The sequence below is a fragment of the Cyphomyrmex costatus genome, unplaced genomic scaffold (genome assembly GCF_001594065.2).
Source record: "Cyphomyrmex costatus isolate MS0001 unplaced genomic scaffold, Ccosl1.0 scaffold214, whole genome shotgun sequence".
Classification (NCBI taxonomy): Eukaryota; Metazoa; Arthropoda; class Insecta; order Hymenoptera; family Formicidae; genus Cyphomyrmex; species Cyphomyrmex costatus.
Genome location: NW_017276192.1, coordinates 741848 through 813936, shown reverse-complemented (window position 1 = coordinate 813936; position 72089 = coordinate 741848). Strand labels below are relative to the sequence as shown.

Below are 72089 nucleotides of genomic sequence, written 5' to 3'. Positions count from 1 at the left end.
CGGATATATCAAATCGAAATGCTCGCACGTGCTCGGAATTACACGAGCCGAACAAGGTTATATATTATGTACAGTGCTTTATACTCGTTCGGTAGATGCTTGTCTCTGAGGAAAATAAAAAGTTCTGCGGGGAATTTCTTGAATCTCGGTATCGCACATACTTGAGAAATCTCATCGGACATCCATTCGGAATCTTAATCAGCATCCACGTCGAGGCGCCAATTCCGTTTATAGATAAGACTAAATACCGGATGAAATAATACTCTAATGTCTATTTCACCAATACAAATCAACTTTAATCTCAAAATTCTAAGCGTAGTTCTAAGGATTAAAAAAGATAAAGAATTGTAGTAAGTTGGACCGAGATTGAAGTTAATCTTAAACGATTAAATACTATACACTGGTGGAAATGGACATAATTGGTGAAACGAAGAAAAATTTGTAAAATAAAGGTGTATATATAATGTGGACGGTGTCTGTGCTTTGAGATTGTGTGCTTATAGTTTCAATCTTTTGATGAACTTTTCTTTAATTAAAAAGGATTGTGCAGAATATCGCAATTAAAAATTCAGGTCTCCAAGATATTAATAAGTTGAAAGATTTTTAGAACGTTTTGAAATCTTATAAAATATTTGTAAGGTTAGAGATGAGAAGGCAGTCGTACTGTCCGAGCTCGAGCAGCGGAAGCACCGGCGAGCCGCTGATTGTCGTCGAGGAAGAAGCGGAGCGCTGCCGCGCGGAATCACCGCCGCGATGTGTCGACCCAGACTCGCCATCCTTGAATCCCTATCTGCTCTCACCATGGAGGGACGCCAGGAAGCACTCCTTGCCGACGCCACAATGTACATCCGGGATAACCGCATCCCAGGTATGTGCTGTGTATGTACGTGCACAGGAAGTTCCTCGTGGTTGGTGTTATCGATATTGTATGCGCAATATACCCGTTTTATACTGCTAGATGAGCACGAAAAATCTGAAATAGACTAGTTCTCCGAAAGCCAGAATTGTCGGGGTAATGATCGATCTTGAAGAGAAAGAAAACAGATACACGGAAAGGACGGTTTTGCTGAAGTATATTATCTAGAAATTTAACTGGAGACGCAACTTTGAAAATAGCTTTCTTGGACCATCAATATGTAGAAATCTCAAGCATGATGAGCAACGCTGCATAAAGTTTTGATATTCTTTCAGTTCCAGAATCCCCTAATTATTTTGATGGTTCAAATAAAATTATTTTTAGATCTATATCCAGCTAAATTTTTAGATACTTCAACAAAATAGTACTTTCCATATATTAAAGATTTTATAAAAATATAAAAAATAATTAGATTTCACTCGTTTTTTGCAATGCAAAGTAAGATAAAGAAATTCGATCTAAATCGAACAGTAATAAGATGTTTATAAAATAAATTTCAAGTTTATAATATAATATTAAATAAATAATATAATGATATCGAACGTTTCGGAATAAAAAAATAAGATATTAAATCAAGATAAAATTAAAAATGAACATCTATAAACTTTTTACCTTTTAACTTGTATTTTAATTTAATATTTTAGTTTTGAGAGAGAAGAGAGAAATGGAATTATTGTTTGATTTATTATTGTTTTGATGAAACTTTACAAGCTTTGGTTTACTCACCATTTTTATTTCAAAACTTGTGACGTTAGAAGCAAAAAAATACACAATAAAAATTTAGGCAAAATATATTAATTATGGAAATATATTTTAATAAAACAACACTTGTACTATTAAATTTATAATGTTAAATTATATCCAATTTGAGTTATTTTTAATCATTTCTATAGTATTTCTGCTCCTACACAATAAATTATTTAATTTAACTAAAACAATAGGATTAAACAATTTAATTCAATAACATGTATAGTATTAAATTTGACTCTAATTTAGTTATTTATTATTTACTAAATGTATCATATATTAATATAAACATTGTTTACTTTAAAACTAATCATGGAAATGTATTGATTTATATTTTGATATACGTGTGCTCTTCGAACGCAGCCATGAAATTTTAAAATAACAAAATGTTATTTTTAACTCAGCAGATGATAACTTGGTTTACCATTGCTTTTTTATACTTATTAATGGGGTATAATTGATAAAATCGACTTGTAAAATACATTGAAAATTCTTCTCTTTTGTTTCATTAATTAATAAATAATCTCGAAATTATGTTATATCGTATATAATACATATTTGGAAATGAATTATGCATAATCAAAAACGAAATCAGCAATGTTTACAGTTGCTAATAATATATAGAATAAACTGTTAAATTAATAATGTATAGAAATAAATGTGATTTAATTTCTCCCCAAAACACAAGAACATAGGTTTTTAAGTAGATATATTTTATAAGTCTATTCCATCGATTTATAAAAATGTTGGTTCATTAAAAAATATTTCTGTTCAACTATGTATCAATATTTGCGAAAATTTTTATTGTGTATTTTCTCGCTTCTGACGTCAATCTGATATATAGTTGTAGTGAGTACCTTAATAGATATCTTATTATTCTAAATTTAGCATTTTAATGATATTATCATATTTTAATGCGTACAGTTAGATCTTTAAAATTAAAAGTTTATAACCAAGAAAGCGACCTTTAAATAGTCACATTAAAAATATATAAAATTCGAGATTGTACAATTCAGATTTATTGATTTCCCGATGAGGCTGTCAGTCCTTTGATCAGCAATCCGATTAATTTAATTTCTTTCTCAAGTAGTATAAGATAAATAACATCCGTATTAGATGATGTCGATAAGTTGATCTTCTCTTAAATTGTACACGGTGAATAGGTGCGACGATTGAGCGAACGCGGCGGAGAAGGTTCCGGTCCATCAGCAAGGGAGGCTGCTTTCTTGGCGACACTTTCGCAGACGCCGGCACCGACGGCCGGTGGCCGGCGGCACTCTGTCGTCACGATCTCCAGGGTGCCGACCACCCTCTTCGGGCGCAATCGTCGCGAATCTATCGCTGCGTTTCCCATGGGAGGAGCCACCAGGATATTGCAAAGCCGGCGAGACTCGTCCACCGGGATGACTGGCCCGCCCAGCAACAGCGGAAGCACTCACAATCTACAGCTCGATATTATGGACGATATTGCCGAGATAAAGGCCAGAAAGGTAAATTGTAACTTCGGAGCGACATTTTTAGAAGTAATCTTAGTAATAGGGTGTACAATATGGGGTATAAAGTAATACTTAGACGAAAAATAGAAATGAAGCAGGACGAATAACAAACCATATTGATGAGATCATTGCAGGCTCATTTTCTTGCTAATTTAATACAGAATCAAAAAATAAAACAGAGCTTTATGGTAATCACTTGTTATCTCATAACAACCATTTAGGCTTTTATTAAGGTTGACCATTCAACCGTTATTGATTTTTATTATGGCTACATCCATACTTGTCTGTTCTCGAAATTAAAGATATAAGAGTCGCGCGATCTCTAGTAAGAGTCCAATTGCAATTCTAAAACGTTCTCAGCAACATAAATTCAAGAGACTTTTGTGTGTGTGTGTGTGTGTGTGTGTGTGTGTGTGTATTTTACTAGTATTATTAATAAAATTGGCTTTTTAAAAATAAAAAATTTATACAAAAACGAAAAGTCGGATTGTCTAATTAACTCTGCTGGTTTGTTCAAATTTATTATTTTGAATCATATCGTTTAGTTAAAATAAAAAGCTCTAAAAAATAAAAATAAAAGAATTTCACAAAAAGTCTTATATTAAAACACCAAAAGTCACGAAATATCAGAGAAAAAAAGTTTTTAAATAAAATATTAACAAGAAAAAAGTAATTAATTACATTTCAGGGTAAATACACTGAATAGATGTAGTAATATAGTAGAGTAATGTATAATTCCTCGGCTAATCAATACATATATTTCCTCGAATTTTTTAAAGAGAATAATTTGCAAAATTCAAAAATACATAAAAAAATTATAAAGTTTGTTTATTTAAGTTCTTTAAATTCCGGATTCGACTCCCGGCCGAGGTAATATTTTTCACAATAAAAAGAATTATTTCCAGATTTAGTATTTTCAGTGTATAGTTTAACATTGATATAAAATGCCAAAAAATAGCATCGATTAATTTATTAAATTGTTAATCAATTTAACTCGTGATAGTACCGCGCGGTAGTTTATTAAAGTTGCGTTTTAAGACCGACAATCGTTCGGCGCGCAGTTTGGAGGGACTACCCATATTAGTATATAAATTCACGCGAAATTCTATATAAGCATTTAAAGATCCAAGCTAGATTGTTATAGACTTCGTATTCGTATTAGTTATGTTCTTTAAATTCCACTTTGTAGAGAAAGCGCATACTTATACTATAAAGTCTAACAATTGATAGATATTGTCAATTCGATGTACAGTTCTCTGACGTTTTGTTTAAGCTCGTATTTACATTTCATTTTGAAGAGAATGCGCATAAGTCCATTAACAATTGATAGTATTTATGTTAATTGGATGTATAGTTAGACAGTTCTCTGACGTTTCGTTTAAGCGAGGAGCGCTCTAATCGTGCTCGTACACGCGTCCCAGGTCCGTTTAAAGATGTACAAGACACCGTCTCGCGAGCGCGTATGCGAGATCCAACCTCTGGAGGGCAACAGCAGTTCTACCACTCAGAAATACATACAGCATCAGAAACGCCGGTTCTCCGAGTTCTCGGCATCGGTCGCAGCGTCAACGTCAGCTTTACGTAGACGCGCGTCCGAGATAACAAAGCCACTCTCCGATATCGAGTTACCCGGGACGTCGAAAGTAGCTGCGGCAGGTATCACATGCTCCAATACGGATCTGATATCCATCTTAAGTTCCCTGACATCATCCGCGACGGAGATAAATACGTGTGGTACATCGGAGGCATCGAGCGCGAAGGACGAGCAGAAATCGAGCTGGTCAACTAAAACGGCGGAGCAGAGGCGTAGTCGACTCAAGAGCTCTCGATCCAACAGCTTCGATGTCTCCATCTTGCACAGCACTAAGAGCAAGACAGCAACTGGCAGTGGAAAGAGCACCATCGGTGCGTTTATGACGCCGAGCACCTGGTTTGCCAAGAGACATCAGCCCATCTCGAAGAAGAACCGATACGACGAGGAGAACGCGATGACGTTAAAGCTGGACAAGTCGCGATTAGTTAAAACTGTCAAGGACACGCTCGTGAAGAACGCCAGGCATAAAGTCCTCTGGGACGACAGTAGTGGTACCAAAGTGGATGCTCAGGTAAATGAATATAATTATTATAATTATAGTCAATTTCAATGCACATTAAAATTATCGTACACAAATTGATGAAGGTAGTATGTATGTTTAATATAAATACAGAAATGGATTAAACCGCGAAATCATTACATCAACATACTTTATTGTGCTGTTAGCTAAAATATCTATTTTATAATTAAATTCAAAATATTTTCATTCTACTGTTATATCTACGAGGGGAGATATATGATCAGATTTTGATCAAATTGGATAAGGATATACAATAATATATCCCTGACAATTAACACGTGCAGTAAGACGCACATTGAAGAAAACATTTATATGTAACTGAGCAAATCAATAAAAAAATTAATTGTTAAATATAAAAATTTTAATTAGCATTCAACAACCAGCTTTGACTCGTAGTCTTTATTTCTTAAATATTTGTTTTAATTTTTGAATAAAAATATATTGATATTACTGTTTTTTAATAAAAAAAAACCTACATATCAAAATACGAACTGTAAATCTAGCTCGTTGCTGAGACTTCTTTTTAGTAAAACGTTTTCCTACTCTCTAAATTTCTTAAAGCAAAATCTCACTCCAAAAGAGTTAAAAGAGTTACTGTCACTATTGAATAAGGGTGAAAAATTTGTACTTTTGAAACTATTGGATGATTTGTAAACAGAGCAAGTGTTAAGGAACCTAAGTAACTGCAGAATTTCAATTTTCTCGTTTACTTTTGAGTAGTGCTTCTTGGCACACGCGCGCGTTGGTTGTTGGGAATACACTATATCCTCACCAAGTTTGATTAAAATCAGTGACTCCAACGTCATGTCCTCCTTAGATTAAATTAGTGTACATGGCTTTAATATACACCAGTGTAGCAGTGCACTAGTATGTTCAAAACCGAATTAGCTATAATAAACTACGAACGACGTTAGTACAGTGCGTTTCGTTTCATGATGCGCATGATATATCATTTTATCCTTGTTGTTTGCCGAACATTAAAAAAGGATCAAATGGTGCATTATGCGTACCTATTATACGTAAAACGTAACGCAGTCTATGCTAAAGATTACAATTTGAAAAAGGAAAGTTGCTTATTCGTATGTTTATTCGCGGTCGCTTGCTTAATCTGATTTTATGTATTATAAAGGAACTGGAAATTATTGTTAAAAATATATATTGTTTATAAAAAAAACCAATAAAAATTAAGCAAACGTCCATTATTTCTTCATAAATGCATTTGTAAACATTGAAGAAATCATGATTAGAAATTTTACTCAATTTTGCGCAAAATTCTGTTATTTACAGTATATATACTCATCCGCAAAAAAAATATAGACCACTGTAATATGTCATAGTGGTTCATTTTTTTACAGGTCAGTATGTGTATGTTCGTTTGTGCATTCGAGATAATATATCGTAAAAAGAGATTAAGATTGCGTGAAAGTAAAATTTTTTCGTTTGATTCGATATTGATAGGTGCTTGGTAATGCCATCGAGAAGATCCTCACCTCGGGCCATAGGGGAAACGACGCGGAAGCGTCGGGTAGTTCATCCGGAAAGTCACCCGTGTCGCCGAACAAGTCACGCGTCAGTAAGGTCGCCGGTTGGTTCACGAGCGGGAACAAGGAGCAGGAACAATCGGACTGCGACTCGATCTGTTCCACCCTAAAGGACCTCTTCGTCAAGTAGTGCACCATCGCCGGACTATCTCTCGCGATTACGACGATTTGTATGTTTTGTTAGTAAACAAGATTCACTGAATCGACGGTACGAGTTATTTGCTGCACTGCCGCTATTTATTTATTTTATTTCTTTTTTGCCAAATGAGTTCGACATTTCAAACTAACTCTCGCGTAAATCAGACGAGATCTGTGTTGGAATGGTTCTCTTTTTTACTCTTTTGAGTTGAGAAGGGTTCGAACGTGAGAAAGGTTGTTGGAAGTTAGAGAGAAAGATCAAAGCGGCGGAAGATTGCGAGTTGATCGAAAATGCTACAGCCATACTTTTTTTCTCTTTTACATATTTCTTCACACGGTAAAATTCAACATACTCTTGCGCGTGTCTACTTTTATGAAATACATACGTTCAGATGCTTACAGTTCTTTCTCATATATTCGGAGTTTGTTTAACCCGGAAATTTGTACCTGAAATGCTTTTACATCTTTAGCGGTGAAAAAATATTGTTTTATGTGGATTATATTTTTTAACAGATTTTCTTTCTTTTTTAATAATTATTCTTTACAAATCTTTAAATATGCAATTCCATCGAAAACCCACAATAAAATGTCGTTGTATATTGATTAAAATTTTTTTTTAGATTAAAATACTGTCGCAATATTTGTTTGGTTTCTACTTAATTTTCCAGAAAATTGTGATTGAAATCCATATTTATAATGTTCTCAAATACTTACAAATCGGAAAACAATCAATAATTTACATTATACAATTTCTTGTTAATAATAGTGATTTTATTTTGGATATAAAAACACTTCAGATGATTGTTTACGTACAAAAAAGCAATCAAATGACTATTTTAATCCTATTCTGAATAAATAAAAATTGAATCGTAATCCCTCCCGCCCTCAAACGCAACAGAGTAGTAAGTCTTAAGCTTTAAGGAATTAGCCAATCATAGTCGATTATTCTTCTCAAATTGATTGTGATTGATCGATTTCTTAAAGTATACTATACATTATTGTTTGCGGGTTAATGAATCCATAGGAGGTAATGTTACCGAATTTTTAAAACTATCGACGAAATTTTGTTTATAGCCTTACATGATATATTTCGTTTAAAGAATAAATAGACATCAAGTTTGATTTTGTAATATTTCGTAACATTTATTGATAAATAAATATTCATAATTTTAATTTTTATAGAAATTCATATCGTTAAATATGGCAATTTACGAAGCTGAAGGCCTTTGCCAATACGTTTGCATAGTACGTAAACATTGAGTTCGATATGTACGGACTATTTTCGCTCTCCGTATGGCTTTATTCCGGTTGTATGTACCTATATATTTTTTGCGGTTGATTGTACCCATGATTATCGTGAGATGACAGATAACGCAATCTGTCCTTGTCCATCCTGATTATACAGCAAAACACAGTGCAGTTACGCACACAATGGGATATATATGCGTCATATAATTTTTATTGATAGTGCAAATACTGTGAAAATCAATTAATTATAGAACTATTTTCATAAGGGACAATTATTTTTAGCAATATATGTCATTTTAAGTTGTCGCGAGCAGATGATGTTACGTTATAGTGCGAAAGAATTGTAGAATAAAATTATGTGTGAAATATAAGGGAATATATTCTGCGTTTTTCGTATATATTAACGCAGAGAATGTGGATAATCATAAACGTTAGTTTATCCTTTGCGGGCCAAAGGAGATGCACACACGTTATAATTATAGTACATATATATATATATATATATATATATAATAATAAAGTATATATATATATATATATACATATATAAAATAATATATTCGGAAAGAGACAAACAGAAAGTGGCGGCTGGTCCGATTAATTATACAAGGCAGTAATTTTATCTGTCGTCTTTCTTCCTGTTTCGTTAATCGGACTGTTATCCGTTTTCCTATTCCTTTCGGTCGATGTTCCTCAGCATCATTTCGACCGCACAAACCGCCACTGATTACTGATATACTTGACATATATAGAGATGTGTATAAAAATCATCATGTATATTTAATAACATTGTACAGCAACGATATGCACGAGGTGTATACACGTTGCTGTGTACGCGCGCGTATGTATGTGAGTGGGTGGATGTACGCATGTATGTATATGTTTCAAACAGAAATGTAAAAGATATTCATGTCGCAGCCTCTCGGTAATTTTATGTTTCAAAGGTAAAATATCACGAGTGAGATGCAAATTAATTAAACATACATCTAGCAGAGTCATAAATAAAAACTATGAATGGAACTAAATATTACGATATGTCTTGCAAACGTATAATAATTTTCCCGTTTTATTAGATTTCATTTCTCGATTGTGTTTGTGCTTAATAATTTTGTAACATAATTTGACAGAAAGAACGATTTTGCTGAAATATCTAATTTAGTTAGATCTGATAGTTTCTAATACGTAATTCCTTAATGGAAATAGAAATTGGAGCGTAAGTCGAATGTAAGGAAAGAATAACAGAAGCGAAACTTTTAGGAGGCGTAAATTAGAACAACGAAACGTAAAAGAAGCATTTACACTTCTTTTACGTTTCGTTGTTCCAATTTACGTCTCCTAGAAGTTTTGTTTACGCTTCTGTTACTCTTTCCTTACATTCAACTTACGCTCCGATTTTTATCTTTATTACAGGGTTTCATTGAATTATCAAAGCAACTATGACTGTAGAACGTTCATGCTAAATATTAATTAGAGTGTCAAAATTTTTTGCAGTATTGTCTTCATTATGCTTGAATTTTCTATGTAATTATTTCGATGACCCAACATTTAACAAAATTATTTTTAGGTCCATATATCTCTCTAAATTTTTAGATACTTCAGTAAAATTCTTTTCCTGTTAAAATATAGAAAATACTTTATCTTTCTATATATATTCAAGTTTTTCCCATCCAATTATATTTTAAATCTCAAAGAATTCTTAAAACATTCGACAATAGTTGAACAATAACGTACTGAATGCAATCTTCAATAGTATTAAATTAGTATTTCTTGGTCGATGTGCAATCAATAACTTTATTGATCCAGTCTTGCTCTGTTGCGGTGCAATTAGAATGAGACATGGTTCCTTATATATTCATGCTTTATTAAAAATTTAAAACCTTTTCAATTTATAATAAATTAGTAGTTCAGAATAAGTGTGAAAACTTTATGTGTCACTTTAGATAACTAGTTACTCATAAAAATTTATTTGAAAATTTATGATGAAAATGTCTAACAAAAACGGTGCGACTTATAGATACGCATTATTTCGATACACTTATACGTCTCTTGATATATCAATGTTAAAAGATGTCCCAAAGATAATAATCATTGTTATCGAGAATTTTGAAATCTATACAGAATTGCAGATTGCGTAATGTGATTACCTTGATCTATATGAACTTCAAAACTCATTAATAAACAACATATGATGTGAGTAGAGAATAAAAATACTTAAATGTTCTTCTCTCAATTGGTAATCAGAGTCTATATAAATCCGCGTAAGTCTATAGCTCTCCTTTATATCACGCAAAAATTATTGGACAAGAAGCAGCGTGAGTAAAAATATAAAACAAAGACGGAAGTACAAATTATTGAACGAAATGATTAAAAGACCAAGTGTTATTTTGTCTTACTGAATTAAGTAATAAATATAAATAAGTAATCTCTAATGCAGATAACAAGTTATTTTCTTAATATCGTAATTCTCAATTCTTAATTTCCTAAACGATCTTACTAAAATTAATTATTGGTGAAATTAAAAGAGAAAAAATTTGTTATTTGCATCAGAATTAACATGGATATATATTTGATTTTTTATAACCCCTTAATAAGAATACTTAATTATTATTTAGAAGGGTGAATAAATTTATATTAATTTAATAACATGAAAAGAAAATGATAAAATTAGTTGACAAATGAGCTTCGTTACAATCCTTATGATTGCGTTCGAAAATTATGTATACGATCCGCTTACTGTTTAGAATAGTGCATCACCTGTTCGTTATTTAGATTATTGAAAAGTGTCCTAAAGTTGTAAATAGTATTGATGATGTATGTTCTATCAATGTTCTCGCAGCAGATTGATAAAACATAAATATAAAAAAAAAGTAAAATATACGTTGATCGTAAATGTTGCAAACAGTGTATTATTCATACGATTTCCCAACCTTAGTTTAGATATCGCAAGAAAGGATTAGATGCTATGTTCATCTATAATAAATGGTTTTTTCAGGTAAATTTATCTTAAGCAGTGAAGAATTTATCTCTCTAGAGGAGAAATATATAAATTAAGTATAGGCTACCTAATATTGAAAATTATAATAAAAGTGGTGTGAATAACGTACAACTGTTTTTCTTTCTGAAAACAATTTTATTTTTAAGAAATCGAAACTTTTCGGACTGTTGCAACTACATTTTTCAACTTGGTGTTGTATTACAGTAAGATGGTATCGCTTTCAGGCATTACCTGCATTACGATAGGCGAACGGGATGCCTGTTTTTCGGCAGAGAAGAGGAATGGTATATTTATAAAAAACATACAATGAGAATTCTCTAATCGTGATATACATTTATATGTATTATACATATGTAAAATCAAAAGAATGTATAACGTTAAAGAGAAATGCATCGGTTAACATACTAGAATCAATACATCAATCACTGTTTTTTACTCTGAAATGCCTATCCTAATATTGAAGATATTCATATTTTGAACACTTACTAAAATATAAGATGGTACTTGAAAAATTTGAGCTCATTGCATGTGTTTTTTCTTGCTATATCACTCAGCGATACTAAGCGAGTGTATTCGTGGAAGAATATGGATTTCGCACAAAAGTCTAATACAGATTTCTTATAAAAACACGGTGTACTTATTGTGAAATGAAGCAAAGGAGATTTCAAAATTAGCAAATTTGTTATAAAAAAAAAATCACTGCAAATAATTCTCTATTTTCTAGTGAAAAAGAAGTAAATTCACTTAAAATAAAATAGAAAAAAAATATTGTGCAGGCAATTTCTTTCATTTATACAAAATTGAGTAAGTTTGAATTTCCGTGCTTGGTAACAAATTATTAGCTGCGATGAGAGAATTTTGGTCAATAGGAATGGATGAAGTAGGGCAATAAAGACAGCAAATAGGTATGCAACAGCTAAATAAAAATGCAGTCATTACAGTATCTAGTTGATCTACAACTCTCCGCTATCCGCTATTATGATCTTTTTGGATGTCTTGCCGCTTTGAGAACCCATGGCCTCCAACTGAAAACAATATATAAATAATGCATGTTAGCTATTAATAAATATTAATAAAGTTGACTTATCAAGGAAAACATCTAGATTCAATATTCCTCTGATTCTATTAGTTAAAAACTCTTTTATAGAAGGGCATTTAAAAAAATATATATATAGAATATTTTCGAACCCTTATTTTAATTATTCGTAATTAAGTTACATAAAAAGAGTTTGAAGTAACTGAATAAATAAATTGTGTACTGAAGGTCTAAGATATCCAAATAAGAAAACCTAATAATACAATAAGAGTACATGTTGACTGCTTGTATAAGAAATATTGCCAGATGGGAAAATCATACTTTTCTAACAACATCCATCCCTTCGGTGACTTTTCCGAACACGACGTGCTTTCCGTCGAGCCAGCTGGTCTTGGCACTGGTGATGAAGAACTGACTGCCGTTAGTGTTGGGGCCAGCATTTGCCATAGATAGTATACCAGGTTCAGTATGAGTCAATTTAAAGTTCTCGTCCTCGAACCTGGCGCCATAAATGGACTTTCCACCAGTGCCATTGTGGTTGGTGAAGTCACCACCCTGACACATGAAGTTCGGAATCACCCTGTGGAAACTGCTACCCTTGTATCCGAAACCTTTCTCTCCGGTACAAAGTGCGCGGAAGTTCTCTGCTGTCTTGGGGACACAATCTTTCCTCAACTAGAAAATTGTATTGAAAGTATGATTAACATTTCTAGATATTTAGTTTATATTCAATAAAATTATGCTATGTATAAATATATAATCATATAAATATGTAATATAATTATTATTATAATGAAACAAATCACATTATTATATATATGATATTATATATTATCGTATAATATAAAATATAAAAATATTGTATACATTAAATAAAAAAATATATACATACATATATATATATATATATATAACATGCTAAGACAATTTGTGCGTAACGGCCTAGTAGGGTAACAAGAAGAAATTATTTTTAGCTTTTATAAATTGGTTTATAAAGAAATATTAAAGGAAAACGTGATAGAAGGTAAATATATATTACTGCTCTCCAGCTCTGCCGCCATCTGTGTTTAAAATTCTAAACTTGCATGTTAAAAAGCTGATTCTTCTGCATTATGCATAAAAATATGAAAATTGCAATCGTGTGCAAAAGTCTATGTTTAGCCTAGCGCAAAGAAGCTAATTATATAACACACGATTAATACATGGTACTTCTATTCGTCGTAATCTTTTTCCACGGCAGAAGAAAAATCTATCTTTATGAAAAGGACAATTTGTATAAATACGAACGCGTCAATTTTTGGAAAAAAAACCATGAAAAGAACATCTTATCGCGATCGTATTACTAAATTGTAATAACCTTCAGCGAATGAAATCACATTTTTGACATGCTTATCTCAGCATGTTATAATATCCAGCGATCTTCCGCAAATTGCAAATTGCGACTTCCTCGATGTAAATTATACGCGTACTCCATGAGCGAAGATTTACATTACTCCTGGTACGCACGCGGACAGGTCGGTTGGAGGCAGCCTCTCTCGTCGTCAATGGAAAATTTCGCAATGGCCAAAACGTGTGCGTGGTCGCGCGACCGTGACGCATCGCTAACGACGGTCTCGCGCGCTCGGCTCGGCTCGGCTCGGCGTGACTCCGCGCGAACGCGTCCTCGCGACGACAGTCGCCGATCGCATCCATCAGTTGTCGATTATTTTACATCACATTCGTGTGACGCGGACATCATCGATGACAAGGACGAGAACGAGCGTCAATGATCTCGTCGCACGAGATGCAATCCCGGTTGAATCTCGGAACCGGCTCGGTGGAAAAATCAAGATGGCTAGGCATGCCGGGATCACAAGGAGCGCGGTCGGAGCGGGGACGGCTTTACGCCGCGATCGCACGATAATTTCGGCTCACCTCCATCACGATGCGACCCACGGGCTTGTCGTCCGCGGTCATGTCGAAGAAAACGCGTGGCAGTGCCATGTTCTTAGCTGCTGCGGCAAAACTTCGTAGGAGCGTGTCAAAGAACGGTCGTCTCGGCCGGGCGGTGGCTCCGAAATGGCTCGACTGCCTGAAGGTCGAATCAATTGACAGCCGGCAAATCGATCTCAACGCCATTCTATCGCTCCTGGAAACTCGCCGGAAATCGATTCGACGCGACACAATCCACGCTGTTCGTTCTACGATGACAGATTTAGCAGTTTTACGGGCTTTTCGCCGGTTATTCCGCGAAAATATTATGTAATAAAAGAAATGTTTTTGGTTACAAATTGGCTACCGTCGAATGAGATAGCGATATCCCAGTGTCGGCCAATCGAGAGTTGTGCTTTCGGCTGATCTCTATAGCCAATCAGATATTTCTACATTGAATCTTACTATCGCGTGTTGCCATCATTGAAACGTTGAAATCTCTAGTCATCTTATGAACGGTTCTCTCTCTAGCCGATATTCATAACACAGTATTCATAATCGGATCTTAAATTTAAAATCGTTTTAAGTACAGTGCCCTAAGATGGTATTTAGTCAGTCCTTATTTCAATACCATCTTAAGTAATACCTTAAAACACTAATGTGTGTATCTTCTGATTGGTTAGAGCTGACTATGAATAAGGTCCTAAAATGTTATGAATCAATCAGAGCTGTATTAGCATCTTGAGACAATACTTGAGATAGTCTTGAATATATAAGAATCAATTATAAATACACCGACCTATGACCGGTATTTACATATACTGTGCACCAATCAGAGGCCGACATTCATACTTGAAATAAGAACGTACTATAAATACAAGCCTTTGTCACAATCTTATACTCATGTAATTAATGGTTTCCGTAATTTATATTCTAAATGAAAAAAATATGTATATTGAGTGTTGAATAAGAGAGAGAGAGAGAGATTAAAAAATTGAGCTAAAAATACCGATACAAGTAAAGCCTATTCTATAATCGCGTAAACGTAGTGGTGTAGTTGTAAGAATTGACTAATCACAGTCGAACATTTTCTTCGTATTTGACTGTGATTGGTTAATTCGTACAACTACAACTACGCTTACGCAATTGTAGAATGGGTTTAAATAAATAAGCAGAATAATTGAAACAACTTGAGTCAAATTTTGCGAATTGCCATACATTCTTACCGACGATATACGAAATGTGGTGAATACTATCACTGCTAGAGCGCGCTACTCAACACTTTAAATTTAAATATTAAATACGAGAAAGCGTGTGATATGTATGGTATACATATCATTCTAAATAATAAAAAATATATTAAATGTTACACTTTTAAAGAAAATTAACTGACATTCAGTACAATCATTTGGGTTTAGTAAATTCATGTACCTACATAAACGAGCTTAATATTTTTCGATCATTCATATCACATATATTCCCCAATAGAAATTTAGTGATTGTTTGCACAAATCGTAAGAGAATCTGTTTGTAAATATAAACGAAAACCTGATCTCAACATATGGTTCTATCAATACCGTAATATTTTATACGTACCATCACATTTTTGTACACGTGCTACGAATCTAAAAGAATGAGAGAGAGAGAGAGAGAGAGAGAGAGAGAGAGAGAGAGAGAGAGAGAGAGAGAAGATTCAAAGACACGAGGTGAGTCACATGGCCAAACTATAGCGATTAGCGAAGACAAAATTCAAGATCTATCGATTTTGATTGAAATCTGTCTCTATCGACGACAAATTTAATCGAAGTCAATTTGCTTAAAATACTGTACAGAACCTTCGATTATAAATATAAATGATTCGTTTAAATCTCTCTAATCTAATTTGTTAACAAATTATCAAACAATTAATTATTCCGTCCGCATTAATAAAATGATGTTGATATTAATTGTTTGATTAATTCAGTCGTTCCATTAAGTTAGCTCTGCGGACTTGAACGAAGTCGTCGCAACTTTTATTATTCGTTGCACGAGAATTGATCAGCGCAGCTAAATCGGCCAGTTTGATTACCGACGCTTGAAATAAAAATAATAATTTCATCATTAACTTATATTAATTCTGTCAGCTATTATGCTTTTAACGCGATCCGCGGTTGCTGACACGGTGCTCGAGCTCGAGCGTGAGAGTCGAGAATCGAGGACGAAGGCGTTTGAAATAGGGAAAAATAACGGGGCGAATAACGGGTTGAACATTTAATGCATCCTGTCGTGGCCACTCAGCAATCATTTTACGATAGATCGTCTACGCATCGAGTGGAAAACGGATAATTATACCGAATTAAATGCAAAAGGCGGAAGATGAATGCTCGGTTTGTCGGCGTTTAAAATCTTCGATCGAGACAAATCGGTACTATTAGATATATTCGTATCCTCGTCTGATAAAATATCTGTCTACCTTCCATTTACAATAGACAGTTTGCGCGGCGAGCGAAAAACAGTCTGATAATTATATATATATATAATATATTAAATTAAGTGAAGATACCAATAAAGATTATTATTATTATTTTAAACGCTGAATAGATGTTATTTATTTTTAATCATTCGCGCGTTTAACATTCCCAAGCTGACATCATTTTGACGTCAATGTGATGATGAATGACATTAGCATGCTATCTGGAAATGTTAAGCGCGGATAATTAAAGATTGATTTATCAGTATTTAAAGTATACTAATAACATTATTTTAAAAAGTGTGAATAACAAAAGAGAAATAAATTTACATTACAAAATAAATTAGAAAAAACTGCAAAAAATGAGGCATTAGCATACTGTCTATCGAGACTGAAGATTATATATAATATGGCATGATACATTAAAAACAAATTTATTAAATCTTAATACATATTTTTTTTAATAGCTAAACGTTTACTTAACTTAAATCAACATTTACTAGTAAAAATAAAAGTTAAATTAAATTAATGGTTTTTGTATTAAATAAATATATGTATGTTAACTTATTATTTAGTACATATTTACTTAAAACTATTGGAGAAAAAATATTTACTAAAATGCACTATTTTTCAATAAAAATCACAATATAAATAAAAATAATAGTATACGTACAAAATCTTCGATTAAGACAAATATCTATTTCGTATCTTCATGCGAATATAATTTTTAAAGCTTCCATTTGTCGGAATATAAGAAATTTTCCCGAATATCCATCTTATATAAAATTAGTAAAACGGATAATTATTTATAATCCATGGACGTAATGTGTCTTGTAACCTTTTTTTGTATGCGCATAGAGATAGAGAAAGGATAAAATGCTGGATCAAAGAATACGATTACGACGACTCTGTTTTTTCACGGAAAGCTTCCGTCACGTCTTCGTGCTACGCAAAAGCATCGTAAAGTTTCGTCACGCTAAAGCGACGTAAGATGATGATGCGTATTGTTTCCAGGCCGTTTATCAGTTTGCATGACGTGGTGAATCTTCTCGGAATACAACGGAAAACTCATGATATTTCCAGGTTTGACGGTGCGAATTCAAGAAAAAACCGATAAATGGTTTTTCCTTTTTCGCGAATAGAATTTACTTCCAAGAAGATAACATTTCTGACTGGAACGGCTGCACTATTAATGCAAGCCGCGTTATGTGTTTGTGGTAATGATCGAGATAACATAATTACGAAAACTACTGAGAATAAAACAAGGTGGTTAATAATTGCCACACGAGGAATTAAACGCTCTCTCTCTCCCAGTCGTTCAGTTTAAATTAAAGACCTTGTAATAAAATAGGATATAGGTCAAATGCAGTCGAGGTATACGAAATATATATATATATATATATATATATACTAAAAGTAGGTGATTGATTCGAAATTTTGAAGTTATTCGAATTTCAGATGAAAACGAATTGAATCATAATGGATTCGGTTCGATTCAAATTCGAACTATTCACACACTTTTAGTATGCAAATTTTTAGTTTTAGTAAAATTATATGTGGAAGAGAAAAATATACATCTACTTCTTTTTCTTTTTATACTATCTTTTTTTATCCGTTTCTCTTTTTCAGGAATTGCTGAAACACGGCAAACCAATCAAAACCTGGTCGTTCGGACTATTTATTAAAGGATCTCTAGGTTTAAGTCAAATCGAGATTTCGTTCTAAATTTAAAATTAGATTTTTGAATACAGATTTTTGTGGAGAGAGTTCCTCAGAGGCCTCGACAATTTTATAGACACACGTTTAAGCTATCTCAAACAGAATACAGATCAATCATGATAATGTCAAAACAATGTTAAAATAAATTCTGTCTGATTAAAAAGATTTTTAATAATTATTTTAGAGTTATTTTGACGCTATTTTAATCATGATTTGTTATACTGTTTGAGATTATAAATGTTTCTATTCGTAACGTAACCTATTGAAAACATAAAAAAAGAGAAACATATTCACTTTTATACCGATCAACGTTTCAATTTTAAAACTACACGCTCGTAACAAACAAGGCGATGTTTATTGGCGTGTCTAGATATAATTATCGTAATTATTATGAATCACTGTGACCGACATTTGACAGTGGTTGTCTTAAACGCGAAGATCGCCTTGTCATATGACAAAAGGTATCTTGAACCAAGTTTTGATTGTCAAACGTCGAGAAAAGAAACATGCATCTTCTTATAATAATCCAGGTTTTTGTTTCAAAACAACACGCTCGGAATAAACTGAACGATGTTTATCGGTGCATGTAGATATATATTTTATTATAATTGTATGAATGGCTGATAGCTATAACACGTGACGGTGGTCGTCTTAAAACACGGAAACAGCTTCTTCTCCGAATGACTCTGAGTTGGGTCTTTTAAGAGTTGGGTATTCATAGAATCTACTATTCTTATTTCAAAATCATCTCAAGTAATGTTTTAAAATGTTAATACTGCTCTGTGATTGGCTTCTAAAGTCTAAAGATTGTAATCAAGGTTTAAATATAAAAACCACCTACCAACCTTTTCTTTCTTCTCTTCAAGTAGGAGAGATGTTTGCCTAATTAAGCAGAACAAATTACGATAAATCAACGTCAAAATGACATTAAAATGAATCGTAAATTACTGAAAAGTGACTTTTAGGTTCGGTCCAATTTATGCTCACAATACTCTTGGAATTATTTCATTGTTGTTTCTTAAATCTTTACAAGGACAAGTGACATGTTAATAAAAAAAGTGAAAAAACGTATCATGATATAACGTTAAAATAAATCTTATAACTAATTACAAGAAATAATTTTTAGTTATTTTATCTTAGACGTCATTTCGATGGGTTTTGTTTGTATGAATTCCAAGTACGTATAAAACAATTAACGATAACGTCAAAATAACATTATCTTAACTAAAATTAAAAAGTGACTCTAAAGTTATCATCTTGGAATAATTTTGAGGTTGTTATTTTGAGGTGATACTTATTATAACGACGTTCTGTTTGTTTCCAAGTAGAACATTTTACGATACGTCAAAATAACGTTAAACGTATCTTAATTAATCGAAAAGTTGTTTTTAGTAATGATTTTGGAGCAATATTGACGTAATTTTGACGTAATGATGACTCGTGTCCTGCTTCTAACTCTTTAAATTGGAGCTAATACGAGCTTATAAGCTATACGTATTTGTCTAGAGCTGCGACAATCTCAGTGATTTTGTTGATTTTATTAATCCCGGGTCGCGCGTCGCGATCTGTCGTCACGCATGAGAAGGGGGAAGCCGACGACGACGACGACGCGACGACGCGGTAGGGGTCGGCGCGCTTCGGGAGATATACGCGGTTCCACGAAACGGTATATACTGGCGCACGATGACTCGCCGTGGCAAACACGCGCCAAGCCGTTTCACAGAAGGAGAGGAGCGTCTCCGTCGCGACTCGCGGTTTATTATACGGCCTGAGTCCGTGCGGCGAGCATCATCGTCACAGCCGTCGCTTACGTAAGACACGATCCGTGATTTTAACTGCTTATTTTGACGACACGGTACGCGGGACGTCGGGAAATGCTCAACAGATACAATTGACAACGTCAAGTGCACGAAGATACGAGGATTTTACGTATACAACGAATGCTACCGTTTGACGAGGCCGCGCCGTGGAATGGTTTTCTCTCTCACAACGCGCGACGGCAGAACGAGACAGCGTGGAATACGCGTGCGGATGATAACCGGATGGCAACCGGCGGCGCAATCGAGCGAGAGTCACGGCCGTGCGGACGAGTGGAGCCCGACGACGGCGGAGGATGCGATCGCGCGTGCTTAAATTGCCACCCGGAGTGATACGTACGTATCGAATTTTGTATCGCGCGTGTCGTGGCCGAGAAGGCGCGGAGCGGGATTTTGAAATTTCCCGCGCAGTTGAGTGTGGAAGAACCGATTGGTTTTTTCATTTTAGAAGAGGAAGAAACGAAAAGCCTTGTTTGAATTTGTAGTTGGTGAGCGCGCAGTCCGTCGATTCGTTAATCTACAAAACGTATGCCCCATGGCCGTCGTTGCTTGCTCACGTAATAAGGTCTTTTGGAACGCACGGTTTATAGTAGTTTATACGCGCCGGCCGCCGGGTACACGTTGTGTGTGACGAGGGACTGGCGAATGTGGGATAACAATACGCACACAACACACCTCCTTTTCGGTTGGTATCCCTCGAGTCCGCCGTCCGAGGGAGAGCTTTTCTCTGTGCTTTTCTCAGCTCGCGGCTCGGACCGACGACACACGTGCGTGCGTGCGTGCGTGCTCGCGGCGTTGCACGTCAACGTTCCGTTCGTTGTATGTCAACGCGTGTGGCTCGCGACCAAGTGCCGGGGCTGCTGAATTAATCCGTCTCGACCGAAGATGGAGAACACGACGTGTCCGACTAACGTGCTGGAGAGCGCGAGCGTGCCCGGCCTGATGATGCTGCTCGCCACGTTGGTCGCCGGCGGAATCGTCCTCGTGATCTGCTACGCCGTAAGCCGGCGATCGCGTTCCCGCCAGGACTCGCAGAAAAGTAAGCATCCATTCTCAAGTAATGTTATCGTGATTTATCGCCGGCCTGTTTTATTAAATGCCTGGCGCGGCGCGCGCGACACGCTCACGGACTAGTTCGTCGGCCACGCGTTCTTCTTCCTTCCTGGATGGTGCGCATCCGAGTCGAGATCCATTTCTCGCGCCAATCTTCATGCGTTTCGATTCCGCGGACCAATTCCCGACTCGACATTTTTCTCTTTTCCCTCTGAGAAAAGAATCGTCAATTTTTACTCCAACACGATATTTAGAAATAACAAGTAGAACAGTTCACCGAAGAAGATAAAAGAAAGGAGCAGAATGATTAAAGAGAAACGAAAACAAATCGTGAGTCACTTGGCCAGATGCGCGTTTTCAGGTGTTTTGTTGATTATTCTCAGATCTTTTCGTTGTTGATCATAAACAAAGTGCATACTTGTGCATGTTTTTTTTCTTTAAAAAAAAAAAAACGTAATCGTCGTTCTAACTTTTTTAATGAATAACAAAGATAAAAACGATATATTGTGTCTCCTGAAAGGAAAACAGTTTGCGTCAGGTTAATATTTTTATTTTTCAGTACTCGAGCAAGTTTTTCAACATATATCGATTATCTGTCACTGAGAGAAAAGAGATGTTTCTGGAATTTCCAGCAATTTTCTGTCATAAAGTTTGGATGTTCGACAAATTCTTTACGTGTTTCTTTTAATGTCATTAAAAATCATTGTATCACTCAACTTTAAAAAATAGATTCTTAAAATCGAAACATTGCTGTATTGAATGATATAATTTTCAAGTATTTTAGATATTTTCTACGAGAGAAAGAATACCTAGATATCGGGTTGGGACAAAATTTCGTAGCGCTAGTTTATTTCATGTTTACGTATTTTTAAAAAAACTTGGCAATTTTATTATATTTTGACAAATCGTGTGATATTCTGACCACATACAATATTCGCAATCATCGTTTGTCTTCGTTCAACATTTGATTAACAACAAGAGTGGAATGATTCTACGAGCGGCGTTGTGAGCGTTAAATAGAACGTAACCTTTATGAGATATTTTGACATATTCGCTCGTATACTCAGACTTTTTGTTGTAATTTCTATGCCGTGATCAAAGAATTTTTTAATATAGAGTTACTACAAAACTATGGAAATCATGGAAAATAAGGAAATATCAGAAAAATTGAAAACGATTAGGAAAAAATCAAGTCAATTTGCAAAATTTTCTGAGAAATAAAAATTCTTGGCTTTAAAGAATTTAATTTGCGTACATCGTACGTACTACCAACTTAACAATTGTCAATAGTGTGTCAGCAATATTAATATTAATTTAAATGACTCTTTTAACAAAATTTATTTGATGGATGAATGTTTCGAAATCAAGATGAAACTATAAGAAATTTCTAGATACTATGGAAAGCATCAGGGCAAAATTGTGAAATTTTCTGGAAATTAGAGAAAAGCTATGGAATTTTAGGAATTTGTGAGTTGAAGGCATCTTTTTAAAATTTTTTATAAAGAGAAATTGATCCTTATAAAAAGAATTAAAAAGAAGAAATCGCTTTTGAACGTTGTTGCGCTGTCGTAAGAACGATAAAGTCGGAAATCGAACGAATGGACGCACCGGTTCGCCCTGCGGGTTTCCCGTTAGCCATTCCCCTGCGATTCAGTGCGTGTCCCGTTTATCTCCTTTTTTTTATTTACGGTTTTTTTTATTTTATAAAAATGAAGCCGCGATAGATCGTAGAGGCACTATTCCGCGAAACTTTCGTGTTTCGATAAATGCGTGGAGATCACGGTTTCCGTTAGCCGCGTGCATTAGACAAGGCGTTGATCCCGTTAGCGCTTGCGTGAAATTCGCGTGACGACGATGTTGCACGTGGACGATTGCGAGCAGAAGAATCGTTCAGCTCAGACGAGGTTACGCGCGCTGCTTCTGCATCCGCCAATATGGTGCTGCTGCTGCTGCAGGTAATGTCACTGGGCATTTAAAGTGACATTTAGACGTAAGATTATGACGTAAAGATGCATTTGCACTTTGAAACCTACGATCCGAATCCAAAAATAAAACAGCTATCAAACTCGTAACACGCGTGCAGAAATTTATGCATCCCTGCGCCTCACAATTTTATTTCCGTAGACCTTATTTCGTCGAAACGAAAGACGCATTTTTATATTTTGATCTTCTTAAAAAAACATCCTATTTTTACCTGAGCATTGTTCCTTTAATGAAATTCTGCATGTTTTAGCGTTAGCTCAAGTCAGTCAGTTTAACTACTTTAGTTTATTAGAGATTTATTTGGAGAATACTTTTCTAGTGAGTGATAACCATAAAAATACTGTTTTTATTAAAGTATTATTTTATAATATTTTTAAACTTATATATTTATATAATATTAGTAGTATGGCTTACAATTAGAGTTGTGAAATAAAATGATCATCTGTAGTTTTTATCTTATTATTTATGAATATCAGTTTCTTTTGATCTATATAATATAACACATATTGTAATAATGTGTATAGAGTGTTATTAAAAAGATAAACAGGTATAAAATGTAAATGTTACTTTGAAAAGGATTCGCCGAATTTCTAAAGTTAGGTTAAACATTTTCGGCTTTGCTGGTTAAAAATCAAAGATATTTTAGATACTTTTATATACATATAATAATAATAAGACAAAAATTAAATTTTCACGACCTTTTTATTCATGTAAATGTCATGTTCTTTATTCATGTAAAAGTCCATGGGCCGCGGATTATTGACCTCTGTCCTTGAACGTTGCACATTAAACGACACGCGTCATTCATCGTCTTATTTCTACGCATTTCTTATTTTGATTTATCGTTCGAACGACTGTTATACAAATGATGTTCGTGAGTAAAACAGTACTCGATAATTATTTCGCAAATAAAATGATAGTAGTAAAGAATTTTCTACGTCGTAATTTAAGAAACTTTACATGTGCAAAGGAAACGGGAAGAGATGGCATTATATATTACTTCCAGATCATTTCTTTCGTTTATTCAAGGATAAAGAAAAATTGCCTCTTTCATAGTATGTCGAATCGCTCAAAATTAGAAAAGGAAAACAGATAAAGACGATGAGAAGTAAAGAGAATGTATGTATTTCTCAGCGGGAAGCGTAAAAGATATTAAATATAATAAAAGAATTAAATTATTACTTTGTTTTGAGAGAGCATCTTAGATCTCAATCTTTGAAATTATTCGCAATAATAATTGATTAATTTGTTTTCTTATCAAACCATCAACATTTGTCATTCCTTTTTTGTTCTTTTAACAAACTATAATATTTCTCTTAAGCCTGTTTCTACAAAAGAGTCATAAGAAATCAATCGATCATAATCGATTCTTTTTTTATATTCAGTTCTGATTGAACCATTTCTTCTTTCGGCTTACGTCTTGAGACCCTATTTTAGAATAGGCTTTAGGGTATTATGCTTGTAGTTGCAGGTAGCCGGAATCTGTCTACAAGGAATGCGGAAGTTAAGTGAGTTTCTTTGAAAAATGAATAATGGGTCGATGAAAGTGATGAATTGAACAGAAAAGAGCATTCTTCTTTGAAAACTGACAAGTCTCTATAAACAATTGAAAACAAGCTATTCTTTTCAGTGTTTTATTTTTCTATATATGTATACGACAAATTTTTTCTAGTAAGACCTTTTTCCAAGAGTCGAAACCAGTAGGTGTTCAGTGAAAATTACTTTTTCCTAGTTTTATAGAATGTTCCAGAGGATTAAAATTTAGATATCCAGAAAAGTCAATTAATTATTTAGAAAGAAAATCTATTAAACATACATATTAGGTATACATATTGTATGAGAAAAAAAATTTGTTTAATGATTCAAATCGTTATAAATCCTTTTTCTATTTTGATTCTATTATACGAGAGCCGAGGATCAGATGAGGCAGATAAACGAAGATTACAGAATAAATCGAATTGATTAAACACTGTACTTAACTTTGAGATATACAGAGCGAGAATAATGCAAACAGTGCTAGAGCATGTGTCACATAAAAAATATAATAATATATAAATACTAAGATCTGCTTAGACCAAATATATATAGACTTTCTCCTATTTAATTAGATTTATAAATTAGATGAATGAAAAATGTGAAGAAAATTGCAAACATTGAGTCAAGCTCCACCTTCATAGATAGAGTTTACTGTACTTTCTTAAAGAATTAAGTTTGAAAAGAATCTGTTTTCTTTTTGTTCAAATAGATTATAGAATGTAAGTATAGAATAAAGATTGAGAAAATTTAAGCTGCACAAACAATTTATAACTCTGAACATGAAAATATTTATATCTTTGTTCTTTTCACAGAATATTTCTTTAAGATGTATTTTTGTAAGAGGAAAAGAAGAAAGAAAAAAGAGAAATTTTTTTTTCATTTATGACTTAGGATTTCACTTGCTATGTCCACATTACATAGTAGTTTTTCAGGTATAAACCTTTTTTTTGTCGAGACGCACAAAACGTGTCTTTTAACAAGCAGGTATTTTTGTATTTATTGGAGAGCAGCTGAGCATAAGGTAAATGTACCAGTTAGTGTGGACAGTCAGTAGATATAACCTAATTCGTTAGACAAAGTGATATAAAATTGTAAATATTAAACTTTTAATGATATGTACAACTTTAAATAAATTTATTGTTTATAAAAATTTAATTACAAATTAATTTAAAATCGTACATACCATCAAAAGTTTTATATTTGAAATGTTTTATCACTTTGTCCAACAATTGGTTCATGTCCATTAACTAGTACATTTACCTTATTTGCTTCTTTAATATTTTGTAAGCAATTTATGACTTTCATACACACGTCTGTTTGTCAGAGCCGAGTCGATCACTGTGGGATCGCGAGGTGAGGGGAACGCACTCTGATCATGCTGGCATGCGCATCGCGTACGATGATATAAATAAACTGCGTACGCGTATACGCGGACGTATCGCGGACATACACGTGTATCTGACGGCGCGGCGCGGTGCAGCGGCGCGGTGGCGAGAGAAACGTTCAGGGACATAGCGCAATGGAAGGACCCCCACGTGGGTGGAATGCATGAGTATTTGTTCAAATTTTGGAGCGCGACCTTGCTTGCCTCCGAGGCAAGTCCTCGTTTGTTTATGCGACCTCGAATAATCACGCTTTACGATCGCAAAACTGCTATATGGTTACATACGCACGCGTAAACGATACACTTATATTATGATATATTGCTTAATGATTGAGGGGAAAAAATTACGTTTTTTTTTTTTACTATTTTTACGTTAGTATTATGGAATTAATCGGAAAGGATCTTCGATCAGAATTGCTTAATTATTTCTTAGATTTGTGTTATATTTTCTAGGAAAAATAAAATAATTTTGACCGCAGAATCCAAATAATTCTATAATATAATACGTGTCCTGCTGTATTTTCGAACAAATCAGAAGCATTTTAACGTTGTAAATCCGATTTCGAGAGAAAATAAAATTAACATGAAATAAATTATATTATTTGAGTGGTTTGTTATGCACACATCAGAGAAAAATTTTTGATTTAAAAAGAATTTGTTTGAATCAAAGAAATTTTGTACATTGCTATGTATTTAATTTAATTTTTATAAAGAAAAGTTTCTTTTGATTGTCACATTTTTTGAAATTAATTAAATTTTTACTTCTTTCAAAGGTTTTACTTTTATTTAAAAAATTAACAAAAAAAGTTATTTTTTAAATTTAAATATATTAAATATTTTTTCTCTGGGTGTTGTTTTACGATTAAACTGTTAAGTCATTATACATTTGAAATATAAGTAAAAAAAGTACGAAAAATGGAAACATGAAAAATCAGAAAAATGTATTTTTGATACAAACTATAGAGATATTTAATTATTGAGCTTGGATAATAATTAATACTGTATTATTAATAATACGATATAATAATTAACACTGTATTATGAAACAAAACATCGTTTGTTAAACAAGATAACGTTTTACATATTGGTATAAAAACGAAAGAAGCTAAAATAACTGTATAATTAAAATTCTAAGCTGTAATAATTACGTAACGCTATATAATTAAAAGTTCTAAAATCCTGAATTGTGAAACGATTTCTAGTAATACAGCATGTAATAGGATAAGTAATAGATAGCGACAAATATTGAATAATCTTCTCTATTAAAGACATGTTTTTTAAAGACATGTTCCAATTGTTATCGGTGAACGCGAATGGAGCAAAATGTACATATTCCACATAAACTTAATCCTCAATCTAAAAGTTCTGTTCATTTCAGAACAAATTTTTGAGAAACATGTATTACTTATGCAACTCATACAATGCACAAATTTTTTTTCAAACGCAAATATTGGGGCAAACTTACGTTTTATTTGAGAATTTGTTTAGCACATAATATCTGTGTATGTGGTTAAAAAGTGAAAGTAAAATAGTTAGCTCAACTAACAATTTCTTAATATTTGCGGATGTATTTGCAAACGTTCTTTTCTACGAATATGTCGACTTTTTAACAATTGTTGCAATAAGAAAATATTAAAAAAAAAATGTTTTTTCTCTTTGAAGAAGCCAGATTTACTGGACACATGTGGTTGAAGCATGTGCTTCCAAGATATTATACCTTTTGTCAAACTTGTAGGGAAAGTTTTTCGATCGCATCTGCGACAAAATATCGCATGCAGTATCCACGTGCGATTTCGTGACTCATTATTAAGATAGGAGTAACAAGGGAAGGATGGTGGGTAACATGAACATCAAATTGTGAAGTCGAATAAGTTACATTGATTATTTAGATAACAAATTTTTTTTATGTTTATCTAACCGCATTATTTGAACATTATTGTTATTAAAAAATTCACACATATATGCGTGTATTTGCTTAATGAAATAATGAAGGTTTTTATTAATGAAGATTTTGTTTTAATTAATAATGAATTATAAATCCATTTCTCTGAATATAGACTTCAATTTAAATTATTAAATGCAAACAATTAAAATTAATGATAAAAATAATTTAATGAATTTACCTAATAATCTGTAATCAAAATGACTCGTTGTATTTTAGTTATTTAGGCATAGTCATTTTATGCTTTAATGGTTAAAACTATTTGTTTAATCTATCTAGAGTGTATAGAGCTATTGAGAAGAAAATTAGAACTTTTAATAATTAATGAGTTTCTATGAAATAATACGTCAGCTTCGTACATATACTAGGTATAGTAATGCATATGTAAGTAAATGCATAAAGAAATAAATTATGAAAATATAAAAATACTTTTGGCTTCGAAGTAATAAGAAATTTCCAAGATTTTCGTACGCGCGCACGATGGAAAATTTGCATGATTTCTGCGATGGAAATTTCCAGAATTTCATGCGACTTTCGTAGATAATTCAGAATGATATGTTTTTCACAATTGCACGTAAGTGTGACAAGAGGAAAAAGAAAAAAAATTACAGGTTATACGCAGCGTCACGCACGTGTATTTTTTTATTTAAATAATTCAATTTCTTAAGTTTTCATCGAAGGCGAGAATTTATTCTTGGAATATTTATCCAATCGGAAAATATGTGGATCGTGCAAAACCTTATCACCGCATGCAATCAACAAATTAACGCTACTCCTATTATATTTATTATGCGCCAAATATCACATTATGCACAAATTGTCTGATAAATGTATGAAAAATATTAACGAAGTTTTATCATTCGTAATAGATCTTCGACTAGAGGTATGACTTTCCACGCAAAGCGAAGTGGACTCTATCTTCCTCCCTGTCTAGCCTAGTCTATATAATTTTCCGTGTAAAATGAAGTCCATCCCACCTTTTCCCTTGTCTAGGGGCATAACGACTTTTTGTGTAGGAGCCACTTCGTTTCGTATGGAAACTCTTACGCTCCTAGGTAGTGAGAAAGGTAGGATGGATCTCGCTCTTCATGTTGTAGGAAGGAAATTGTGAGATTTCTGTTCTTTCTGCACAGGAAACTCACAGGATCCTTGGATTTCCTGAAATTCAAGGCCCTGTGATTCTCGTTTCGCGCAAGAAGTTATTAGTAGTATGTTATAGTATGAGCTATAAAGGTAATCGCTCAATAAGGTTATACAATAAATATTATTAAAAACATGAAAGGAGTAACGTATATGTGTACGGGAGAAAAAGCATCGATAAAGGCAAAATTTATTTAAGCAACTTATGAGATTAGTTGTGAGATACTTGGTCTATATATATATATATATATATTGCAAGCCCCACACCAGTGTTGACTGAAATAGTTTGTTTTTATAATTAAAAAATCGTAAATAAAGTAGTAACTTGAACATTAAAGTTAAAAAATATAATAATAACCTATATATTTAAAAAGCACATTTGATTTTTATTAATCGTTTCAATTATCATATGGACCGCGCATTTTTGCGGAGTAATCTTTATTTAGCGCAGTAATCTCTGTCTTTGTTCTTCCTTATGCAATCATAGATGTGTCCATATATATTATAGTTATTTAGATATTTGTATTTGTCCAACTTGCCCCGCTCTACCCTACTTGATTGTTAATTATCACAACTCAATCTTGTTCAACAATGATAAAATAAATAGTAATAATAAAATAAACTTTGTATTTTTTAAATGTTAAGGTCTGTAATCAAGTATGTTTTATTATTTTATTCATATTTTGACAGTTTTAAAATTCCAATATTAGTCTCGTTTTTTTTTTCAAGTTCTTTCGATGATGCAGTAGAAGGGCAGTGGCGGCACAGTAAAAGGAAGAATAGGACCATCCTTGACGTTTTGAGGGTTGTCCTTTCAGGCCCATCATTGGTTGAGTTTAGGTATAGACTTATTTCAGACCGCCCATACATTCATCTGAGACTGTGCGAAGCGCATCTCTAGTTGACTGTTCAAATCAGTTTCAATTCGAATTTCAATACGAATAGAACTATTAGTACGAGCAGTGCATTTCGAGACTGTCCAGTGTATTACACGAGTATATTAAACATGGAATTCGTAAGTCGAGTAAGTGGCATACGATATTTGTTATATTATGGAATTCCAAATGTGTTCGCGACGGATCCGAATTTTTCGGACGTCAACCCATTTTGGTATGGCGTCAGACATCCTTGTTACGGACCTCCCGATTTGCCATTTGTGCCTGTGGATGTTACAATTAGGTTTAGAGAAGCAGCATACGAAGTAAGTTTAACATTCTAACATGCTAGGCAAATTCTGCCAACGATATCGCATTCGAAAAAAATCTTCAGGAAACGTACCTCTGTGAGGCACCCTATTGTCAAAATTTTGATGTTATAAATAGAGTTCTGGCTCTTCCTCAAAGAGTTCTAGAGTTCCTGATAGGCTTCGAAAAGAGTTCTAACGATTAAATGCAGAAAAATATGATTTCAAATTTTGGGGTGTCAACTTCACGTTTTTGCGAAAGGAAAATTAAAACATAATTTTTTTATTTCAAGTCAGAGCGAAAAAAATCACTATACTATTTGATAGAACTCTTATCAAACTGCAGGAAATACACAAAAAAAATTTCACATCTCATTGGAAATTTTTGCTACCGAAAACGAAGAATGGCCATAACTCTGTCAATTTTGATTTTAGCGCTTCAATTATTAAAAACAATCGTTAGAACTCTTGTAGAGTTACTCAGAACTCTTATTAAACTACTCGACATTAAAAAAAAATTTTTTTGCTATGTACTTATATTGATTAGACGCATTCTATCAAATTTTTCTGGATTTCCTGTAGTATAATAAGAGTTCTGAGTAGCTCTACAAGAGTTCTAACGATTTTCTTTAATAATTGAGGCGCTAAAATCAAAACTGAAAGAGTTATCATTATTTTTCATGTTGAAAATTAAATTTAAAATATTTTTATTACAAAAAAATTTTTTTTTTATTTTTTTTAGAGTTCTGAATAGCTCTACAAGAGTTCTATCAAATCGTATAGTGACTTTTTTCGTTCTGACTTGAAATAAAAAAGTTATGAATTTTCCTTTCGCGAAAACGTGAAATTGGCACTCCAAAATTTGAAATCATGTTTTTCTACACTTAATCGTCAGAACTCTTTTTGAAACCTATCAGGAACTCTAGAACTCTTTGAGGAAGAGCCAGAACTCTATTTATAACATTAAAATTTTGACAATGGGGTGCCAGCTTCACAGAAGTAGAAAACGTACTATCGCACTTTGAAGAAATTTTTCTTGTAGCACAGTGTTATTGAAACACGGAGAGAAAAGAGATTAGAAGTACATACAGAAAAATATCAATCTATTGCTAAAAAAAAAATGATTACTCAATTTATTTTCTTTCTTTTAAGTAACGTTATCTTTAACAAAGAATATTTCTTTATAATAATCAAGGAGCTGCCGGAATTAGTAGAACCAAATTCCTATGAATCTGGCAGGAACGCCAGAAATATAGAAGTGAATACAAGTCGTGCAAGAACATTCTCGCAGTCTCACAATGATCGGCACCACTCGGGGTCTTCTCACGATGATCGAAATCATTCCCAATCTTACAACGATCAGGATCGCTCGCATTACCTCCAGTCTGACAATGAGGAGCATCACTCGCATTATCCCCAGTGTGACGATGATTCGTCAGATATTGATCGATAAAGCTGTTACGATACCAGCGTTTCTATATAAACAGTAAGTACATAAATAACAATTTTATTGCTAAATAACTTGAATTAATATTTTTAATTAATATTGTAATAGATAAGTTTGTGATTAACATTTAACATTGTTTAATTTGTTATTTTTAGGATGCTAAATGCTTTTACTGAAGAGGAAGGAAAATGTTACACATTTATTTAATTATTATTATATTATTATTAATTATTATTATATTATTATTAATAAGCTTTATTGTAATAAAGATTAAATAAACTTATGTATATATGCAATTAAATTTAAATTTACATGCAATATTACATTTATAAACAATATTAAACAACGCATATACAATATTAAATTTATTCAGAATTGTGTGTTTATTTATGAATACTTATACCTACTTCCTCGGAAAAATTGGCGAGTTCGCAATTTCTAGTAGCGACATCCTAACATTTTTCTCGTCGACGATCGATACCTGAACTCTCGTTTGCTCGGTGGACGCTTGGTTCCTTGTAGGCGAACATCTAGATGACACTTGGACACTTCCCTGATGGCGAACACGCGGACATCGACTTCTTCGGAGGCGGTCACTTAGACACCGACTTTCTCGATTGCGAATATTTGATCGTTTTCCGGCGTCTCTCTCTCTCTCTCTCTCTCTCTCTCTCTCTCTCTCTCTCTCTCTCTCTCTCTCTCTCACACTCATATCTTTTTTGCCTCTTGCTCTCAATTTCTCTTTCATACTTTGCTATCAATCATATACACAATGATGTTTACGCGTCCAGCGGTGCGTTATATATTTTTATGCACTTGGCGTAGCAATGCTACCGTGTCGCTAGATCTCAATTAGGATGTACTTACTTAAATGAAGTTGAAAATAAACTAAAATGTAAACTTGTACACGTTTTGATTTAACTCCTTTTTAATACATAATTAGTGAAAACAAATATAAACTAGTATAAATTCGTTTGTATTCAAATTTTCGCATTGAAAAGAATTCAACTAGATTTGAAACGTCTGTGGGTTTTCATTTTATTTATAACTTTGTTGAGTAAGTATATTCTAATTGCTTGTGGGTAAATTGTATTTTATCACTTATGAATATTTAATTTACTTACAAACAACCGTGGAGATTATTACCGCATAGGCATTTTTTTTGTATTGGAATAATTTTTTGTTGCTTGTTCTCCCAATATGTTTAGGTATTATTTTCTTTACTTTTACCTCACGTATGTGAAGAGTTCAAATAGACCTCACAGGGAGTTTCGATTGAAATTCTAACTTCGAATTGCGAGATTCGTTCACTCAGATTTTGAATTTTAATCTCGTCTGGAATATTAATTACTTTGTTTTCTATGTTACAGCGTATTACAGTGATGAATCCGTTCCAGCATCGCACATGTACATGTCACCATCATCACCAGTATCAATGCAGCCCCGCGAGTTCGTAGGTAATAAACGCACAAAAAACAAGAAACTCGACAAGAAACGTCAAGTCCACCAAGAACGGGTTCACCCTTGGATGATAGGTACGCTGAAGGGACATACTGGCTTGGTAAACGACATGAACTTTTCCAGCAATGGCAGATATCTCGCGAGCTGTGCCGATGGTATGTACTAAAACAAAAATAAAAAAATATTTACTTTCCTTGTTTGCGTAACTCTAATCGATGACATAATATATACGAAAGGTATTATAAAAGCTGATAAGAATTCGTTTTGAGAGAATCTATCTTGCTTTTATAATAGTTCAATTTACATTAATAATATTTGTTTTTTAAATTGAATGCCGATAAACGTTGAATGCTACATTGCTTTTTGACTTAGAAATAGATGATAAAATTTTATTATATATTTTTTATTACGTGATTTTTTTCTAGTGTTAATAATACAAAATAATTCATTATTTTTATTATTTGTATTATTGTGATTTTATGATATTATAATTGTCCCGCGTTTTTATCAAAGAATTATGTTTGAACTTGATGTAATTATTTTAAGATTAAATATTGATAAACAAAGCTGTCGATGTCAAAATACTAGTAAAAGAAGAGTAATTTTATTTTACGATTTTACATGTGTCTAAATAATACACTTTTAATAGTGGGTCCCAAAATTATCCACTATAATCATTGTAATTTTACAGTTTATAGAAAGGTCATAATTATTGACAAATGTCACCGTAAGAGTTACGTTATAGTAGGAGAAAGTTTCTTCTATTTTCTATTTTAACTTTCTTCTATTTTGAATCCATTTCGATCTGTTAGTATAATGATCCACACAACGCAAAGACACAATAAATTACGCGACTAATCGATTAAACTTGCAAATCGACTAATGTATTTTTTATATATTATGTCGCGCGCGGAATTATACATGCATATTCGTATGTAGATAACTGGCTCGTATGTAGATACTAGCGGCATAGTATCACTTCTCTTTCTTTCTTTCTTAGCTAATTTTCCATTTTGCAAGCCGCATTTCCCATCACAAGCTTCCCGCAATTTAGAATCGATAAAGTCTAAACTTCGTACATGTTCACTCGTATAAAAAAATTTTTTTGCAAAATAGCTTGATCATTACTTTTTGTTTATAAACAAATATAGGCTTGTATTCATAGTCAGGTCTTATATTTAAGACTTCCTTAAATTTATCTTCAGATGCTCGAATTATTTCATTGGTTACTGAGAATCTGAAGAAAAATTTAAGGAACCCTTAAGTACAAGTTCTGACTATGAATACGGGGAATAGTCTGTTTACAGTGAAGAACACTGTGTATTTTTAGTCAATACTAATCTTGATGTCTTGTAAGAGATTAAACATGAATATTTTATGTTATATATGAACTGACAATTACAAGTCTGGGCAATGTAAATAGCCGAAATATATTTTGCAATAAATTATGAAGTTTCGAATTAAGATACCATGCCGCTAAATATATAAATATAAAAATAATACCGCAAATATTATGAGTATCATATCGTGGATAACATATTGTGGAGGAAATATAACAAAAAAAAATATATGTATGCCCAGATTGATTATTATAAATACTACTAGATAAGAATATTAAACCCTGTTAAATCGCGACAGACGAATTTACATAATCTGGCACATTATAGAAAAAACATTATGGGCCGATTGTTCCATCTTTTGGTAAAGTTTACTTGTTAGGTAAGTAGCAAGATTGCCCAATCACGTGTGCAGATTGCCAGATTTACCTAACAGGTAAACTTTACCGAAAGATGGAACAATCGGCCCTATATGTTTTCAATAGGTCACCGATATTTGATGCAAAAATCAATGCAAAATTTTGTACAATAACGCATATTTTATATATATATATATATATATATATATACAAAATTTCATTATCTTTATAACGCGTTGTAATTTTCCGTAATCTTCTAAAGCGTTTAACTTTGATAAGATAAGGAACAAGGCGCACACAAACTTGCATAATTTCATTTGCGAGTTTTGTTTGGCTTTTTGACAACTCTAAATTGATTTTTCTAAATCAATCGTTCGCACTTTTTGTCCGATTTTTATGTTTTTTTTTGCCTTTCATGTCTTGGCAGCGAACTGTTGGATGTGCGTGAATATATCGTGCGATTTTTCATCTTAAAAACGGTCATACTGAATAAATTTCAATGATTTGGTAGAAATCAATCTTATATGCATGGGTCGCTTCTCAAAAACAGAATATTGTACGCTTTAATCACGCACATTAATTACGCACCTTAATCATGCGACGTTATCGTCTGACAGTTCATTGCCAAAACATAATCGGTAAAGAGGCGACAATAAACATGATGTCTAATATGAAAATTAGGCCAAAAGTTGTATTTAATGCCGATCATTATTCTGAATAATTTAAATAATTTAGCTAATCAAATAAATTGAGATTCCATTTTAGAGATAAAATTTATGTAACTTTTAAGTAAATAGGTGGAATCAAATTAGCTCAAACAAATTTTATCTTTATAGTTATAATTTCTAATGATACATTATTTTATTATATTTTTATGAGATAGAAGTATAAAAATAATAAATTTTAAGACGTCTCTCTCTGATCAATATTTTTTATTGTCAAGGTTTTTAAAATAATTATACGTAGGATGCTCTGCGTGCGTGTTGCCACTTACGTACGTAGAGATTAAGAGGTGAGGCAAAATCTAATCTGATTGCGTAAAAGTAAAAAGGATTAACTAACTTGAATACACATGTTCATTACACATTTCTTGTTTATGTCGTCGTTTAAATAAAATGCGAATAAAGTATTGTACGGCGAATATAAATTAATTGAATAGAGATAGTTGGTTCAGGGCGGTAGGTCAGTGACGTTAACGTTTCACGGCGTGAAACATTAATGCGACTACTACATAGAATTACTTTGTATAAGAAAACATCGTAGTCTCATTGGCTTGGAATATTTGTGTCGTTTTTGTATTGTAAGAACAAAGTCTACATCAAAGTTGAGAAATAAGTTTTCGGGAAGATAATAGTTTATTTCTAGGCAATTGCAGCGCTAGCTTAATTAACAAAGATTATGGAATAATAAAACGTTTTATAAAGCATTATGCGCGACATTTTAATAAATAATGTTTATTAATTTAAGGGAGTATTGTTTAATATACCTAAGAGAGTATTGTTTAATGTACCCACCCAAATTGTACCTCATAAATTTCTTGTTATTATTGAACATATATGACAGTTAATGATAAAAATATACAATAAATAAAAACTGATCAAAATTTCTAAATTATTTTATTTTGCACACATATTTAAAAAAATCGGGTACACTGATGTAATTTTTAATAATCAATTTATTTAGTCGATAATAATCTAACAAATATGTTCTGCATTTTTATAAAGGTAGATTTATTGTAAAATATATATATTATATTTTATATTTATATTATAATTATTATAAAATTGATATGATATTTTTTTCAAATTTATCATATTTTTTAAATCATCACCGGTTTTTTTACAATTTGACAATTTATGCTTATTTATCATATATTATTTTTATAATTATATAGTCAGTTATATATACTTATAAAATGAATATATTTAATAGGTGAAGAAAAACATCTTAAATATTAATTCTCAAATCGTATCATTAATTATATTATTATTTTATATTAGTTTATATTATTTGGATATTTTTTACTTTTGTAAAAAATTTTGATTGTTATTAGTATATTGTATATAAACCATTTCAGTCATATGTTTTTATTATTCGTAAATATACTATTTTTAAACGAGGTGTTCTTAAGAACCGATAGTTATGATTTAGGAGACCGATTGTTTAAATTGTATTTTTTACTACCTATATATGTATACATAAAAGGCTTATAACAAATTAATTGTTAGAATATAATATTAGATAGTAGGTACATATATTAAACATCCAGCTTCAATTTCCAAAATTAACTTGCTTGTATTAATATATAATAAGAAGTATTATGACATAGAATATAGTACGGTTTAATTCTCCGTATACAATGTATACCTATAATATGTATATTAGCTGTCTCTTAAAGTTTAAAATATGTAATACATATTATTAATTCTGTTACATACAATTTGACATTGATTATTTCATTGCGATACGATATTCTAACGGAATATTACGATTATGTTATCTAGGATTATCCAGTTCTCAGACTCGTCACTAAATACATCAATAGATACGCTCTAAATATATATGCGAAACGGAGCTAGATAACGTCAAGTTCGCAAAAAATCAATAAATAATAATGTAATAATCTCATACCGCATATTAAATCAGCTTCCTAATCAAGTAATCGACAGCCATTAAATTGTAGATAGCTAGAAATTCTAACAGCTTGCCGTTAATTTATCTCGTAAGCACCGATCACAAGTCTCCTATTAGTCAGACTCCAATTTAAGCTTTTGAATGCAGTTTGTCGGTCGGTCGGCGTCGTCATTCATTTCATAATTCCGTTCGATGGAAATTATCGCGGGAATCCTCGGATTCTCATGTCTGTAACGACTTAGTCACGCTTCACCGGAAAGTAGTACCAGGTTTCCTCGAACGGACAAAAGAGAGAAAGAAGAGGAATGATTTTATTAAATGACGCAACGGTACATATTGAAACGTCGCACCGTCATACCGCATTCCGTTACTTGAGCAACAAACGATTCCCTCTTATGTCCGCGTCTTCCCTTCTACGTGCGTTCCCGCCTGTCTCTATCTCTCCTTCCGTTGCTTTCGCGGGCCGGTTCTCGGCCCGCTCTTTCCCGTTTGGGCGCGCAGTTGGCTCGAATTCAATTATCGATATCCCGCTTCTGCAACGCCGGCGAAACTTTCGACGCGTTTCGGTATTACTCTCATTAACGTCGCAATTTGCGTTTACTCTTTACCGACACGTGGCTAAATCCGATCTCGCGTGATTCGAATGACGTCTCCGAAGAGGTACCTGCGGTGGAAGCTTACGAATCGAAATCTCGAATTTTTTAAAAATTGTGCGGAGAAGTCAAGTAAGTAAAAATATATTAATAGCGAGAAATAAAAGAAGTTGAATGAATATACAGGATATACATTAATATACAGAATATTTATTATCTGGGTTTATTAACCATATCGCTGCATTTCTAAATAATTCAAATACGACTATAGCGTTGTGTATCTGGTTTCCTGGAAAACTCGATAGTCCGGATGTATTTTTAACGAAGAAAAAAATTATTAAAAAATTTTAGGTTCAAACACCTTCTATTAGGTTAGGTTTATGTAAAAGATTTGTTATATTTGTTAAATAAAGTTGAAAACATTATCTTGATAAAATAAAAACTTAAAGCAAAACTGTCATTCATTCTTCATGCTCTTTTTTTCTATTCGTTTAGACATAACTTTTTTTTAACTTTTTCAGATTTCAATTTTCTAATTTATTTTGTTCTAATTAATTTCATTTGATAGGAATTTTGATGGGAAAAGTACAGATCTTTAATATCAATTTAATATCTGTTACTTTCTCCACGAGAAACGTATCGTTTCTTGGACAATCACGTGGATGTTTGGTAAAATGACTTAAAGATAATGTTTACGTTCGAAGAAACTATAGAAATAATATAATATAAATATAAATAAGCTACATATAAATTGAAAATTAGTAATAATACTGATAATATAAATAAAATTAGAAATTAAAACTTAAAAAGCAAAATTATCATATTGTATATGTGCAGCTTCACTCTTCTTGCTCTCATTCTTCTTTCTTATTCATCTCTAAACAGAAACTTAACGTCTTTAAATTTCGGTTTTTTAATTTATCTTTCCTAACTAATTCTATTTGATGCGATTCTGGATGGGAAAATCACTGATTTTTAACATCAACTTAATTTACTTTCTCTGCGAGGAACGTATCGCGTCTTGGGCAGTCAGTAATAAAGTAAAATTTAAAGATAATTGTTATATTGAGTAAAAACTATATAGAAATAATATGTAAATATAATTTGCATACAGGATGCGTTAAATATTTACTATTTTAAATACCATTAGTCATGCTATTTTTTTAAGGGCAAATACTTAGCATTTGCGAATAGGGGCACCTACGTCGTACATGCGTCTTGCTTCGCGAGATGTTTCTCCTTCGGCCAATATACGGGCGACCGCGCGATGCAACCGCGTTCTCGCTATTTTTATCTCGACAAGCGTCCAAACACGCGAGGACGTGACCGAGGCGGCTGACCGGTAAAAAGTAATACATACTGTGTTCTTTTTTTTTTGTTGTTAATACAATTAGTGAAAGTCGCATGTAAACGCTTCGTTGAGTTTACTTTTACATTTTTATTACCGTTATTCTTATATCTCAAAAGACAGCCTAATTGTCCCTCTCGTATGATGGATTGGTTCTCTCTTCTCTCCCGGTTAACAATCAGAGCGCGAAGTGACATTAGCGAGTATCATGATGGCGATAGAATGAAATAATCGCATCGAATTAGATATTCGTTCGAAGCGAGGTGATTGTCGAGAGGAGTTTGTAGAAGATCGTTTCTTTTGTAAATAAAGTTGACTTTGATTTACAATGAAATATGAGGTGATTGTAAAAATGCTTGTGCAGCTTCTAATTTTTATAACATCTGGTATATACATGATAAAATTAATCTATAAAAAGAGTAAATAAATTTATTTAAGTTTTAAATACATTTATTCTTTGAATGTTATTTCTCAATCTATTGACGTTATTACAGATGGAGATAAATGAAAACTGAAGTATTTTCAAGACCCACAAATAATGCGTTTTGCAGTTATTTATAATATTTTGAATTAGATTAATTTTAATCTGTAAACCTTCTAATCGATATCTTGGTAAATAAATATGTTCTTATAAGAAAAAAATTCAATGGCTCCAATTTCATGATGGTGATTTTTTGTTAAATAATAATAAATTAGTAGTTCATTTTTTTAATTTTGGAATGTTACTATGGGGAATTTTCTTTTAAGTGCAAATTCATATTGAAAACAGTTTTTACAATATTATTAAAATTTTGATACTTTAAAGTAACATTTAATAAGATTGTTTATTGAAGTTTATGTAAAAAAAATTCCTAATTATGTAGGTAAATTTTTATCTATAGTAGTGTCGAAATGTAAGAAAAAATGAGAGTTAATGTATACTGAATTTCACTAAATCACTATTTTAATGTTTTTATTATATGTATATAGAACAAAAGAGAAGTTATGGCAATTGCATAAGGATTTTATGAACATCCTGTATATATCTCCCACAATTAGTGTAAAATTATATTTTTCTGAGGGGATCCTTATCAGAGTGCAAATTTCGAAATTGCTTTAGGATAAAACAATACGAAACGAATCGATTACTCATCGCTTCTGATACCTATTGAAGCATACATAAACGCAACTGTTATTATTCGAGCAAATGCTCTTTGAAGAAAAGGACGAATCCCCCCCTCCTCCTTATATCTCTACATGCAAGTTTCTGTTCTCGACGCGACTCCGGCATTATACATGTCTCGCGGATCATTCTTTTCCGCACGGAAGCTGGTACGTAAATTCCGGATCCCTACCGGCAGTAACCCCCTCCGCTCGGGCGGAAATATCGTGATGCGTCATGCGTTTGCACAAGATAACGCGGATGCGAATAAAAACAACGCGCCGTCGCGAAGACGTTCTTCGCGACTCGTCTTCCCAAAATTATTCACGAATACATATCGTCGCGAAAGCGCGCAGTCATTTGGATGTTTTTCCCTCGCTATGATCTGCAGCAGTACGAATCGCTGCATTTATGAATTGAGTGGCACGAAGTCACGAATGCCGCTGAACGACATATTCAACAACACACGGACAAAGTACGGCTGGCACGAATTACGTATGTGACGTTTCTTTTTTTCTTTTCTTCTAATTTTGAGTATCTTTCGACAATACAGATGGCATAGTGTAACACACGCACGCACACTAGTGAATCTACATCACTGTGAACACAAGTGTGTAAAAAGTGACTTTAATATATGTGTAAGTTTAGTTTTTTATGTAAAAATAACACTATACTGCATACAAATATGCATTTAAATGTATAGTATAAAAAAAGAATAATTTTTACGGAAAAAACTAAATAACACATACATATTGAAGGTTTCCATTTTTACATACTTACATTTACAGTAGTCCTTATTGTTTGCCAATGTTAAACAAAGACGAAATAATTCACTATGTTACACTGTGGTGTTCCGTAAAACGCATAATGCGCATGATGTATCATTTATCTTTTTATTCCTACCGAATGTTAAACGAAACTGAAATGATTATCATGCGCATTATGCGCTTTACGGAAACAGAAGTATACTGTGTCTTTTACTCGGAAATAGGGATACCAGATCGTAAAATTATTAGATATCGGGTATCTAGGAATGCAATTTTTCGAGTCGGATAATCGATATTTTTCAGGTCAAGTTCAATTGAAAAGAAAAGAATGACACAAACTTTCAATATAAAATTTTAGTCGAATGTATTGTCGAATACTAATGATATCCGACTATTTTACCGGGTAGCAACAAAGTACCAAATAATACCGAATACCAAATATTTTCTGACTATACAATGTATACCTGCTGAGAAACGCCTTTCATCTGACTATACCTGCATGGTGATCCTACATTTGCTCTACCTGTGCTTTGCGTACTGTATCGAGCGTTCGTCTGTATTGAAATATCTACTGGTGTATTATCACGTTTTTCTCCGAAACCCTGAATAACAGAAGTGTACAACAGATGTGCTATTGACATCTGAAGGTACATTAATCCTTGAAAATTCCTGTTTTTTGTTCTCAATATTTCTTATTATTAGAGAATTGCACAAGCATATTTTGCATTTATTAAAAGAATTCTATTGTTTTTTACTAGCTCGTGCTTTTTTTTATTTTTATATTTGTTCCGTATTTTGTTTTCATCCGATTGTCGCTTAAATGAAAGTGATCTGATCGATTCTAAAAGATTTTTTATGATCATACTTTTGCTTTTATCTCGCAAGATTATTCGGATAATTGCCGATTCGAATGTCCGATTTTTGTCTGTTTTCTGTTTGTACACCTATGTACAAAACGTAATGAACGAAATCATGTCAACCTGAAAATTCACAGTTTTCTTCGTACACACAAAGCGAAAGTCTTCGTCATGATTTTAACGACAATGAAAGAATACATATCGCGCGGATTATCGCAAAATCGGCACGTGAATAAATTTCGCGTAGTCTTATCTGTCTTATCGTCTGGTCTTAAAAGAAACGAAACGGTATCTTGTTTAAACGTTCAATTTCTCTTAGAATCAATCTCGCAGGAGTTCGTTGAACATCCGCTTTGCTTATCAACCATTTGCACTGTTACTGAATATTAACAGAGATTTCTTTATTAATTAGAATAATTAAACAAAGAAAGAAAGAAAGAGAAATGTAGAAGGATCAGATTTGCATGCGTGTGTTATGTGTGTGTGTGTGTGTGTGTGTGTGTGTGTGTGTGTGTGGTGTGTGTGTGTGGTATCTTTAAGTAGATTGCGCGGAGTAATTTATATATATTTGTTTGTCCCTATGAAATAAAGATGAGAGCTTACGAGAGACAAGAAAGCATGTCCAGTCCTCCGGGCATATGTATAAGAAAAAAGAGTCCAAGAAGAAGACATCTTCATCACAGCAGACAGACTGCAGAGAATCGCAAAGTTTCGCACGTCGCGAAGATAAAGAAACAGGAAAAGCGTCCAGGAGCAGGACTCGGGGCTCTTCACTGTTTTCTTTCCAACACGTCAGTAAGGTGTCGGAGGAGCCTTCATCGCTCGAGGTATTTACCAGTGACACATCCAGCAATGATGACATCCCGGACGAGAGCCAGTGGCAGATGATGTTCCTGAACGATATGCCTACCTGCTTGGCTTCCACGATCAACAAATATACACTGTCACCGAAGGAATTGTTCGAACATGGTTATCCCATCGAGTCAACTCTCTTTCCGGGTTATGCGATGATAAACAATGTATCATACCCATCAGGCCCCAAGATTGAAAGTGACAGTGGCCAATACACCAATTCTAGCTCGTCCGACAATTCCGAACAGGAGAGTTCGTCCGACAACGAGAAGAACTTCAACAAAGAAAACAGTCATGATAAACAAAAGAATCGAGACGAGAAAAACTACTCCGAAAACAAAAAAGGATGCGACAGCGAGAGCAGTTCAGATAGTGAGAAAAGCTCGGATGACAAGAAGAGTTCTGAAAGCGAAAAGAGCTGCGATAGTGGAAGCCATTCCGACAGAGAGACTAGTCCGGGGAATCAGAGCTCCGAACGCAGGAAGAGCTGCGATAGGGATAGCAGTTTGGACAAGAAGAACACCGAGGATGAAAATTGTTCCACCAACAAGAGATCGGAAGAAATTTGCTGTGACAACGACAACAATTTCGCCAGTAAGAACAGTCGAGATGAGAAGAAAGGATCATGCGCAAACAGCAACACAGGATTATTGGAGAGGACATGCGTCAGATGCTACAAGGTTTTCTATGCCGATCAGAATGGCGAGTATCTGAACGCGGAGCGTTGCATTTACCACTGTGGTAAGCTGTACAATCACATGACCAACGACAGCTGGTATTGGACGTGTTGCAACCAGGCCAGATTCTCGCGTGGTTGTGCTGAATGGAAGACGCATGTATGGACTGGCCTCGTTCCTGGGATCAATGGGCCCTTCGCGGGATATGTGCACACCATGCCGTCTCCAATGTTTCTGCACGATAACGGTATCTATGCGATGGATTGTGAGATGTGCTTTACGTTGCAGGGTCTGGAACTTGCCAGAGTGAGCCTCGTCGACTTGTACGGCCAGGTCGTGTATGACACGCTTGTTAAGCCAAGTGCTGAGATCATCGACTTTAACACCAAGTTCAGCGGTATCACGGAAGAAGACATGTCTAACATCACCAAGACTCTTCCGGAGGTGCAGAACGACCTGCTCAATTTCATCCATGCCGAGACGATTCTAATGGGTCACGGTCTCGGGAACGATCTCAAAGCGCTGCGCCTGATCCACAAGAACGTCGTTGACACCAGTGTGATGTTTCCACACTACCTCGGCTTGCCATATCGTAATGGCCTCAAGACTCTGGCGCGTAAAGTGCTTAACCGGAAGATCCAGGAAGAGACACATAACTCCATCGAGGACGCTCGGGTCGTTATGGATTTAGTGTTGCGAAAGGCTCAATATGAGTGGCAGCAGTCTCTTGTTTGGTAGATAAAATCTTAGATTAAATCGCCATCTCGAGAAAAGACTCATCTACGTGAACAAGAACTATTCGATAGTCTTGACACTAGTTCGCGGTGAGATCATGTCGCGACAGGAAATGCGTGTTATTGGACTAATTTGTAAATACAAACCAGGAAGGATCGCGTTCTTTCTCTTAGTGTTCGTTTCCAGGGGTGGAATCTGTGATATTAAACATATAGTGCAATGCGTTCCTCATGTGCGTTTTTGTGTCCCCACGTTCGCCTCTGATGATAAGGGACGCGATTGTACTCGCATATTATATGCATACAATACATAACACAAACGTAACATACAACGCGAACGTAATTGACAATCACGGAGAAATTTATAAATTTAACGGACTACGCGCAGTCGAACATTTATCAGAAACTTTAAATCTATTTACTATTTTTTATATTCTTTGTACTTTTCATATTACTCTACTGTATACTAACGCTAAGTACTACACTTTTTACTTAACTGCTATCGATCTGATATTACTTTAAAACTTTATCTCGAACTCGCTTATTTTACTTTTTAACTAAACGACGATCGGTTACTGATTGGACTTTACTTTTTATATTTCAAATATTAATTGTGTTCGACTATTAATTTCTTTCGAATTTTATTTTTCTCCGATGTGCATTTTTTTATATATTTTCGTATGTGTTTTGTATTGTATATACGTAATTTTCATAAGCGTTTTATATATACTTTGTACATATATTATATATTGCATTATGGAGCGCAATTTTGTACTCGCAAAAATATGTATATTCGTGAAAATCTACGTATTTAACATGGAGATACGTATTCCTTAATTATTTAGTATAACGTATCACTTTATCATCCTGTCATGTGCATATTCCATCTTATCATTCATATTTCATTCAATATCACCGTTTTTTCCCCGCAAAGAGGACGAGCGGCGTCATTGATGCTGGTTGGTAAGTGCCTCTTGTTTCATTTCCACCGATGGGCAGTATTTAAATTCTACTCGAGATGACTGTGAATTTTTTTTGAACGAAATCATGACTACTATCCGTTAACGTGACTTGCCAACTGAAAAGAACATAAAGGAAATACTCAACTTACGGTTTTTGCAACTTAATTGTAAATTGATTAATTTTATTTTCCGATTAAAATTATCCTCGCTGCGTTTAACTGCATTGTTAAAAATGTATTAAAACTTATTGAAAGTTAATGAGAAGCATATTATTTCTCTTTAAAAAAATGATTTTTTAACGTGTGCGCGTATATTCGTGCGGTTGAATAGATTTCGACCGAGTTGCATCTTGTGCAAATAGACGCAGAAGGACATGCGGAATTACAAGTTGATATTCTGACTGTTATCAGTCGCAAGGTTTTCTCTTTATACGTGCTATCAAGTGCAATGTTCTGGCAAACAAAGTTTGCGAGCCACGTACTGTTGTTACGCATATCGGCCACGTGTGTGATACACGCGCTTTGCTTTTTATCAGTTTTCAACGAAAACACGACGAATCGTCATAACGATTAAGCTTATAATAGAGATATATATATATATATATATATATATATATATATATATATATGTATATATATATATACACGTATGTTTAATAATATTCTCACGAGAGAGACTGCCAGCGCTTTTATATTTCGACGATCTTCATATTTCATCGCAATCATCCCGTTAAGTAATCATGTAACGACAGAATTGTCTGTTGCGATAACGAATGTAATATTTAAATGTAAATATCGCGCCTAAGTAATGTGGAGACACAACGGATTTTGTAACGATAGTATTACCCTTGTACAATATGTATTTATATATATTTTTCTATCCTCGCGTATCGTAATTTTATACTTAAGTAGCATTAGCGATGAGTAAAATTTCTTTCGGCATTTCGTTTTTTTTAAATTTTAACGTGAAAATCGACTGAAATGCGAATTTTGCGATATTTTAAAACTAACGGCGGAGAAATAGCAGCTGCGGAACGGAGTTAGTAAGTTTTACTCATCGTCATCGATCTTTTAAAGCTTGACGGACAATTAGCGATGTGGTTGAATGATGAAAAGTAAAGCAAGAAAGTACGAGGTGCACTTGCGCCAGCTGATTATGATCTCACTACAGATTCCATAGAATCATATCACACAGGTCGCGATTCGATTCCTGCTTAAGAATAAGTTCATCCTTATTGTTTGTCAAATGTTAAACAAAGACAAATGATGCTCATAAACGTTATGAGCATGAATGGGATCGCGGCCACAATAACGCGCGACACGCACGTTATGATTTTACTAGTAATCCATATATAGCCGCAATACTATAGTTTAACTCTGAAAGTCACAAGATTGTCAACTTGATGAGAGTCATAGAAGGAAGCTCATTGGACACTCAACCTGATTGAGTGAAATCTGATAATCTCAAATTTCAACGTTTATTTCTTCAAGTGATATACATAAGTCTTACAATAGCTCTTAAAATAGATCATCTTAAGACTTTCGCAAAGCTACGAAGAGTGCGTCCCGCATTTTATTCACAGGAAGAGTGTCCAACGAATATCCTTTTCAGGATCAAAAACATTGTCATACAGCTTTGAACGTAAATATATGTTGATTATGAAATATATGTAGTATTGTTTCTGTGTGCTTTTATTTGGAATATCTTTCCTCCCGCTCCTAATAAATACCTTGGCTTACAAACTGTCCGTCGGCGTTAAGAGAAAAATTATAATAGTTATAATTATTTTTAATTAAAATAAAATATTTTAAGTTTGGAGACTAATTGTAAGAAGTATTAAAATTCAATTTTATTTTTAATTTTCACATGTGTGTGCAAGATATTATAATATTTTTCTTTGATTTTTTTAATTATTTCAAAATATAAAAAATATTTTTAGTTTGCAGACTGCAATTATCGACTCTTGATCTAAACGTGAAAGGTTTCGAATGGCAATCGGCCTGATATTCTTTGTCTTTTTGTGCGAAAGAATCGGGGCGTTGCGTTGTGAATGAAATTGTTGGCAAGCGTTGACTGTAGATTTTTCACGTGAAAAGTCGAAGGTCTCCTTATTCTCATCCTATCTCGCGATATTATGATGACATTTTTACAAGCCAAGTATACTGTCCTGAAAATAGCGGTGGTGTGTTTCAAAAATGCGTTGCGAGACAAGGCTGTCTGTCCATTCTGGATAATGATATTCTTCGTTCTCGACGATGTTGACGACTTTGCGCTATTAAATCCGACTCGTGTGTCTTCTCTTCGGAAGAGAAAAAAGTTTCGAGGAAGGACAAATAACGAAGAATACAGACTGCGTACTTAATTCTTGTCAGCTTGCTTATATCGAAAAAGGCTAGAAAAAAATTTATCAAAATTCGAATATCGACTCGAATAATTATTGCCTATTCACACTGAGACATTTGATTGCGTCCAACAAAAAAAAAAACAGCTTTACAACTACATACTTTGCATAAAACAAATGATTAGTTTAAACATTTAAATTCTCAGTGAAGATTATCAGCTGTACTTTTAAAAGAATATATGCAGTCTTTTTGAGGTCGTGTAAACTTTTGAAATCATTCAATATAAATGTTTATATTTAAAATTATATTAAAATAAAAACTATCAAAAAAATTATGTTTTGAAAATTTTATTTTGTTAAATACACCTTTTCTTTCCGTTCCAAAATATCTTTTTTTAAAAAGTATACATAATGTACTCTTTTCTTATGATTCAGATATGGTAACCTTAAGGAACTATACAAAGACAAGCTCAATTAAAAAATTTTTGCAACAGTTGTAAAGCCGTTTTTTCTGCTGAATTTCCAACTATCAAGTTGTTTGTATCGACAGTTAGACGACGAAACCTATTAGGTTGATAGGTATGCGATTGTGAATGGCAAGAATTTTAGTGGCGTTTGTCCACGTGTCGAATGGGCTCGGTCCGTTAAAAAGCGTATTGTTGTCCCTTTCGTCGGTCAAAGTCCGTAAACCGATCGGCTGTAAACATTGACACGATCATTTCCGCTTCGCACGAGGTATGTCACAACGGGTGAACTTCGACGACGTTTTTTTCCACGCTGCGTATTTCATCAGCCGTTATTGTGCCTAAAGCACAACGCTGATAACGATCGGATTGGCGAGGTGCAATGTGCTCATCGATAAACACGTTGATGACTGTATCGCATTGGCACAGCTGTAACGCGTGATTCGCGATAAATTTTCATGTCGTGTCGCCAATTCCTCCTATTGCTGTACGCTTTGGTAAATGCTTTCCGTGTATCTCGACTGTTGAGCTTACTATATGATTTTTAGACTATCGGATGGACAATGGGTTAAACAAGCGTGAAAAATTAGTTGACATTTTTATAGTTGAGAGAATTGACGAAAAATAATCGAAAAAATTAATCCTCACAAGGTGGAAAGCCACTCTATTGGTGCTGAAACAGCTAGCTCTCTCTCTCTCTCTTTCTATATTTTAAATACCTAATAATACTCTACATTTTAAATACCTAATAAATTTATGAAGTTTAAGATATTCGAGATGCATTCTTTTCTTGCTGAATTGTTTTATTGTTAGTCAAATATTAGAATTGCATACAGAATTTTTAGTAATTTATTAAATTGAAAGTCAGTATCATGTGTCGCGTAAGCTTAAAACTTATTCAAGGAAAAATTATAAAATTTTAAAAATAAACCCTACACCTTTTAAAGCAAGGTTGCTACAAATTTCTCATCTTAAAATTCCATAACTTTTTTCCGATTTCTTGACAAAATTTCAGGATTTTCTCTGATTTTTCAATAATGTTTTGAATATTTTTATATTTCTGTTTTCTGACTTGGAAACTGTCGAATATTTTGTTGAGAGAGCAATTTAAATTATTGTCAATGTTGCTGTAAACTGTTTGTATTTAATTATTAACTTGATAGTATTCCAAAACTGCGTAGGTGTGATTATGTATATTAAATTTCTTTAGGAATTTTAATTTTCCAGAAAATTTTACAAAACTTTCTACTCTTTTCCTAATCGTTTTCAATTTCCCTGATTTTTCTGATTTCCAGGTTTGCGGTAATCCTAAAGATTATTAAATAAATAATACACTTGTCATAAATAATAATACAGTCTTTGTGAAATTTCTGATAATGAGATAAGATTCAATTTCATCGAATTAGCATTTTTCTTTTACTTTCGTATTCCCATACGCACGCGGTAGCTGTAAAAACTTTTGCGAACTTTGCTACGTTTTCTTGTTCTTCTGATAGTTGTAAAATGTTGTCAGATATACGCGGTTGACTGTACTAAAAATATGTCACCGTGTGCATGTATAAAGGAGGTTACGCAATGACGTGACCGAGGAGAAAACGACGGCGAACGTCGAGGAAGAGAGAAAAAAAAAACCGTTATATGAGCTACAACTATTAAATGAGGTTCTTTGCTTGGATAATGATTCGGTGGATCTTGGCGTTGAAAACGCTTTTGGACAAACTTTAAATAGATTATTTCGAGTTTTAGATTTTTTAATCTTCGAACATTATACTATATATATAAGAAAATAAACGGTTATAAACGCTTTAAATCTGCCAGTCGAATCAACGTCTACGAGATTTGTTAAGTGTTCTTTCGTTTCTCATGTGTTTTATTTCGAAATTGTTCGTTGTTTTATTTCTAAATCGTCAGCAGGAAATTACAACATTGGTTCATCGAAAATCATTGATCGTTTTTAGCCAAAGATGCTCTAAGAAGGACACTCAGATAAAACATTATCAACTCGTTCTTGATCCAGTTTAGGAGATGATATTTTTTGAACAAATAAAATCTGGTGCACTTTCGCGCGCACTGTTGTGATTATCGCGAAATTTCTTTTTACTTTAATGTTCGGTCTGCGATGATTATTTAATACGTCTGTCAGTGAGTTTTGTATGTTTTATTAGCGCCAGAGTGTCATATAAGCGTATAATGTTAAAATATTATATAATATGATTAAATAAGACTATAATGCGTTGAGGATAATAGCGCACTTTTTGCTTTATAGATTATATTTAGTTGTCTATATCATTAAAGATTTTATATTGGATGACATTTGCTTCTTAAATGTTTTAAAAAATAACGATAACGAGGGCCAATCACTGATGACCTTCATTAAAAATAATCATTGAAAAATCAGGCAACAGTCATAAATTGACTACCGTGGAAGTCACATGTTAATGATATTCTTTAAAGACATCATTATATACTTTAGCTCTGATTTTCTCTACTCTTTTTTTTTTTTCATTACAACGTGACAAAGGGCATAGGCGATTTTTTCAGTTATTCAAATCGTTTTATCCGATTGATTCTTGATCTTATTTCTGATCGCATTGTCTTATTGATAATTTTGGTATTTGTGTATGTGTGATTAAATGAAATTTACAAAAGTGGAAATTCCATTTATAATAACCTATAAGAATGCTGCGATATATTTATTTAGTATATGTAAACAACCGCAGTGATTTTAGTATGGTTGCACTCTGCAGCGGTTTGTTTGTAGGCTAGATTAGATAAGAAATTAGGTTAGAACATATTCAAAGGTAGATGTGAGAAATCGTTATTATATTGGGTTATATAATTGATCAGATAATTGTTATTGTGATTGTATAACCTCGTTTGCGAGGTTTTTTGCTATTATTAACCTCGTTAATATAATAGTAATTACAATAAACCTGTTTAATTAAAAGCTATGGTACAAACAATGTAAAGCAATAAGATGTTAACAGAGAGTAAGCGAATGATGATAATAGTTGAGTTTTAATGAATCTGGTCTTGTGATATATCCATTTTATGTGAGTTCATATTGACAAATATTTCCCGTTGATGCAATGCTCACGCCCACATTGTATTAAAGAGAAGAATAAAGAGGCTGGGAGAAATCGGCGATAGCGACATAGTCTGGAAAATCGAAAGCGTTACCTAATCGAAATAAATCTTCCTGAAAAGCTTTCATAATACATCATTTCGTCACTGCTCTTTTTATTTCAAGGACATAATAGTAATAGAGACATTCTCGTTGGGAAAGTAATATGTTTCTCCATTTTTTAATTTTCGTTTTTTATTTTCTAAAGTTTAGTTTTATTTAAGATAAGTAATTGCGATATTCTCTTTATTTTATGAATATATATAAAATTTTTTCGAAATTTTATTCCGAATTTTCTCGAAAAAGAAAATTGCGAATATTTTGCATTAACAATTATATTTATTTTATATGTCTAAATAGTCTAAAACGTGTTATTAATGTAGTTCGTTTTTTGTAGTCCAGCCTTAAGTAACTTTTATCTTGAATTGTTAACAACGAGTCAGAAAATTCACTTAACAGTAAACATGTTCGTAATAATGTTAGTAATTATGTCCGAAAATGTATGTTATGTAATTTTATGACTAAGAAATAACGAGGATTATTTTCGTACCAGTGCTAGTTGCGCAACTAATTCTTGAGAATTTTATATTAAGAAAAAACACCTAATTTTCAACACGCTTTCTAAATGTGTTTGCGTTTGGAATAAATTGAAAAAAATTTCGACACTATCCAGATCGATTAAAAATTTAATTCTGAAACTCAACAAAATATCTAGATGATATAGATTTTACGTATAACTGAAGCCTGATAACGACGTTTACTCTATGTAATATTTAGAGAATGAAATTACTAAACTATAAAAAATTTCCGACGATACAAAGTCACGAACGGTGACTTTGATATGTATGCTATCTCTTCAGCAATCACACACTTTCTCTTCGCAAACATTAAGTCGAAAAAAAAAAACGTAACTTCGTTTGGCTATAGAAAAAAAGGAACAAGACAGAAAACTAAATTTTAGAAACTTACGAAAAAGCTGTAAGCAATTTCTTTCCTGTTTTTTTTTGTATGTGAGAAAAAGGATACATAGAAAAAGTCCTGAAGCACGTGCATTACTAAGGCCTTTATATATTTTTTCTTTGTATTTTATTTTAAATATGAATAAACGAATTTTACAATATGACGTCGATATTAGATACAGAAAAGTATTTTAAATTAAGAAAGTTTTGATCGAGAAACTTCCAAAAGCAGAAACAAAGTTTTTACACAAAAGAATGGCTTTGAAATATTTAGTTAAATATAAGTTTGAAATAATTTTATTGGGTCATTGAAATAATTATATATTGTATAGGAAACTCAAGCGTGTGTGTGTGTTATGAGTAATACTACAAAAAGTTTCAATAATTTTACAGTTTGAGAGCCTTACATAATAATTATTTTAAACAGTTTAATAAAAGTATTTTCAAATCTGTATAATTTTTATATCATTAAATTTCACACACATGTTTTTTTATTGAATATATGTATATTAATGTATTGATCTCGATCGAAGCTATATTTCACCAATTTAATTTTCTTTGCACGCGACGCGGGTAACATCAAGGTGTCATTGTAGATATCATTTAAGCGATCTTGAAACACAATATATTTGCTAGACTCTAGACACGTTAGATTGAACTTTGACCTACTTTAAAACCAGCGAGGGAATCGATAATTGATTTCCCCAGATGTAACCGCGAGATTCGATTCGGGCTATTAACATATTTTTACATAACTACAAAAATGCTATTATTTATTCAAAATTTCTTTTCGCAGATAGATTTTAAACTCAGTAACAGTAACTGTGTTATAGATTTTTAGGTCAATTACGAAGGAAATTAAAAAAAAAGAAATATGTTTCGAAAAAAAAAAATCGAGAGAAGATACGAACATCTTGACAGTCGACTTTATCAATGCGCACCTTCGTTCTGTCGCACCCGATGGACAGGAAATTTTTACGCGGGTCATGGACGTCGATCGTTTTAAATTTATCTTTCACGGTCGCCTCTTATTAACGGTCTCCGTATGAACGGCTGCCTGGTCATTCAACTTGATTGAATTTGCCCCCGAGATACGAGGAGATTCGAGGTGAACGATCGGCCGCGAGAATCTCGCGGACGAAATGAGCGATATATTAGGATTATACATATGTGTATTTATGTACACACATTTGGTTTATCGTTATGTGAGAGTTGATTTGATGAGATACCCGATGCCTTTTTTTCCGTTAGTTGGATATATGTCACACAGTGATTATGAATCATAAAAATTTCACAACGATTCTATATATATAACAATCTGATGGTCTCTATGTCTCAATGGCTATCCAAAAGATGCATCATTAATCCTAGGAGTGTCTATAGATTCTTCTTGATTACGTAAATATTGTGTGGAAAAAATTATTGTCTAACTTATTCTTTAATCGATGATTTAAAATTTCCTAATCGGACTGCTTCGGAAGTCTTAAATAAATGAATAAAATCAGATTTAGAAAGCGTTGCGAAATATACAAAATGAAAAACTATTCAGCGGGGATTAAACAGTGATAGGATATACTATAACTTAGAGAAAATCATAATAATATCGTAATAAAATGCGATAGTGTCTATAAAATATTTCGATAAACACTTTTCCTTCCTTTTTCGATATAATAAACTGCATCCATATAACTGCATCTGATTCGGCGTATACGCAGTAAAAAACCAAGTTTATTTTCCAATTACTTTCGACATTTACAATGAATGCAAAAAGTATTTGTACAGAGAAAATTTTTAAAAAAAGCTTATTTGCAGGAAATATATAAACATTAATAAACATTTATTAACTACTCTACGTTGTGAGTTACCTTAATATAAACAAAAGAGTTTCACGAAAATAATCTTATTTTAATAGCTAAATTTCTCAACTATGTGAATATTTTTTGTACATCCAAATAATACAATTTTATTTATTATATTGAATTAATATCTTTTAATTATTATACGTCCTTTTAAGTAAAATAATTTTGTGAAATATTATATACTTTATTTTTTGTTAATGAATTGCTAATTAATATTCACTCTTTCTAAAAGTAAAGCTTTTTAAAAAGTTTTTATCTATACGAATATTTTTTATATTCATTATATGTCAACTATTGCGTTAATTAAGAATAACATTGCACGCTTTTGTTTTCTTGTTACTGCATATTGATTAGGTTGCATTTTAAAATACGAGATAGTGCGTCACGACGCGATGTCGCATTGACGCAATCGCGCACACGCACGCACATCATTCATAGTTTTTACAATTTATTTATATTTTTCATTAATGATAACGACGATGCATTAATAATTGACGGCACGGCGTATGTGTGCGTGCGTGCGTGTGTGTGTGTGTGTGTGTGTGTGTGTGTGTGTGTGTGTGTGTGTGTGTGTGTGTGTGTGTGTGTGTGTGTGTGTGTGTGTGTGTGTGTGTGTGTGTGTGTGTGGAAAACGCTCATCGTTATCGAAGATTTGCAATTTCATTAAAAACGACGTGCAGTCTTGTTTATCATAGATAAAACTGTTGAAATTGGCATAAGTTACGTAAAACCACGTGCACGGCAAAATTGTCATCGATCGTTGATGTCGCGTCTGTCTATTTTAACAACGTGCGCGAACCGCTGCGTTTATTGCTCAATAATCGATGACATGTACGCTTGTCAGCCGAGTGTTTGTTTGTTAACGACGGTACTTTAGTGTACGCTAATACACAGAGTGAAGGCAATGGTGTAATGCTTGCTATCTAAATTTGCACGAATGTATTTGATCGAATAGGACGCTTTTCTCATGGAATATCGGTTTTTTACTTATCCTTCAATTATATGTATACCCGAGATCTATACAAATTTTGTGCATATTCTTAATTTATTATTATACAATGAATGAATACTAAGTTTCTCAATAACAATAGCTGATATTCATAGTGAACTTTTATATTTAAAACTGTTTTACGTAGAGTCTTAAGTCATGGACCAATCAGATAGCCGCATTAGTATCTTAAAAGATATTACTTAAGACGATCTCAAAATAAGAACAGACTATGAATATCAGCCAATATTTTACATTTGCAAATATATAACATAAAGAATATAAATAGATTTACCATCAACTCTACACGGAAAGAATGATTTCGCTGAAATATTAAAAAATTTAGCTAAGTGTACAGATCTAAAAATAATTCTGTTGGATCATCAAAATAATTATGTAAGAAACTCAAGTATAATTATATATGATGCAATGATGTAAAAAAATTTAATTCTAGCCATTAGTTTGAGTGTCTTACACGAAAAGAATGGTTTTGCTGTATTCAAAAATTTAGCTAGCTACAGATTTAAAAATAATTTTGTTGAGCATCAAAATAATTATATGAATTATTTCAAGCATGAAGAACAATGTTACAAAAAGTTTTGATGTTCTAGTAATCAGTTTGATTATCCTACATAATTATTTTGATGTTATTAAAAAGTTATTTCAGATCTGGCTAAATTTTAAACTTCTATAATCCGTTCCGTGCAGTGCATTTTCTGTCAATTGTTTAGTGACTCACAAAACATTTCTAGAATTGCCTATAATAATTTTTTTACAATTATTGTAAATTAAATTTGCGAAATATATATATATACTGCGTATAGAATAAATAATATTATTGTAGATGCAATTCGAATTCTCAATGATCAGCAATTTTTTTATTTGCGCTTAGAAGCGAGACTATTTGGTTTCGTAAAATTGAATGATTAGTAGGAATGTCTCGGAAAGAATTAAAAAAGCAGACGTCAGAATTTTTATATATGTTATGTCTCGAAATTATATGTTTGCCTTTTACTTCTTTATTTATGACTTTTTTTTATTTATTATATCATTCATGATAATCAATAGAATAATTAATTATTGGATTACATGGTAAAATATGACAATACGACAAAATACATACACTGTTTTGCTAAAATATTAAAAAATTTAGCTAGACACGAAAATAATTTTATTAAATGATTAAAATAACTATGTGTGTGTGTGTGTGTGTGTGTGTGTAACGTAAAACGCTCAAACTGATTGCTCAAGTATTAAAAATATTTTTGCAGCATTGCTTATTATATTTGAGCGTTCTATAATTCTCTGTAATAAGTTTGATAGTCCAACAATTATTTTCAAATATATATTTAACAAAATTTTCAGTAAAATCATTTTTCCGTACAACATATAATTAAAAGTTATTACTTCGGCGTTTTGATGAGCTTACAGTTTATCAGGTCAAACCAGGCGAAGGTGAAAACCACCGTGGCGCGATAACGATGCAACAACTTTCTTTTGGCGTCATCTTTCTCTCTCTCTCTCTCTCTCTCTCTCTCTCTCTCTCTCTCTCTCTCTCTTTCTTTCTTTCTTTTTCTCGAACACATTTTATTTTTCGCGATAGAAAGGACTGCGGCCATTCCCGTGGCAAAGAGAAGAAGGACGTGACGCGGAGGCGTTAAACTTTCTCTTCACATTCGTGCTAGTCGACGATACTCCACCTTGGATGTCGCGACGTCTGTCCCGCCTCTTGATACAGCTGGTTTTAGCCTGATTTAATCGAGAAATGCGATTTTTTAAATTTAAATTCTGATGTTACTAAATTGTGTTTTACGCAATAAGTAGGAAATAAAATCTGTGTATTCTCTTTTAATTAAAAAGAGTTCATGCAATTCTTAACAAATCAGATTTGAAACCGATCACGTGACTTGCGTGACAACAGGCAGAAAGTGGGCTAATAACCGACATTGCGATTCATACACCACTGGCTTTGTTACTTTATCTTGATCTAGCTGAGTTACAATTTAAACGAAGAATATTTTTTTTTAATATAATAACTTATGACTAAATCGCTAAATTTGACATTTGCTATCATGAAACTGCTGATAAACATGATTGATCAACAACCTGAGTGTGGCACACGCCGAGAAGTAAAAAAATATTTGCACGATTTAGAATCGTGGTTATAGATTAATTCTACATGACTTTTCCGATATTGCTCAAGTAACGTTCGCTGATTTATCTATAATTATAAGTGAGCATTTTCTCTTTCATATGCTATTTTCTCTATTGTGCGATAAGTTATATTATGCATATCGTGACTGATATTTGTATCTTTGATTATAATGTCGCATCTGCTCACGGGTCAAACTTAAGATTCCTGCAGCTATCGTCTAATCGCAAAATATTCTTATTGATAACTCGTGAGCAGCAATGCGTGCCGTTAACGAGTTAGCAATACAATAACGCTGAAAACAATCTAGATCGCTACATAGAACTGATTAAATTTTTATAAATTCATGTTTCATTAGAATTGACTAATTCTAAGCAAATCTATTTGATGCGTATATCGCGTGGCATTAAATTTGATCGGTTAATCAATAACACTGATTTTTCTTGATAAGAACAATTTTTGAATCGCAAGTCGGAAAATTGAAACCGGAAAAATTTCTGGTACAAGATGGAGTTTTGTTGAATTTTTTGTATTTTCAATAATAAGTGTAAAATAGATCGATAAGTGAAATTTTATATTGCATATTTCGTATATATTTTATATTTTACTTATATTTTCTATTTTCTATTTTATATTTAAATTCTCTCTCTCTCTCTCTCTCTCTCTCTCTCTCTCTCGGGTTCTCTCCGTGTCGCTGAATTTAAATTCGAATGATCACCTGGTGCTCCAGATACGTCGCTCCATCTGTTCGACTTTTAGGCTTCGCTGTAGCCATGATACTAACATAAGCACGGGTTCGCGATTCGAACTATACAGAGTCTCGGGAGGAAGCGAACATCGTTGCATTTAGAAAGTGTGCCGTGAGAGGATGATAATCATAATTCAGACGTCTGATGCACGAGGCGCGAGATGAGTAATCAGCATTGAACTTGCAAGTGCGAGGTAAATCGTATTGTTTCTCCGCCATGCCTGCGGTCTCCTTTCGTGTGTCGATCTGGCAGTTGTCAGCGAGACCAGCCAATTAATGTGTACATTCGATTGCATTCACACTACGGTCAGCTGCGGGTGTCAAATCAATGAAATTTTTACGTAAGCGCTGATTGAAGTTCCAATTCTTAAAATATCAGAATGCTGTCTTACGTGCTGTGTTATTTTTTGTGCGGAGTCTCGTTAGTAGAAAATAATAAATAAATTAAATATTAAATTATAATGTATGTTTTTTTAGAATTGTCATATGCTCTACGAGAGAGAGAGAATTTTAATAAAAAATAGAAAATATAGAATATAAAATAGAAAATTTAAATATAAAATATGTAGTATAAAATATTTATATTTTTATCAGCTCATTTTACATTTATTGTTAAAGAGATATAAAAAAATTCTGTCATCGTGAAAAAATAATACAATTGGGGAGAAATTAGTTTCCAATTCTACTTACATTATTTTTTATTGATGATTGTTAAGTAGGTTGTAAATATTTTAACGCGTTTAGTTAAACTTCAGAATTATATTAGGTTGAAGAAAAAGTTCTGCGGTATTTTATTAGCTCAAAATTGTATATTGTAAAAGATTAGCGATTGTATCATTCGATAGAGCAAAATTTCAGCTTTAAGAATTTGATTTAAAAATTGCGATACAATGATTTTTAACGAGAAGTTATGAGTAATTAAAATCACAATATCCCTTTACTTCATTCGCGAATAACTCAGGAACAAGAAATCGTATAGGAACATTTTTTTTAATTTTTAGGAATAATTTTAAGCTTTCATTAGTCGAAAATTTTCACAAATTCTTTTTTGGTACATAATAGATTCACAAAGTGAGAAGAAAAATTTCCCTTTTTTTAATTTATAGTTTTTTATATGTAAAAATTACCAAAATTGCATGAACTAAAAAATTATACAAACTTTTTGAAAGTAGAAATGTCAAGCTTTAATACCATTTTTTTAAATTTAAATTTTGTTCATTTTTAACGAAGATATTGTATATATAGTTTAGCGCTAACAAAAACTGCAGAACTTTTTCTCCAAATCAATAGAGTTATAACAACATTTTCGTTTTCGAAGAATTTGTTCAAGTATAGAACAAGTCACGATAAAGTTAAAATTGTAACTGACTTGAAAAGTGACTTTTAGTAATCGTTTTGGAGCAATTTTGATGTCATGATGACTTGTATTCTGCTTGAGTGACGTCAACTGCTTTAATTTTTCGTGCGTCGCACTTTAATGATAAAAAGAAAGAATGTTTGTGGGCGCTTTTTGTCAGCCTATCGAATTAATTGTTGATTGAGAATTCAACGTGAATGCACTTCATATTGTATTTACTTAATAGATGTTTCCTTGCTCGAATCTTATCAAAGGGTTTCCGCGCGTCGCATTTGATAAAACGCGTAACGTGTTATGCACGCAGAACACGTATTCGCGAGGACACGAGTTCCGAAAATAGACATATTTTGCACTTTGCGGACTTGATTGGCGATCTTACCTATTGCGGTGAGTTTCTTGCGAAAAGGGAAACAGTTCGACACGTTTACATTTTATCTGCCAGTGAGTTTTACATTTTATTTGTAATAAGAATTGATGAAATACTAAAATGTCTGCAACTTGGAAATAAGATCAGATAGAATAAATGTTTATGTAAACTTTGTTTTTTGTGTCCCAAAATTTCTGAAGTTATTATATTATAAACATTATTATAATATTCTAATATTATTATGTTATTGTATATTTTTTGATTAATTTTGTTTGAACCTTAATTTCTCTACATATTGTAAGATAATAAAAATAGTACAAGATAAAGACGAGATATATCTGCAAGGATCAACAGGAAAGCAGTCAAAATGCGTGATGGAATTGAGATTCTTAACAAACGTTTCCAAACACGTATTATTATGGCTTTTCTTTTGTTTTGCGTTCTTTAAGCGAATCGGTAATTATGTTATCTCTTTACACCTCTGAAATAATTAATCTGACGTAGAATGGAGTACGTTAGTAGCAATCGATCAGCACGTTTCACTATGCTATGGATATACGACATAACAGGAGAAAATAAATTATCGATGACGAATGACACGTACGCGGATAATATATTTTGATATCCGGTTGCATACGTGCTGATGCCAGCATGGTGTGCCAGTTATTTTGCCACGGATCCACGTTTCCCATTTCTCTTTCACGATCGTACGGCACAAAAGAAATGACGAAGAAGAAGGAGCCCGGAATTGGCGGTCGCGTGTCGTAATCCACAAACAAAAGCAGCGGGACCGGGCGAAGACCATGTGTTCGTGCCTGCATTTTCTCGTCAGAAAAGATTTCCCAATCCTCGCCGGCTCGTCTCATCTTTAGAATATTTAATGATTGTTCTGCCCGAATTCGATTGTCCGTTGAAAGAAAAGGAGAGTCACGGATCTTAATAAACGATCATTTTTTTTGTTCGCTGAAAAAAATCAGATGTTTTCGCGTTGTTTTGCTAGCTTGTCTATTCTCTATATGTATAAGTTTTCGTCATCTTATTGACGTAAAAATGAATCCGAAAGTACCGTGAGATTTTTTTTGCTGCGAGATATAATAAATTAATCCTAATAATTCTTAAATTTACGACTTTTAATCTTGTCATCGTAAATAACTCCGTATAAAATCATAATAAATCTAGAGATATGTAATTTAAAGATCTCTGAAAGGTGTGTATTAATAAAATGAAAATCTTATACCTGTTTCATTGCAAAAATAATATCTAAAGTAAGATTTATTTCTCAAATATCCTTTATATTTTGTTATATCTACTTTTGTGTCCCTCTCTCTTTTGTTTTTCGAAATTACGATGACTATAAACGGAGTTTTTTTATCGTTTGGAAAAGCCGCAAATAAAGTTCGTCTTGCAAGATAAGAGATGTTTACATGTCGCGAATTTCCTTTTGGTTTAACGTTTATCGCGGTACGATGATCTTTATTCGTTCGCGTTGTTATCAAGCACACAACTATCGTCGATAAACGAGTTTCCGCAGGAAGTTTGTTTCGAATTAAAGTATCTTCTATTGCCGTGGTTTTCGGACGAGGCAAGATATATTATGAAATAGATTTCGTTCGGATTAGTCAATTATTTCTTAGATTTTTACACTGAAAAAATTACTAAATTTTAATAAATACTTTGTTTGAATAATACTGACTAAATATAAAAATATATTTATTTGACACGAGAACTATTAATTTCAATTTAATATTATTAAATTGTTAAGTGCTATAAGTAAATGTTAATTTGATTAATCTCTATATATATATATATATATATATATATTCAAATAAATATTAAATATTTATTTACTCTTATATTAAAATTTAGTATATTTTTTCTCTCTGTGTCTTCTAAATAAAAATAGATGATTTTGATCGAAAATCTGTCTTATGAAATTACTATTTGACTAATCTGTCGTATAGTATTATATTAAAGAAGACCGAAAAATGTCGAAACATTTGTATTTAATTTCAAATAATATATTTTTACACATGTTCGGTTCTTATATTTATTTCTTGAAAATTTTTAGTCTTTTTATATATATATATACATATATACACACATACACATATATATATATATATATACATTGTTTTTCTACATTAGAAATGATACTGCAAAAAGAGTATGGTTGTGTGTAGCATTAATTGAAATTCTGATAGAAAATGGACAAATCGGAATTTTAGTTGAAATCTATTATTTTAATAATTATAATAAATATCTATATCATTTTTAATAATTTTCTGTCTAGTTGAAAAATAGTTCTTTCCTTTTTTGGGGTGGGGGGGAGGAATTTGATTTTTTGAGTTGTGCATTGAGAGAAATTTCTACTTAAAAATAAACAAATTAGAAGATTCTCATCATACCAATCAGAATTCTAGATGAGATAATTAAAATTCTGGTTAATATGATGAGAATCTTTCAATTTTCAACCAGAAATTTCTCTTGTCAGTACACAACTAAGTTTCCGCCAAAAGAATATATTCTTAATATGATTGAATGTCATTAATTTTTATTACTCTCATTTTATCATTTTCGAAGAATCAAATTATTCTTTTTGAGATGTGATGATTTTCATAATTTTTAATAAGTTAAAGTATAGTTCACTTTTGATGTTTTACTGTTAATATTTATTTAAATCATTCATAATAAAAAATCGAAAATCAAATTTATTGAGTTGTATTACTTTTAAAGTAAGAGAGAGAGATAGCGATATTTTTCGATAATATATATATGTATATATAATTCGAATATAGAAAATAAATAAAGAATAATTAAAATGTCTAGACAAACAGCTGAATCTCGAACGAGGCTTTTTTCTTTTTCCCGAGAACGACAAGGATCATGTTAATTGTTTCCATCGGAATTTCTACCGCACGAAGATCTCGCGACGTGCCCGAAATGAATTCCTCGTCGCCTCGGATAATCGTACGCGTCTTCCGAGTATCATGTAGGATTCGCTCGAATCGACAATGAATCGCGTGATTCAACAAAGCTCGCTCCGTAAATTATTCACCGGGGTAGCACTTAACGCGGCTAAATTCGTACACTGTGCGAAATAAAGAGAATCGTGACACGGCCGTGGCGTCGATGACACGCCAGGCCTTCAAGGTCAAAATATTTTTCTGCGTCGATAAATCATCACATTTTCTTTGCTGCTGCAATGTATTTGCGTGTTCACCTCGAATCGTTTGTGCCCCCCCCCCCCTCCCCCATGTTTTCTATTTCCGACCGTGACCATGATCGTTGTTATTATAATATTTATGATACTGAAGGAAGCGGTTAATGTATACACACGATTAATGCAGTATACGTACATACATATTTTATTTATTAAGAGATTGAACGTCTGCGGCTCGATTTCTAAATTCTTGCAACATTCTTCGATATCGAGAAATCATTCTCACAGCGGCTTTTCCCTACTTCTTAAAATCTTATCTTTTCTTTATTATTGATAAATAGAAAGATTTTTTTTTTAGTGAAGTGAATTTTGTTTCGAATAATTTATAATGTAAGAAAACAAAAAAGTAACGAATATAAAATAAAAGAATAATAATAATGAAGTAATTCTTTCATCTATCTTATCATAATATAAGAAATCACACAGGATCCTTATTCTTGAAAAATATATGATTGTTAACTATAAGCGATAGCCAATTCAATCAAAGATAATCCTGAAAAAAGTGAGCACCGCGGTTCTCATTAGCTGCTGTTAATAAAAATAATGATAGCGATAATGTTTAATAAGATGTTAGAGAATTCTGATATAATTAGCTCTGCAGAGAGTGCAGATCTACTGCTTATTCATGGAAATTGAAATTGTTACATCTTAAAATGATCACTAATTTTTTAGATGACGAGAAATTTAAATGAATTCACGCTACCTCTTGTCAAAACAAATATAATATTTAAGAATTTGGAAGACTCACATTTAAATTCTTGTCCGTCGTTTCTTCTTTTCTAAATTCGATATTTATATTTTGCGCGCCGTAATCGTAATGACTAGAATAATCGAGAATTCATCGATTACAATCGAATATCAAACTACGGTCAGAGTATCGATCAAGCTTTTTTTAATCGGGCGCGAGTTAAAATAAATATAATTTATCATTTAAAAAATACTACTTAAAAGATGTATGTATGAAAAATATATGAAAGATGAATGAAAATGTATGTGTGTGAGATATATGTATGTTATCCTTATAAAATTTGTTGTTTCAATCCCACAAAGAATTGCGAAGACGAACTGAGTTTATAATTAATTCATTTATATTGATTTATTTTCGAAAAAATTGTTACTATCATTGTTTGCTTACAACTTATTGGTTAATACCAAACGTATCGAAATTCGACTTAAATTAACTGAATCCATAACGCGACACGTTTATCTGACGTAATAAATGCGTCAAAATTAAAAAAATTTAATTTCAACGCGCTATCGCGCCACTACGCGTCAAAGTAAAGCACGCATTCGATTGGTGAAACGCATCAAGTCGCGCGCTGTAACGCATGGAAACGCGTGCATGGGAATCAGGAGTAATCAAGCGCATGCGCATAGAGGTCAGAGAGCATGTAGCATATTCGTTTCGTCGTAGCACTACATGTAGTCGGTATGACAGATTTGCTAACCTCTATAGTCGTCAACTTTAACGCTAATTACCTCGGTTTGCGGGGCAGAACGACGTTTATTTCTGTCAGATTCTTTTATTTCACGCAAAAACGCGTCGAATAAGCTTTAATTTCATTGATTTTTGACCTGCGGGACCTATTCTGTATAATTATCGAAGTTTCTTTTTGAAAAGTCAGATTTGAGGGAAGTTGGTTGAATCCCACTTCTGATGCTGTAAGAGCTGGGCGGAGAAAAAATGTCAGGCGCTCCATCGGTGCCGGGACTTGAACAGAGTTCTCGAGTCGTCCATATTAGCAAGCAATCGTCTTGCCGCGGAGCTACACAGCCCGACGGCTGGAATTTAGGTTATAACCTTACAGTTGATCGACCGAAAATGTCAAGCGAGAGCAAAGTTGGTCGTGGAGTTCCACCTCGCTGGCTCGATTGCCCACGCAAAGCGATGAGGCTGATCCAAGGCAAGTTTCTAGCTTTTAAGACTCCTCTGTCTTCGGCCTATGATAACCAGGTGCCTGAGGGTTGTCGGTTCACTGTGGACATGTTCTTTGAAAATCTGAAAAGTCAGAAACTGAAGATGGGCTTGTGGATAGATTTGACTAACACGTCAAGGTTTTACGATAAAGATACCATAGAGGATTATAATTGTAGCTATGTAAAGTTGCAATGCCGTGGTCATGGCGAGACCCCATCTGAGGAACAGACTCGAGCCTTTGTGCAACTCTGTAGTAGTTTTATTGCTCATAATCCATTGGAGATTATTGGTGTACACTGCACACATGGTTTTAACAGGACTGGCTTTCTTATAATCAGTTACTTAGTGGAAGTAGACAATACCAGCGTCGATGCTGGAATAGCAGAGTTTGCTACTGCAAGACCTCCTGGAATTTACAAAGCTGATTATATAAAGGAACTATATAAACGGTATGACGATGAGACAGATGCTCCACCTCCACCTGCGAGACCAGCATGGTGTTTGGATGATTCCAATATTCTGGACACAGAAGAAGGCCCAAGCACAGAGAACGAAGATTGTCGGGATGAGAAAGGCAAAAAGAAGAGACGTGAAATTTTTAATAAAAATCCAATTTTTATGGCTGGCGTACCTGGTGTTACCCCTATCTTAGAAAAAAAGAAGCTATTTGGAATCCAGAGGCGAGTCAAAGACATCTGTGGATGGGAGGATTCAGGATTCCCTGGATCTCAACCTGTATCTATGGATTGTGACAATATAATGCTCTTACATACAAAGCCATATAGAGTATCTTGGAAAGCTGATGGCACAAGGTCAGTTGGAAATTTGTACATATTGAGTATCTCTTTGGATATCACTTTTGTATAAAAACATATTAATATTTAAAAACTTTGTAATTCATCTACTGTTTTTTTTCTGTTTAGATACATGATGTTAGTACAAGGTGACGGAGAGATATTTTTTGTAGATAGAGAAAACAGCGTTTTTGAAGTTACTGGACTGACATTTCCTCATTTACGAGAAAATCGAAATTTGAGAGATACTCTGATGGATGGTGTAAGTTACAGTTGTCTACTAAAAGCTATTTTAACTGTAAAAATGAATGATTGGAACTTGTATCTAATTGGAATTATAATTTTGCAGGAAATGGTAATCGATAAAGATAGGGGCAAGAATATTCCTAGATATTTGGTTTACGACGTTATCATGTACGATGGACAGGATGTTAGTAAATTGCCGTTCCATCCTGATCGTTATTCCGTTATCGAAAATAAAATAATCGCTGGTAGGCTAAGAGCTATGAAGGAGGGACGATTAATAAAGGAACGGGAACCGTTCTCCGTGCGATTGAAATATTTCTGGGATGTAACACAGAGCAAAAATCTGTTGGGCGAGAAATTTGCTAAGCAGCTTTCTCATGAACCAGATGGCTTGATATTTCAACCTGCCAAGGAAAAATACATCTCGGGAGTGTGCCCCGAGGTCTTAAAATGGAAACCATTATCATTAAACTCAGTAGATTTTAAACTTAAGATAGTCACGGAATCAGGCATGGGAATTCTGCCGCGAAAGATTGGTCATCTTTTTGTGGGAGGACTGAATACGCCGTACGGCACGATAAAGATTACTAAGCATATGAGAGATTTAGACAATGCGATTGTCGAATGTAAATTCGAAAATGGTCAATGGATCTTCATGCGTCAGCGAATAGACAAGTCGTTTCCTAATTCCATTAAAACTGCCGAGTCTGTATGTAAAAGCATCAACAAACCTGTTACGAAGGAACGGCTTTTAGATTATATCGATAAATACAGATTTGTACGGGATGATTCAGAACTTATGCCACCACCAAACAAAAAACCTAATATATCTTAGATGGATTATATCATGTTATTATTAATTGTAAATGTATCAAGATTTTTATATCTCTGCAATGTCCGAAGAATGAAGACTTAAAATAATCTATATTTATTTAATTAGAATGCGGAGAGTTTTTTAAGCTCATAGGGATTTAAATTGTATCGTTTTAATTATTTCAAATCAATTTGATTTTTAGGAATGTTAAATGAAAAAGGGTGAAGATAAGAGTGTATGGTATGGTTTTTGCCTACAGAATAAAGAAGAAAACGAAATGCATGTAAGATCATTGGAATATTTATGATAATTCCTAATTAATTTTGTGATAAACATGTCATCCTTGATCAGGATCGTCTTTTCATCAGGTTATTTCAATTTGTTTCAACGCACATTTGTATCACATTTTGAATTAAGACTATTAATTGTTGAATAAAAAGATTTTGTAATAACATTCATGATTTATAATTATTTATCCCATATTACTTAATTAACATTTCTAATTAGTAGAATTGTAAAAGATCAATTGTATATTTTTTATTATTCATTATTTTTTGAAATAGATAATACAACTGAAAAAAGATAATTTCTCATAAAGAAATAAAAGTGAAAGCAAATTTGTTTATAAGCTTTGTTTCCTTGAATAAAATTATTTAAAAAATCGAAAAATAGTAGGAAAAATAACGTAAGAATATGACCCAAATCCACCCTACTTATTTCCATATTTTGCATTATTACAGATCGTACCGTGTTGTTGTGGTACACGAAAGACTTTACATTGAAAGATCGCAAATCTCTGCGTGTTAACATCGAATTTGATCACGCGACTTTAATACGCTGGTCCCCGGATGGAAAGGCATTTATTATTCACAAGGCCGTGGCTAATGCCATCGAGGTGTACAAGATCACAAAAAAATCGGATGGTTACTTAGCCTCTGCGACTAAAGCTCTGGAGTTTTCACAGGTATTACGATCTTGTCTCGATGTTATTTGTTTAGATATTTCTTTTTTTTAGAGAGATCTTTTTAAAATAGTACAATAATACAGAATATTATTATTGAAGTAAAAGACTGTAATAATAATTCAAAATTAGAAAGAAAATCTATAAAAGCCAACACAGTTATTCGCGTGTGAATTATTTTGTGTATTTACAATAATTAGTATATACATTATAGAACAATCGTGTCGTAAAGTATCATAGATGCTTATAGACTTTAAATGTAATTGCATATTTATATTTATGCATATATTTTATTTAAGCTTGATCTCTAAGATCTCTTATTCACGAAGTGAAATCATACTAATGAAATTTGCTACTTTGTGGAATTTGTTTATGTATCATTTTTCTTTATTACTGTAGCATCATACTGAGGATGTCGTTGGAATGGATATCGCTTGCACCGGGAAATACATCATCACGTGCAGCAAAATGAATGATCTTATTATTTGGGACTTGAAAGGACAGACACTGGCAACGGTGGAGATGCATTTAGGATCTACTTATCGCGCGCGTATATCACCTTGTGGCCGATTCGTTGCTGCCTCGGGTAAGAAAACATTTTACCACTAAATGTTATTAATTCCAGCTACTGTAAAATGAGATAAAGATGTTTTAATACGTCTTGTGCCCTGATTTTAAACATGCATGCTATTTACATTTTTTACACATTTTTTAAAATTTTGAATTGAAGTTACTTTATTTTAAATTTTTCGTAAGGTTTTACACCGGACGTGAACGTATGGGAGGTGGTCTTCAGTAAATCCGGAGAGTTCAAGACAGTGGCTAAAGCATTTGATCTCGCCGGGCACTCATCCGGGGTTCATGACTTTGGTTTCAGTGCCGACACCAGTCACATGGCTACCGTGTCCAAAGATGGGACATATCGTTTCTACAATACAAAAAGTAACGTAACAAATCACTGGCAGTACGTAGGATTTAAACGTGAAATATACGAAATTCTTACTCTTTTGTTCTTTTCCAGTCGAATTCGAGAAAGGAGAAGATCCGCACCTTTTGACGACTGGCACCTGGAACACCACCGCATCAGCAAGCCTTGTATTATCTCCAAACGCGGAGGTCCTCGTGATCGCCCATGGATCGTCTATATCTTTCTATTCTACTATTACTGGTGTTCTGGATACTACCATAGAAGATATTTTCCTTGGTAAAATTATAATTCAATTGTAGCTCTTACAGAAATCCAATTTAATACTGTAAGGTAGCGATTAATTACTTATTCAGAGTATTAAAAGCATTGTTTTAAATTTCTGTAAGGATGATTTTAGCGATGTGAATTTAAAAAAACTTGACCAACTTTTCAATCTTTTGTAGGGCCTATAACATGCTTGGCATTTGATGCTATGGGAGAATATCTGTTGGCTGCGGGCGATAAGCACATCAAAATTTTCCGTAATGTCACAGGATATCGAACAGCAATAGAGTCTGCTAAACGTAAACTGGAGCAGAGGCAGACACAGGCAACAAAGGAACGTTTGGAAAAAATGATTTGCGATAACAAGGAATTGCTTGAGAAGATGGGCGAGAAATGTTCAAAATGACGTTAATTTCTATCGTTTTACGAGATTGAAGATATAAATAAAATTATTATCTCGGGGTCTAATGCTTTTTAAAAAATCATGTAAATACATGAATTTACCTATTTTCTGCAAATAAAAATAATTTTTGTATGTATCAATCTCTAAAGTTTCATTCTTAAGTATCACCTATATATACATAGATATATCTAAATTTAAATAAAATTTAAGAAATAGATGATAGTGGGAATAACTGTTCTTTTAATTTTATCATACTCTCATTCTACTTTTTTAGCTCATTAATGCCTATTTCCACCAATGCAGATTAACTTTAATCTCGGTTCAATTTGCTCTTCGTCTTTTTCTAGTTCTAAAAATTAGAAAAAGATAAACAGTAAGTTAATCCAAGATTAAAGTTAATCTTTATTGGTGGAAATTAAAGTAAATGTTCTTGAAAAACTCAAGAACTTCAAACTCATGTTCTACATAAAATAATTACAATAAAACAAAGTAAATACGATAAAATGGTATGCATTCCAAAAAAAATCTGTACGTAAATTTTAATACATTGTAATAATTTTATACATTTCCTCATGTATAACAAAAAAAAAACTATATGACAAATTAGAAAACTCAGTTTTTTCTATAATTATTGTATTTTGAATTTCATCATATAATATTGAATTCAATTGGAAATTAATATTTGAATTTAAATACGCAACTCTATGTTAAATTTCAAGAATAGGCCGAATAAATGTAAAATAAAATTAGTTTGTATTTGAGAATGAATCGATATGCATTATAAATTACACATGTCACTGTTTAAATAATTTTTATTGTTTTACTGTTGTATTCTTGATTACTATGAGTATGTGCCCAAGGAGATAATTACAATTATCTTTTTAAGATTTGTATAATGTTAACATACACAGATTAATAATTGTTTGCGCATTTTATGCTTTTATTTCATCATCTCATATAGCGCTACTTTTTACTCCCATTTTTTTTGACAAGAATGTGACCTTCTATTAACAAACTACAAAAAATTTCTATATGGTAAACTATGTACAAAATAGTATCCTTGGCATCGTGAGTTGTAAACCGCAAAATTGGGAGTGGAACGTGCGATCATGCATGGTCGCTTACGTTCGAGAACACGTTTTTGTGTAGTATATAATTTTTGGATAAATGTGTTGACACTCTGCTGGACGTATAATGTGTAACTTAAAGAATATTGTATATATATGAATTTATCGTATTTAAACTAGCTTAGGCTATAAAAGAAACGTTCATCGACTCGAATTATTTTGAAGCTGTACAAATTTTCTCATTTGTAACATAAAACGAAAAGAAATTTTTATTGCTATATAGTAACACAAACATTTTATTAGTCTAGAAATTATTGGAAAATTACTTTTTTTGTTACTTTTGGACAATTCTGATAATTTTTTACTGATAAACGCATTCAAAAAGAATTTTTTTGCGAATATTTTGTGCTGTGCTAATTATATTATAAACATCGACTAGCAGCGCACGAGATAAGAGAGAATTACGCAAAATTCAATAAAAATGCAATAATACATTCCTGAAATCAAATATTGATATAACTTTATCGTTAGTATTACATTTATTGCATTAAATGTTTATTGCGTTAAATAATGTATCATATGTTAAAGCAACTAAAATTATCAATTTGTCTTCATTAAGAAACATATATTGTTTAAAAAATAATGAATGATAACAAAAATGTATTTTAATATTATATTAATTATAACTTAAGTTTAAAATACACAAAAAGGTTCTAAATATGCTCTTACAGATAAGTTTTGTTTTAGAAGTGATTTCATGTTCGCGTTAAGATGGACAAGCGATGGAACAATGAGAAAAACATAATCTTTTTCATGTTTGTGTTCCAGTAAAAATCTTTTTATCTAAGTTAAATAACTGTGGTGTTGACATACTTTTGAATCTTTAATGATAAATATCGGTGTATCAATATCTGGCACTTAATGGCAGATCAATGGTACTTCATAAACCCTTTTTAAAATTTATCCATTTATTCTGAATGATGCAAAAAATTACGTAAGATATTTTAACGATAGTCCTATGAACTGTTATGCATAATTCAAGTGCTTTCTTTAATTATTATTAAAAGATGCCACCATATATCATTACTCGAGTGAAAAAAGTTACAAAATCGAGTTCCGATCACTTAAGAGTTTTGGTGTTGGATAAACCACTTGTTATTTGCATCTATTTCATTTTTATTTTTTATATCACTAGTAGAATCCATGCATGCACACACGCACGTATAAAATAAGATTAATCTTTTTTTTTAAATCATGATAGTGCATATCATCTATTATGACAAATAGCTAATGTAATTTATTTCTTCTCCTTATCCGCATCGGCAATTTCTCTCTTGACAGAAGTTTTATTGTCAGATTTTTTATCTTTATCTAAATCGACGGGTTCCTTTTTCACTTGGATTTTGCTATCTCCCCACCTGGTATCAGTTTTAAATTTACTTTCCATCTCAGAGCCGTTTATCTCTCCGCTAACTTTTTCATCTTGAATTTCTACTACCTCTACTTTTCTCTCGCTCTGCAACGCTTTGGTCGCTACATGGTACATGTTCTTTATCGCAGTCAAGTAAGTATGGCAATCCGTCTGTAAAAAATATAAG

At 32.8% G+C, this 72089-nt stretch overlaps 5 protein-coding genes across 6 annotated transcripts in view; 3 read left to right on the top strand and 2 right to left on the bottom strand.

Moving 5' to 3' along the window:
• LOC108773551 (uncharacterized) overlaps nucleotides 1-6944 on the top strand; it is a 25095-nt gene extending 18151 nt beyond the window's left edge. The window contains exons 2-5 of the mRNA XM_018539390.1: nucleotides 645-868; nucleotides 2827-3153; nucleotides 4581-5264; nucleotides 6732-6944. Coding sequence (XP_018394892.1) covers nucleotides 647-868; nucleotides 2827-3153; nucleotides 4581-5264; nucleotides 6732-6944 — 1446 coding nt within the window. The 5' untranslated portion in view covers nucleotides 645-646. The remainder of the gene's footprint in view (nucleotides 1-644; nucleotides 869-2826; nucleotides 3154-4580; nucleotides 5265-6731) is intronic.
• Nucleotides 6945-11969: 5025 nt separating this feature from the next.
• LOC108773555 (peptidyl-prolyl cis-trans isomerase) lies at nucleotides 11970-14379 on the bottom strand. Its single transcript, XM_018539396.1, has 3 exons — nucleotides 14146-14379; nucleotides 12553-12906; nucleotides 11970-12220 (listed from the first exon to the last, which is right to left on the bottom strand). Exons 1-3 carry the CDS (start codon nucleotides 14347-14349, stop codon nucleotides 12149-12151), a joined length of 630 nt encoding a protein of 209 aa, XP_018394898.1. The 5' UTR covers nucleotides 14350-14379; the 3' UTR covers nucleotides 11970-12148.
• A 6424-nt stretch (nucleotides 14380-20803) lies between these two features.
• On the top strand, nucleotides 20804-44936 carry prage (RNA exonuclease prage). The gene is made up of 3 exons (XM_018539385.1): nucleotides 20804-21166; nucleotides 33166-33411; nucleotides 42884-44936. Exons 1-3 carry the CDS (start codon nucleotides 21013-21015, stop codon nucleotides 44557-44559), a joined length of 2076 nt encoding a protein of 691 aa, XP_018394887.1. The 5' UTR covers nucleotides 20804-21012; the 3' UTR covers nucleotides 44560-44936.
• Nucleotides 44937-64918: 19982 nt separating this feature from the next.
• Nucleotides 64919-69480, top strand: mRNA-cap (RNA guanylyltransferase and 5'-phosphatase mRNA capping enzyme). The gene is made up of 8 exons (XM_018539468.1): nucleotides 64919-65826; nucleotides 65938-66070; nucleotides 66158-66882; nucleotides 67607-67832; nucleotides 68229-68415; nucleotides 68586-68771; nucleotides 68851-69033; nucleotides 69201-69480. Exons 1-8 carry the CDS (start codon nucleotides 64919-64921, stop codon nucleotides 69425-69427), a joined length of 2775 nt encoding a protein of 924 aa, XP_018394970.1. The 3' UTR covers nucleotides 69428-69480.
• Nucleotides 69481-71318: 1838 nt separating this feature from the next.
• LOC108773602 (cell division cycle and apoptosis regulator protein 1) overlaps nucleotides 71319-72089 on the bottom strand; it is an 8707-nt gene continuing 7936 nt past the window's right edge. For both annotated transcript variants that reach the window (XM_018539469.1, XM_018539470.1), the window contains exon 15: nucleotides 71319-72073. In XM_018539469.1, the coding sequence (XP_018394971.1) occupies nucleotides 71789-72073 (285 nt within the window). In that variant the 3' untranslated portion in view covers nucleotides 71319-71788. The remainder of the gene's footprint in view (nucleotides 72074-72089) is intronic.

Bases quoted from the DNA above. Each gene is read 5' to 3' on its own strand.
- mRNA-cap (XM_018539468.1), top strand. From the start codon at position 64,919: ATGTCAAGCGAGAGCAAAGTTGGTCGTGGAGTTCCACCTCGCTGGCTC. The intron at 66,071-66,157 runs GTAAGTTACAGT...ATAATTTTGCAG, and splicing joins GAGATACTCTGATGGATGGT to GAAATGGTAATCGATAAAGA. The intron at 66,883-67,606 runs ATCTTAGATGGA...TTGCATTATTAC, and splicing joins CCAAACAAAAAACCTAATAT to AGATCGTACCGTGTTGTTGT.
- LOC108773555 (XM_018539396.1), bottom strand. From the start codon at position 14,349: ATGGCGTTGAGATCGATTTGCCGGCTGTCAATTGATTCGACCTTCAGG. The intron at 12,907-14,145 runs GTGAGCCGAAAT...ACAATTTTCTAG, and splicing joins TGGGTCGCATCGTGATGGAG to TTGAGGAAAGATTGTGTCCC. The intron at 12,221-12,552 runs GTATGATTTTCC...TATTGTTTTCAG, and splicing joins GGATGGATGTTGTTAGAAAA to TTGGAGGCCATGGGTTCTCA.
- prage (XM_018539385.1), top strand. From the start codon at position 21,013: ATGGAGAACACGACGTGTCCGACTAACGTGCTGGAGAGCGCGAGCGTG. The intron at 21,167-33,165 runs GTAAGCATCCAT...TCTATGTTACAG, and splicing joins CCGCCAGGACTCGCAGAAAA to CGTATTACAGTGATGAATCC. The intron at 33,412-42,883 runs GTATGTACTAAA...TATGAAATAAAG, and splicing joins TCTCGCGAGCTGTGCCGATG to ATGAGAGCTTACGAGAGACA.